General features: G+C 34.0%; 1 protein-coding gene and 2 long non-coding RNA genes across 3 annotated transcripts; all 3 read left to right on the top strand.

Annotated features, from left to right (window-relative positions):
- Positions 1–44,040: 44,040 nt before the first annotated feature.
- LOC101244130 (exocyst complex component 5-like) lies at positions 44,041–46,534 on the top strand. Its single transcript, XM_069289790.1, has 5 exons — positions 44,041–44,061; positions 44,222–44,323; positions 44,622–44,672; positions 44,781–44,886; positions 46,361–46,534. Exons 1-5 carry the CDS (start codon positions 44,041–44,043, stop codon positions 46,507–46,509), a joined length of 429 nt encoding a protein of 142 aa, XP_069145891.1. The 3' UTR covers positions 46,510–46,534.
- A 1,465-nt stretch (positions 46,535–47,999) lies between these two features.
- LOC138337075 (uncharacterized) lies at positions 48,000–49,180 on the top strand. The gene is made up of 3 exons (XR_011211976.1): positions 48,000–48,422; positions 48,506–48,996; positions 49,085–49,180. It is a non-coding gene; the product is annotated as an uncharacterized lncRNA (long non-coding RNA).
- An 830-nt stretch (positions 49,181–50,010) lies between these two features.
- LOC138337066 (uncharacterized) lies at positions 50,011–51,895 on the top strand. Its single transcript, XR_011211975.1, has 3 exons — positions 50,011–50,103; positions 50,591–50,767; positions 51,761–51,895. It is a non-coding gene; the product is annotated as an uncharacterized lncRNA (long non-coding RNA).
- Positions 51,896–72,089: the final 20,194 nt, after the last annotated feature.

The following is a 72,089-nucleotide window of genomic DNA, read 5'->3' as shown; positions in this document are numbered from 1 at the left end:
ACTCTTTCTTTCTCAATGCATATAACACTTGTCACAACCAATGCCTCATAATAACACGGATGACAAGTTCACACAATTAATGAGAAGATGACCATTTTCATAACATTGCACAGTTCATAACCACACAAACATGAAATTATATCAACAATGATTCAACAAGCCTTCAACCCTTTCTCAACACATCACACATACACAATTAATCAAATTGCCTTTTTTGTTGTCCCTTTTTTTTCATCATTAGAATTAATCAATGTGGACAAGTCAACCCATCACCAATCCCGTTACTCCCAAACATATACTACAAGGAAATACACACATTTCAAACACTTAACAAGAGTCTAGAAATCCACTTGCCTCGAATAATCAAGAATTCACTCCAGCACATGAGCCTTCCACTATCGTTGTACTTTCAACTCAAAGCGGTCTATTCACATTATATAACTACAATAAGGTTTCAAAACTAACAACACTTATATTACTATGTAACAAGCTCCTAATCTTAATGCCAATTTACATGTCAACTCTCATATTTTCTCAATTTCAAGGCTAAGGTCAAGTATTAATTCATCCAATTATTATAAATTTTAAGATATTAAAGTAATATAATATCCTTAATATTTAAATTACCTATTTTAATAATATTAAAAAGTTAAAATTATAATAGAATTTAAGAATATATATATATATAATATAAAAATGTGAGGCCACTGGTTTCGAGGCGAATAACCATGAAGTTACCAGAGAAACATATGATAAGGGTAGTAACGCTACCTAATTTATGATTCAATTATTCAATATATATTTAATCATTATGACACTAACAAGCAATTACTATGTCGTGATTTTCCCATTAATATTTTCTTTTCAAAGACAAAGGTTGGCAATCAATTTTTCTTTCCCACAAACTCAGTATTATAATATTAATAATAATAATAATAATAATAATATAATATGACCCTATCTATAATTATCAATATGAAGATTAGATGTAGTGGGATTTTACCTTGTGAATAAAGGCAGCCTTTTGGTATCCTTGCACTACGGTTCTTTCTTTCCCAGAAATTACTTTTATCGCTTATTAATTTTCTGATTTATAAACAATAAATCCTTTTACTTAAATTTATTTTTTTATACATGGGCTAAGTGATTTAGGGTTCTGAATGTTATGGACTTGGCCCATTACCCACTTACTAAAGTTCACTATTTAAAATTTACCCACTAAATTAATACATGTAATTCTAAGAGTAATTCAAAATTTCTATTAAATTTACGGAAGGATATTTTATGAAAGAGAGAGGACTAGTTCTTAAAATGGATTAACGGGTTGTTATAGATGTAAGCATAAAAATCTTATAAAAGACAAAAAGAAGTTTGAATCACAATGTAGCGTACCATGGATAGACAACATTAGTGCCTTGATATTATATTTTTTTTCCATATAGATTACATTAGAACAATATGTATCGCTATCATATAGTTGAAGGCTCATTCACATTACGTTGAACAATGTTGGATCTAAATTATATAAATGTGTACTACTTGTTAAATGTTGTGAATACTTGATTAACTTGATTTTTGATGGTATTACTGCCGTTTATATGTGTTGATATTTAATCAACTTTATTATTGAAACAAATACTTTGATAAAGTAGATCGGTATACTTAGATATCAACAACTAAGTTTAAATGAGACTTTTAAATTGAGACGATATAATGCAACTTATATTCTCTTTTATATATTTTGACTTCTTTGTATTGCCTATGATTGGAGGAATACATGCTTCACAAGAAGAAGATGGATGGTAAAATATGTGCTAATTTTTTATTCATTTGTTTTTTTAGTTGTCAACTATATAATGTGATAAAAAAAAATACATATTTAAATTATTTTAAAACTGAATATGCTTAATCGTAAAATACAATGATAAAAAATTATAATTTATGATAATTAAGAGACAACATATCTATTATTAATCTTGATCTTCTTTTATTGTTTCACACATTGGTGTCAAATGCCCTTTATTTATTATATTAGAATACGAATAAATTTGAGATCTTGGTTATTCTTCTGATTTATAATTAAATAGCACAAACAAGCGTTTAAAAAGTTACTACATATAACCCTCAATAATAATTTGAGTTGTAACTCTTGGTTATTCTTCTCTGTTTTGTAAAAATTGTTATTAGTAATCAACTATTAAATAAATATATGTGTGGCTCTAAAAAATCCATAAATTTGTCAAGAATATTTTTAGTATATTAACGATTTGTATGTTGGTAACTATGAGATTTAATTTAAAGAATCTCTAGTTTAAAAATTCCTAATGTTATTGATCTAAGAAAGAAAAATGTTAATTATATTGAAATAAAACAGAATCAACAAAATTCTTGGCTGACTCACGAATGATTCTATTTGGTGTGAATCTGAATTAGTCAAACTCTAATTAACGTGACAGACACCAAATGAAAAATTAAGAAAAAATATAACGGATCCAACATAGAACATTAATCATGTCTTATAATTAACTTCTATATTACAAGAATGAAATTTTAATTATTTTTCAATAAATACCAAAAGTCAATGGATATGATCCTATAAGAAAATACTTATGATAATTAAATGATAAATTAAGGTAAAAACATATATTAACTAACTATAATTTAGTGATACCAGTGGCCATTTATATGCTAATTATTAATTAAGGAAGAAATGATATTCTTAAAATGATGAAGATTTTATTAAATGGTGAATCAAAATTATCTAATAAAAAGAAGTAGACGTTAAATAGAAGGCTAAAAACAGATATTAATATTTTGACAAAAAAATAGAAAAAAACATTTACAGAATGTGAAAAACAATAATACATAACTGTCCATAAAATATCATATATTTAGTACAAAAATCTAATCTTCTCTAATATTCATTCAACATTTTTTTTTCTTATAAATTTCACTGGTGAAAGTTCTGTTTTGACTAAATGGAGACTAATTTTTTTCTTATATAATTCAGTTCTCGATAACAAACAAACTTAATAATTTAGATATTATTATTCGTGATATCGAAGTGGATTTGTTTTTTAATCCAACAAAAGGAAGACATTCATTTACAATTGAAGTTGGCTATTTGACACTGTTTTAGTGGTAAAAGAGAAGATATAAAATATCAAGGTATTCCTATACCAAAACAAACCCTAATCTTCAAAGGTAACGTTTAAGCCGATGACCTAAATATTCATTATTCCGATATTTTCGATCGGTCTCACATTCAACTGTCATAAATTTCGAATCGAATAAGAATGTTATGGTTAAGTCGGAACAATAAAAAATCAATCTCCTTCTCAAAATGCCGACGTCAATCAAATTAGTTATCATGTTAAAGGTGGACATTAAGGTTAGCCTTCGAAGTAAAAGAGAGAATCCACGAAATGAAAGTGAGTAAATTAATATTGCGTGCAAATGGAGTCGAATTGATCGATCATTACCTCCTTCGAGATTATGAATTTTCATATAGTTTAAAAATTGAAGTTAGTATCTGATCTGGTACCATTGCATTTCTATTAACAATAATAACTTTTTCAGAATCGTCACTAAATAACTAAAATGGATCAAAAGAAATTAACAATTACTCCATGATTTTGCCTAAATATACGATATAGACTAAGAAAATTCTAGTTAAAGGATGTCATATTGTCAAGTTGATGCTATTGAGATCTTTAAGGATAGTGTCATTGGTGGAGACTAGTTTTTTATGTTTTATTTTATAGTGTGCTAGTAATGTATTATCTTGAATATTGTTATAAGCAATTTGATATATTTTAGATTCGTCAAATGAACTTTACATAAGCCTCTTTATAGTTTAATTGATACTCAGAATATTGAAATAAAATGTTTCTTCATGACAAAATAAAATATTAAGAGACCAAGAAAATTACCCTCTCGTCTACTTTCTCAAACACTTAGAAGATTTCCATAAGTACTGAACATGTTTGAGGACGCACACTGAATTAAACTGTTATAAAAGCCTTATAAAGTATAATTTTTAAAATACCAATTTAAATTTCTTCGTTATATAGGAAGTTTTAAAAATTTACATTTTATTTTTGTTTAAAAGGAAACTGTATAAAGTTAATTTAAATATTTAATATGAAAAAAGTTTGATAATTACCCCCACCAAATAACATTGTATTATTGAACTTTTCAATGTTTTTTAATTATTTTAAAATTCAAATTCCAAAAATAGTATACAATTTTTAATTTTAGAAAAAAAATATCGAACTATTCAGTTGATTACTATTTTCTCTTTTTGATAAATTTTAGATACAGATTTAGAAAAATATATCTTTTAAGTTTTTTTTAAAAAAAAAGAATAATTGTTCCTATACATTAATCGTTTTAATTTTAAAATATATAGTTATCATCTTATTTTCAATGTAATACTTTTCTATTTCTGTCTTTTTAGAACAAAAACAAATCAATAAATTAAGAATTATAATAATTACGATATTTATTATATTCCATCTCTCTTCAAATGATGTCTACTTCATATTCCAACCCTCGAATATTTAGAATATGTAAAAATTGAAAAGATATGTACTTTTGAATTAACAAGGATAAATTTGAGAAGCAACTTACTTTGAATCAAATCTATTTTATTTTCAAGTTCAGAAAGTATATCTTAAGAACTTGTAATTGTTCATTTCTATAATGGTTGACTTGTGTCATGTTTAAATAATTACAGAATTTGTCATTTTTATTAATTTAAATAAAACATGTAAACAGTACTGAAGGAATATTGGTTGTATTGAAGTTTTAAGGGAATACATGGAAGATATATATAGGAGATATAGGAAGGAGTACTAATCCTAATAGGACTAGGATTAAGGAGTACTAATCCTAATAGGACTAGGATTAGTACACAGTAAATACTAATATTATTTTATACTATTTATTTAATACTATCTGTTATTATCCCCCCTCAAGCTGAGCTGAGCTGAATCGAACGGAAGTTTGGAACTGAGGTAATCGTGTTGTCGGCTCGGAAGAGGGTTGGTGAGAATATCAGCCGGTTGTTCTTCAGTGGGTACATGCCGGCCTGAACTTCATCGCGAACAAAGAGACAATCGGTATCAACATGCTTCATTCTGGTGTGTAGGACGGAATTCTTGGCCACACATATGGTTGATTTGTTGTCACAATAGAGAGCAGGAACAGTGTGAGTGGCGCGGAGTTCGCGAAGAATATATGTGACCCAAATGGTCTCAGCATCAAGAAGAGCAAGGGCGTGGTATTCAGCTTCAGTCGAGGACCGAGAGACCTTGGGTTATTTTTTTGTACACCAGGAGATCAGGTTCCGCCCAAAAAAAATGAGAAACCCCGATGTAGATTTTCTTTCATTTTTATCATTCGCCCAATCTGAATCTGAGAAACCCCGAAGCTCCAAGTCCCCGGGTCGAATGAGTAAACCACGACCAAGAGTGCCAAAAATGTACCTGAGAATGCGTTTTAGACAATGGTAATCATGTTCACTTGGTTGATGCATGCGCAGAACAACTCGGTTGACAGCAAACTGGATGTCAGGACAGGTAATGGCCAAATACTTTAGAGCCCCAATGAGGCTGCGGAAGTGGGTGATATCGGCAAAGGGGGTGTCGGCTCCATTCGTAGACGAAGAGACTGCCATCGGTGTTGGTTGACTAGTGCATTTTTCCAGTCCAGCTTTCTGCAACAAATCTCGAGCATATTTTGACTGATGAAGAAACAAGCCGCTGCCTGTCCGAGAAACCTTCATTCCCAGAAAATAATGTAACGGGCCAAGGTCCTTCATATTGAAGGTAGTATGCATAGCTCGAGTGACATCCTGAATGAGAGCTGCAGTAAAGCCTGTAATAATGATATCATCTACATAGACAAGAAGAATAACTGTACCGTGTGCTGAATGTCGAGTAAACAGACTCGTGTCGTGTACGCAACACGTGAATCCGAGTCTCTGGAGGAACATTTTCAGACGTAAGTACCAAGCACGGGGGCTTGCGTGAGCCCATACAGAGACTTCTGGAGTTTGCAAACATGTTGAGGGAAGCGGGGATCAACATAGCCCGGTGGTTGCGTCATGTAGATAGTTTCATCAAGCATGCCATGAAGAAAAGCATTGGAAACATCCAACTGATTGATGAGACAATTGTTGCGCACGGCGAGTGACAGTACCAGGCGAATGGTTTCCTGCCGAATAACAGGACTGAATGTCTCGGAGTAATCAAGCCCGTACTCCTGATTGTAGCCTTTAATAACCAAACGAGCCTTGTTCCTAGAAATACTACCATCTGCATTGTGTTTAATTTTGTACACCCATTTACAGCCCACTAGGTGCCGCCCATGGGGCTTAGGTACAAGAACCCAAGTTTTCTAATCAGTCAAAGCCTTAAACTCGTCATCCATAGCATGACGCCAATAAGCATTTTTTGAGGCAACAGAGTAGGTTGTTGGTTCACTATCGGGAAGGGGTGTATTTGGTAGTATGGTAGCCTGAAAGGTTTTGGATTTAAAGATATCGGCTTTGCCACGGGTTAACATGGGATGAGTATTGGGGAGTGGCACGGGCGGTGGTGATTCAGGGGTGGCCGGGAAGGACCCAAAACGGATCGGGCTGGAGATGTTGTAGGTATGGGGTGGTTCGGATTGGTTGTGAGTGTGGGTGGTGGTTGCGGGTGTATTGTGGGTGACGGTCGAAGGGGTGATGAGGGGTAGTTGGGTAGTGGATAGAGGTGTGGGGGAAGGTGGTGAGGGACCCTGTGAGTATGTTGGAAAAGGGGGAAGGACGCCAATGAATGATGTATTTGTGGAGGAGGAAATAGACTCATAAGGAAACTCATTTTTGATAAATTTGACATGACGAGATATGTAGAATTTATGAGTTTGTGGGTCAAGACAACGATAACCCTTGGATGTAGGATGATAGCCCAAAAAAATACAAGGACGGGATCGGGGTTGTAATTTGTGAGTAATATGAGGGCGTAGCCAAGGGTAGGCAAGACACCCAAAGATGCGGAGGTTGGTATAATTGGGAAGTTCTTGGTAAAGGAGTTGATAGGGTGATTTGTTGGAGAGGGTGTGACTGTGCGTTCTGTTAATGAGGTAGTTTGCGGTGGCTAGAGCTTCTACCCAAAAGGAGACAGGGAGATGAGATTGATGTAGAAGAGTAACCACCGTTTCAATGAGATGGTGATGCTTACGCTCAGCCACCCATTCTGTTCGGGAGTGTATGGACAGGAGGTTTGATGTATAATTCCCAGGGATTGCAGAAACAGGCCAAAGATGTTATTTACATATTCCTTTCCATTGTCACTTCGAAAAAGTTTAACATGAGAATTGAATTATGTTTTGACCATTTTTTCAAAAGTGACAAAGGTGGTGAATGCCTGTGATTTGTGTTTTAGTGGGTACAACCAAGTGTATTTTATAAAATCATCCACAAAACAAATATAATAGCGAAAACCAACAAATGAAGGAACAGCAGTAGGACCCCATAGGTAAGAATAAATAAGTTGAAAAGGTGCAGTTGTACGCTTCTCAGATAAAGTAAAAGGTAATTTATGAGATTTAGCAATTGAACTGGAATGACAATTGTTTACATGAAAAGAAGAAAAACCTAATTGAGACATTAAAGAATTTTTTATTTGAGTAGACGGGTGACCCAGACGACTGTGCCACAACAGACTGTGGCCATCAGCCGAAAGAGCCGCCGGAGGCACAGGAACGCTTTCTGAAACTGGGTGGGCAGACGAACTTGTGCCAGGAAGAAAATACAGACCATGCTCACAGGGGCCCTGAAAAATCACCCTCTTGGTAATATTGTCTAGGATCTGAAAATCATTAGAGGTGAACAAGAGTGAGCAATTATTGTCTTTTGTGAATTGGTGAACTGAAAGGAGATTGGTTTTAATAGAAGGGACGTGGGTAAGGTTACCTAGGTGAAAGATTTACATTTATCTCTGTCCTTTTTCAAATTATAAAAATCCTTTGAAATTAGAGGCTCTTGGGTACATCAGTCAACAATGTGATACATAGCTCATGAAACATTATCTTTCTGTCTGTTACGCTATTAAGAAAAAAATGACTAGATAATCAATTTACAATCCCATATAACACACAATCACATTTTAATTACTGTTAATCAACATCTCACAATGTGTAACAACTTCAACATTAAAAAATTTTCAAGCAGATCCAACATCTTTCAACTTTGATTCAATTATTTTTTATAAATTTGGAGAAGATTTATCATAAATATATCGATTTTGCTGAGACATTCAGAAATTTGAGAAGTTGAAGTAAGGTATGAATGATACAAAAGTGGTGAAATTATTATTAAAGAAAACACTATGTTTGTGAATCTGAAATCAAAAATTGCAACTAAACTAGAAATTGGTGAATTGAGAAAAAAAACTTTACATCAAGTATGTTGTAAAAATTAATTATGATACATGACTTAACGCACCTAATACGAATTAGATACTAGAATTATGACTACGTATATTGTGTTAGCTTTGTATTACGTGTGTTTAGTTATGTATTCATTACATAACAATGGGTACTATATGTATCATGTAAAAATTGATGAATTGAAGAAAAAAATAGACATCTAGTACATCATAAAAGATAATTTTGATACATGACTAAACACACCTAATACTAATTTGATACATAACCATATGTATTGTGTTAGCTTTGTATTACTCCTTCCGTTTCAAAAAGGATATTCTAGTTTGACTTGAAACAGAGTTTAAGAAAAGAAAGAAGAATTTTAAATCTAGTGGTTCTTAATTAAAGTTATATCAAATGTACCAAAATACCCTTTAATCTTGTAGTCTAAAACATGTCACGTAGAAAGTTAAAGTTAAAGTGTTGCCAAAAAATGAAAGAAATCATTCGTTTTGAAACAGACTAAAAAGGAAATAGGGACATTCTCTTTGAAACGGAGGTAAAAGGTGTTTTTACTTATGTGTTTGATACATAAGAGTAGGTACTATGTGTATCAGGTACTAAAATATAATGAAATTTAGCATAGTTATGTATACATGACAATAAACAAGATTCATATTGATTAAGGTTTGAAATAATTGGGATTATGTTTAACATCTCGCACATCGATATAGATAGGAAGAAGCTTAGACGTTGAAAAAGTTAGTTTTGGAAAGAAATGAAATCTGGATTTTTTTAAAAGAAGTTCAAAGTGAGTTTTTGGTCAACTTCAAATGGCCATAACTCCTAGTTTAGGAGAAGTTAGGTGTAGTTCTAGATATGGTTAGAGAACCTTGGATGATCTTTCCAACGCCGCCAAGTTTGCGCGATTCCGATCTCGTATGAGTGAGATATGCCTTTCGAAAGTTGGCTACTGGATTAAGGGAAGTCTAATCCGGATTTTGAAAGGTTAGTTTGGTCTTTTCCTAACCCTATTAATTTATTTCATTTTTGATAATTAATTAGTGGTATAAGTTGAATTATATCAGTTTACACTTTTACCAAAAGTTTTAGAGTTTTGAGAGAAGAGAAATGAAGAGGAGAAAAAAGGAGAAAGGAGAAGGGCGTTCAAGTTTCATCAAGATCGTCGAAGTTTAACTTGTGGATTTTGTCGGGGATGATCCCTAAAAAAAGTTATGTATGTCTCTCAAAATGTTAGGTTTGTTCACCCACGTACCAAACATGTTTAATTTAGTTTAATCTAGTTCTAAAATGATTGGATTTTGAATGTTCTTGTTGGTTGTTCTTGAATTGCTTTTGTTCTAGAACATGAGTTGAGGTTTATGAATTTCTTGAGGTATAAAGTGTTGTTTCTTGAGTTAATTGGGTTAGATCCTTGAATATATGATGTGGGTACATGAATGTAAAGAGAATTTGAGAAAAATTAATCGAATTAAAAGGCTTTAAGATCAGAAAACGAGAGGAGAAGTTCGACAATTTTTTTCATAAGGAACAGGTTGGCATGAACCGCCCTCATAGAGCAAGGAGGACTGGGGCGGCATACCAGCAGTGCGTCAGAATGGTGCCTCAATCAAGTGAGGTTGGTGCGCACGACCCGAATGCACCAAAAACATCGTTTTCCACAAAATATTTGTTATTCCATCTGTTAAATGACTTCTAAACATATAGAAATTATCCAAAAATATAAATTACAACCTTGAATCCATAACTTCAAATTCAAGGAAAGTTTAGAGCCAAGTCTAGAAAATTCTTAGAGTCCTTTCAAGAAGTCTTTTGCAAATGCTTTTAACATTGTTTTAAGACTTAAGGATAAAGTTGAGTAAAGAGAAAAGATAATGAGAAAAAGTTCATTTAAAGTTTCATAAGTCTTAAAAAATGTATTAACTTCGTTTTTAAGGCTCGAGTTTCAACTTAAGCTAAAAGTAAAGAGTTGAGTTCGTTCTCAAAATTTATAAGAGAACTAAGTATTCCCTAAGGAGCCGTTTGGTTACTGGATAAAGATAAAGTTAATACATGAATAGCTTTGTTATTCATGTATTAATTTTGTACCGTGTTTGGTTTGTAAATAGAATCAATGTATAAATTATACAATGTTTGGTTGGTGTGTCTCGAATGTTGTATAAAGGTATACATGTATTGATTTTATATGGTGTTTGGTTGTATTTATGTAATGCTACATATCTAGTACTTACATATCTTATGAAGAAATCTACTTGCCTCAAACTATCAAACACATCACTTTTGGACTTACATCTTCCCCTTTCGTAACACTTCTGAATGGTAGAAATTTGTTCAAATATATAATATTCATAAGATTACGAGTCTAGTGACACCCATATTTTATTTTTAATTTGGGTTTGAAAATAGGATCAAAAGATCTCCTAAGCCCTTTAATTAATATGTAATTTCCACTCATGATGCAATGAATTTGCATCTTAAATTTCAATTAAAATAAGTCATTGTTCAACCCCAAATTAATAATTTCTTGACTAAATAAAAATGCATAAACTTCACCCGAGAAAATCAAAATGGCACTTAGTCAAAAATAATCTATGGACATCCTAAACGGTTAAGTACAAGAACAATGCTAGATGTATCAAATTCTATAAACTTCTAGTGGATATCTAATGATTGCTTCTTCTTTTTTCAACTAATATTTTTTTGGGATAATGCCCAAGTACCCCCTCAACCTATGCCCGAAATCTCAGAGACACACTTATACTTTACTAAGGTCCTATTACCACCTTGAACTTATTTTATTTATAATTTTTTACCCCTTTTTAGACTATGTGGCACTATCTTGAGGGCCCAACGATGGTTGACTTTTTTTTCAAACTAGTGCCACGTAGGCTAAAAAGGGTAGAAAATTACTTATAAAATAAGTTCAGGGGGGTAGTAGGACCTCAGTATAGTATAAGTGTGTCTTTGGGATTTCGAGCATAGATTGAGGGGGTACTTGTGCATTTTCTCTATTTTTTTCTTAATAAAAAGTTAATAATTTGGTCATAATTGGTCCATGAATCTTTTGTCCCTTGATACCATATGAACCACATATCAATAAAAGTATGCCATTACTACTAAAACGATTAAAAGAAAGCCTAATCAATTAACAAAGCTTTGAAGTTCTTTACCTGAAATCCAATTGTCGTCTGGCGCCTGTGCACATGTAAGTTTTCTTCCTTCTCTTTATTTTCTTTTCTAAATTAATTATGTATTAAAAGTAGTAATTCTTATTAATCTATTTTAATATTTCAGACTTGACCCATTACTATTAACAATAAACAAATTACCCATAAATTAATTAATTATAGTCAAATGACTATTCAAAATTATAAAAGAATAACTTTTCGGGTCCGAGTCATTGCAAATAGTATGATGAATAATAATGTTAAGTACATACTCTCTATATCGGAGAGAATCATAGAGTCCTAAGTTAACTATACTTAGAGTCCTAGTACAATACATATTACTAATATAATACTAATAATAATAATAATAATAATAATCCACAAGTACCCCCTCAACATATGCCCGAAATCTCAGATACACACTTATACTATACTAAGGTCCTATTAACCCCTCTAACTTATTTTCTTAATATTTTCTACCCCTTTTCGGTTTATGTGGCACTATCTTGTGTGCCCAACGCTGCTTGAATTTTTTTTCAAGCTAGTGTCATATAGGTCGAAAAGGAGTAGAAAATTACTTATAAAATAAGTTCATGGGGGGTAATAGGAGCTTAGTATAGTATAGTGTGTCTCTGGAATTTTTGACATAGATTGAGGGTATACTTGTGCATTTTCCCTTATAAATAATCTAAATCGAAGTTGTACTACAATTCTAATAGTAATTCAAATTGTAATATAATTCTAATCATAATATAATGGAAAGAAACTTTAAAAACAATGGTTGAAAGAACAAACATTAACAAATACTAGTTATATTGTATTTTTAAGTTTACATATTTTTAAAGTATTGTACCTTCTAATACATTCAGCATTAATGAAGTCATTCTCAAATATGCATAGTATGTTACATTCAGGAAGTAATATATTAGAACTTTGAATAGGTATCATGGAGGAATTTGAAATCGAACATCATTTCTTTATAAGAATAGAGTTTTAAAAATTTAGGATTCTTATACAATTGAAGTGAATTTAAATTTAATAATACCAAGATAAAATCAATGCACGTTAAAACAATGCTCCACTATTAGGTTAACTGTCAAATTCAAATCATCTTTTTTCTTCTCCCAAAAAGCAGTTATTTTTTGTAAAAAAGAAGTTATCCTATATTTACATAAATTTTAATTTTTTATTGGTTATGAATAGAGAAACTTCTTTATAAGTAATAAATCATATTTAAAAAGAGAAAAACTACTCCTCACGTGCAGGAAAATTTGCTAATATCTAATTTAAAAATATTAAATAATAAATCAAAATATTAATATATTTTTTAATTGGGAAACGTTCACATATAGCCACTTAAAAATAATTAATTACTCTCCATAGCTATAGTTTGATAATTACAATTTGTAGCTACATGTTACATGGAGGAGAGAGGCGAACGAGATTGGGAGAGAGAGGAGAGAGGCGAGAGAGAGGGGGAAAAGAGTGAGAGAAAGGTGAATTGTATATGTATATTGGTTAGATAATTGTATATTATACATATGTATTTGAATATATGGCAAGAGAGATTGGGAGAGGGAGGAGAGAGGCGAGAGAGACTAGGAGAGAGAGGACAGAGGAGAGCGAGAGAGGGAAGAGAGTGGGAGAGATTCAATGGTTTTTTGAAATAGTATTAGGAATATCGCAAAAATCGTAACCTTTTTGTGGATTCAACTAATCTCTACACATTCGTTCACTCTACAACAATTGTTGTTGAAGAAAAAGAAGAATTATGTAACACTAAGTAATTTAAGAACAAAAAATATTAAGAAAAATGTCACGACCCAAAACGAGCCGCGAGTGGCACCCACACTTACCCTCCTATGTGAGCGAACCAACCAATCTAAACCCCAACATTTCAACCATAATAAACAGAAAATAATGCGGAAGACTTAAAACTCATTAACGAAATCAATTAATAGCTTCTAAAGTTTATCAATTACTATCCCCAAAATCTGGAAGTCATCATCACAAGAACAACTATCCTCAAATTACTAAATCTAAGAATGTCTAGGAAACTAAAACAAATACAAGAGATAGTCCATGTCCGAACTTCAAGGACATCAAGAGATGAATGAGAGAGAATCCAGTCCGAGCTAGAAACAATAGCTCACCCTGAAATCTGACGTGGTGAAGACTGGCTAGAGTTGCAGTTGAGTCGAAGACGACGATACGTTTGCTGCATTCCACAATTAACAAAGAGAAAACATACAAGTAGGGGTCAGTACAAGCACAAGTACTGAGTAGATATCATCGGCCAACTCAAAATAGAAAGCAATATATATCAAATAATATCATAAAATCAACTACAATACTCAACTGATGACAACAATAAGTACATACCCATTGGCCACAACCCAAGCACATCTATGAGGTCTCAAGCCTCCACACCATACTCATTTGGGAAAAGGTTCTTTAAGTTTTGAGAATATTAAGATAATTCAAGATTCATTCTCTTTATTCATCTTGTGTCGGAACGTGACACTCTGATCCCCTAATACTACGTGTCGGTTCGTGACACCCGATCCTCTAATACTATGTGTCAGTTCGTGACACCCGATCCCCTAATGCTATGTGTCGGTTCGTGACACCTGATCCCCTAATACTATGTGTCGGTTCGTGACACCCAATCCCCTAATACTATGTGTCGGTTCGTGACACCCTATCCCCTAATATAATGTGTCAGTTCGTGACACCCGACCCCCTTATACTACGTGTCGGTTCGTGACACCCGATCCCCTAATACTATGTGTCGGTTCATGACACCCGATCCCTTAATACTACGTGTCGGTTCATGACACCCGATCCCTTAATACTACTTGTCAGTTCGTGACACCCGATCCCTTAATACTACGTGTCGGTTCGTGACACCCGATTCATTAACCTAATTCTTTTAGTTCATCAAGCCTTCTTTTATACCAAGGCATCATCATTAATAGAGAGGTTTTAAGGTTTAAGATTCAACAGCCTCATCATGCTAATTCATCATAATTACATAATCACATCATGGAAGTACACAATTAAGCATATATAAGACTTTACAATACTACCCAACACATATCATTCGCTATTAAGAGTTTACTATGAAATAGCATAAAAACCATAACCTACCTCCACAGAAGAATCGTGATCAAGAAATCTACTTCTCCAATGCTTTGCTTTCCTCTTCGTTTCTCCCTCTCTCGATCGTTCGCCCCTTTCTCTCTGTTCTTTCTATTTTTCCTTATTCAACCTCTTTTTCTTTTACCCTAATTACCATATAATTAAGTACAAAAGATGCTAAAGTAACCCATTACTTATTCCAAGGTTATCTCCTTTAACCCCCAAGTAATTGAATTATTAACATTCAACCCCTAACTACATAATTATAATCAAGAATAGTCCAAAACACCCCTTAAAACTTTTGACAGATATCCGACCCAGTCATGGTTACGAAGTCTGTAACGGTCCGTCGTGCCTGCGACGTCCGTCCTGCTGAGTCGTCACAGAGTTGAGAGACTCAATTTTTATTTAAGACCCTGTAACAGTCCGTCGTGTCTACGATGGTCCGTCCTGCTCTTCCGTTGCGAAGCTCAGAGAGTTGTTCTCAGTACCCAATTTTTCAAAATTCCAAGTGTTTTGAAACGAGACACCCTCGACGGTCCGTCGTGCCCATGAGGGTCCGTCGTGGGATCCGTCGACCCAGACAGTTATTACCAGATATAAACTCTACTGCTCAAAACGACTAACAGGTTGTTACAATAGATACCAATTTACCCATCGTTCGTCCCCGAACGATCACAAGAAGAAAAATAAGGGCGAAAAGGAGTACCTGAATATGTAAACAGGTGTGGGTATTTTTCTTGCATATCAGCCTCCTTCTCCCAAGTGGACTCTTCAACTGGCCGATTCATCCATTGAACTTTGACAGATGCAATCTCCCTTGACCTCAACTTGCGGACTTCCCTATCTAAGATAGCAACAGACTCCTCCTCATAAGACAAATTCTCATCAAGAAGAACTCAATCCCAACGAATGATGTAGTTTCCATCCCCATGGTATCTTTTCAACATAGACACATGAAATACCGGGTGCACTCCTGATAGTCCTGGGGGCAAGGCTAATTCATAAGCTACCTCTACCACGCGCTTCAGAACTTCAAATGGACAAATATACCTCGGACTAAGCTTACCTCGCTTACCAAACTGCATCACCCCTTTCATGGGTGAAACCTTCAGTAAGACTTGTTCACCCTCCATAAACTCCAAGTCTCTAACCTTTTGATCTGCATATTCTTTCTGTCTACTTTGAGCTGCTAAAAGCTTTTCTTGGATGCATTTCACTTTATCTAACAATTCCCTCAAGAGGTCAGTACCCCAAGGTCTAACTTCAAATGCATCAAACCACCCAATGGGAGACCTACACCTTCTCCCATACAGTGCCTCAAATGGGGCCATATCAATACTTGAGTGATAGCTATTGCTGTATGAGAAATCTGCTAAGGGTAAGAAGTTATCCCAATGACCACCAAATTCTATCACACATGCACGAAGCATGTCCTCCAAAACCTGAATTGTTCGCTCACACTGACCATCGGTCTAAGGGTGAAATGCAGTACTAAGATCCAACCTAGTACCTAACTCGGCATGCAATGTTTTCCATAATTTAGAAGTAATCTGCGTACCTCTATCTGATATAATGGAGAGTGGAACTCCATGCAATCGAACAATTTCTGAGATGTAATGTTTGGCTAACTTCTCTGCATTATAAGTCACCTTGATCGGAATGAAATGAGCAGACTTAGTTAATCTGTCAACAATTACCCAAATGGAGTCATACTTACCCATTGTCTTTGGAAGACCAACCACGAAGTCCATTGCAATTCTCTCCCACTTCCATTCAGGAATGGGCATTCTCTGAAGTGTCCCTCCAGACCTCTGGTGTTCATACTTTACCTGCTGACAATTCGGGCATTGAGAAACAAAATCAACAATGTCACGCTTCAACCTACTCCACCAAAAATGTTGCTTTAGATCGCGATACATCTTGGTTGCACCAGGATGTATAGAATCCCTTGAACTATGAGCCTCTGTAAGAATAGTATGAATCAAGTCATCGGCGCGGGGTACACATACCCTTACCTTAATCCTCAAAACACATTCCTCATCGATTTTTGCTTCTTTAGCCTCTCTTCAAAGTACCTTATTTCAAATCCGAATCAGTTTCTCATCAGTAAACTGTTTTCCCTTAATCTTATCAAGAAAGGAAGATCTTGCCTCCACACAGGCCAAAAATCCTCCCTTCTCATTTACTTCTAGCCTCATAAAGTCATTAGCCAAAGTCTGAACCTCTCTAGCCAATGGGCGTCTAAAAACCTACAAGTGGGCTAGACTTCCCATGCTCCCTGCCTTTCTACTTAAAGCATGCGCCACAACATTAGCTTTTCCCGGATGATACAAGATAGTGATATCATAGTCCTTCAGTAGTTCCATCCATCTCCTCTGTCTCAAATTCAAATCTTTCTGAGTAAAGACATACTGTAAACTACAATGATCTGTATAGACTTCACACTTAACCCCATATAGATAATGCCTCCATTGATTTAATGCAAACACTACTGCCGCTAACTCCAAATCATGGGTCGGATAATTACGTTCATGCACTTTTAATTGCCTTGAGGCATAAGTATTACATTCTTCTCTTGCATTAGCACTGCACCCAAGCCAGAAAAGGATGCATCACAGTAAACAATTAAATTCTTACCTTCCAATGGCAAGGTAAGAATTGGTGCAGTAGTCAACAAGGTCTTGAGCTTCTGAAAACTTTCTTCATACTCGTACGACCATACAAATGGAACACTCTTCTTAGTCAAGTTTGTCAATTGGGAAGCAATGGAAGAAAATCCCTTGACAAATCGACGTTAGTAGCTAGCTAAACCAACGAAGCTCCTTACCTCTGTAACATTAGAAGGTCTTACCCAATTCTTCACTGCTTCAATCTTGGAAGGATCCACCGTCACTCCGTCCTTAGAAACTACGTGCCCCAAGAAGGACACTGAATCTAGACAAAACTCACACTTAGCGAATTTGGCATAAAGATTTTTCTCCCTCAACATTTCCAATATCATTCTCAAGTGCTCCTCATGTTCTTTCTTGCTCTTCGAGTATACCAGTATGTCATCAATGAATACAATGACGAAGAGATCCAGATTTGGCTTAAAAATCCCGTTCATCAAGCTCATGAAAGCAGCAGGGGCATTCGTAAGCCCAAAAGACATTGCTAAGAACTCATAATGCCCATACCTGGTCCGAAAAGCAGTCTTGGGCACATCCGTTGCCCGTATTTTTAATTGATGATAACCAGATCTCAAATCAATTTTTGAGAAGGTACAAGCACCTTGTAACTGATCGAACAAATCATCTATGCGAGGAAGAGGATGCTTGTTCTTAACAATTACCTTATTCAGTTGTCTGTAGTCAACTTACATCCGAAAACTTCCATCCTTCTTCTTCACAAACAGAACAAGAGCACCCCTAGGGGATGCACTTGGTCTAATAAAGCCTTTGCTTAACAACTCTTGAAGTTCGGCCTTTAACTCTCTTAACTCAGCGGGAGCCATCCTATAAGGGGGTATGGAAATGGGACGAGTACCCGGCTCCTGATCAATGCAAAAGTAGATATCACTATCTGGTGGCATACCAGGAAGGTCTGCAGGAAACACATCCAGAAACTCACGGACTATTGAAACTGACTCAATTGAAGGTACTTGGGTAGTGTCATCCCTGAGGTGTGCCAAGAAAGCTAAACAACCCTTTCTAACCATTCTCTTAGCACGAAGGAAGGAGATGATACGAACTGGAGTGGAAGTGTAGTCACCCTCCCACACTAACGAATCTGTTCCAGGCTTGGCTAACGTTATAGTTTTAGCATTACAATCTAAGATTGAAAAATTTGGAGAAAGCCAAGTCATACCCAGAATTACATCGAAGTCAACCATTTCAAAGATAACCAAGTCTACATAAGTATTGCTCTCCATAAAAGTCACAGGAAAAGACCTATACACCTTTTCAACTATCACAGACTCACCCACCGGAGTAGAAACACGAATAGGCATGTCAAGCAATTCACAATGTAAATTAAGACCAGTAGCAAATAAGGAAGATACATATGAAAATGTGGATCCAGGATCAAATAATACAGAAGCCATGCAATCACAAATCAAAAGATTACCTGTGACAACAACATCAGATGTCTCCGCTTCAAACCTCCCAGGGAAAGCATAACAATGGGCCATATCACCTGTCTGACCGTTTCCCCTACCATGTTGCGCTGCAGTAGTTCCAGTTTTCCCGTCAACCCGGCCGTTTTGATGACCACCATTACCGCGGCCACCACGTCCTCCCGAATAATGGCCTCTTCCATGACCACCTGTACCTCTGATTATTGGGGGTCTGTAACTCTGTTTTGGACAATTTCTCCTAATATGTCCAGTCTCTCTACATCCATAACAATCTATGGATTCAAGCATAGGTCTTTGTGAGAACGACGGAGTCTGGGGATAACCTCCAAACTCAGAGAAATGTTGACCGGTATGCGGTGGACCCCCAGCTACAGTCTGTAGTGAAGACTGAATAGGGCGGGCTGGATAACCTCCTGAACTCTGCCCTCTAGAGTAACAACCGTTAAACTCACCTCTTTTACGAAACCTCTTAGATGTCGATGCCATGGTGAATTCGCCTGGCTTCACTCCCTCCACTTCTATCACGTAATCTACCACCTCCTGAAAGGATTTGCTGCAGCAGCTACCTGTAAGGCTGAAATCCGTAAATCTGACCTCAACCCTTTCACGAAACGGTGAATCCGCTCTTGTGGACTGAAGCAAAGCTGGGTGGCATACCTAGATAATGCACGAAACTTAGCCTCATACACAGTAACCGACATCCTTCCTTGCTCTAGGATCAGGAACTCATCTCTCCTCCTATCCCTCAAAGTCCGGGGTATATACATCTCCATAAACAAGCTAGAGAATGATGCCCAAGTCATAGGTGGTGATTGTGCTGGTTGACACTCTACATATGATCGCCACCATATTTTGGCGTTCCCCTGAAATTGATAGGTAACAAACTCGACGCCAAATCGTTCTACTATGCCCATTTTGTGTAGTAGCTCATGACAATCAACCAGAAAATCATAGGCATCCTCAGATTCAGCACCCTTGAAGACTGGAGGTTTTAATTTCAAGAACTTACTAAAAAGTTCATGCTGGTCAATTGTCATTATAGGCCTTGTAGTCAACCGAGGAAACGTGTCTATTTCCAATGAGGCATCCATGCGGAGAGCCACAACAGCTACATGTTGTACTCCCGGAACCTGAGGTGCTGGTGCAGAAAACATTGGAGGTGTCTGGCCCTGATCAGATAACCCGCTAAGATAAGCAAGAACTTGATTAATCATCTCTGGGGTAGGTTGGGGTGGTAATTCCTCATTCTGCACTTGCTCATTCTCCCCTTCCTCCCCCTCTCTTACTACTTCCTCAGTCGGTGGAGGAGTCACCACCCTAGTACTAGATGGGCCAGGTGTTTGTCCTCTTCCTCTAGAGGACGTCCTCCCGCGGCCTCTTATCACTGCCCCCCTTCGAGCTACAGCTCCAGTGGCTGGCTCAGACTCATCTTGTCTTGCCGGTGTTGGTGTTGGCGCGGTTGTTGGTCTAGTTCTAACCATCTGCAAAATAAAGTGAAGATGGTCAGATACCAATTTGTATCACCTAGATACCAATTGGACCCAAGTAATAGCACGAAAGAAAGAAAGAATGGAATTTTCCTAAAGTCTTGTAGTCTCTCAAAGAAAAGCAAAGGCGTCCCCCTACCGTTCCTCAAGACTCTACTAGACTCGTTCTTGTGTGATGATACCAATGAACCTAATGCTCTGATACCAAGTTTGTCGCGACCCAAAATGAGCCGCGAGTGGCACCCACACTTACCCTCCTATGTGAGCGAACCAACTAATCTAAACCCCAACATTTCAACCATAATAAACAGAAAATAATGCGGAAGACTTAAAACTCATTAACGAAATCAATTAATATCTTCTAAAGTTTATCAATTACTATCCCCAAAATCTGGAAGTCATCATCACTAGAACATCTATCCTCAAATTACTAAATCTAAGAATGTCTAGGAAACTAAAACAAATAAAAGAGATAGTCCATGTCCGAACTTCAAGGACATCAAGAGATAAATGAGAGAGAATCCGGTCCGAGCTAGGAACAATAGCTCACCCTTAAATCTGACGTGGTGAAGACTGGCTAGAGTTGCGGTTGAGTTGAACACGACGGTACGTTTGGTGCATTCCACAATTAACAAAGAGAAAACATACAAGTAGGGGTCAGTACAAGCACAAGTACTGAGTAGATATCATCGGCCAACTCAAAATAGAAAGCAATATATATCAAATAATATCATAAAATCAACTACAATGCTCAACAGGTGGCAACAACAAGTACATAACCATAGGCCACAACCCAAGCACATCTATGAGGTCTCAAGCCTCCACATCATACTAATTTGGGAAAAGGTTCTTTAAGTTTTGAGTATATTAAGATAATTCAAGATTCATTCTCTTTATTCTTCTTGTGTCGGAACGTGACACTCCGATCCCCTAATACTACGTGTCGGTTCGTGACACCCGATCCCCTAATACTATGTGTCGGTTCGTGACACCCCATCCCCTAATTCTATGTGTCGGTTCGTGACACCTGATCCCCTAATACTATGTGTCGGTTTGTGACACCCGATCCCCTAATACTATGTGTTGGTTCGTGATACCCGATCCCCTAATACTATATGTCGGTTCGTGACACCCGATCCCCTAATACTACGTATTGGTTCGTGACACCCGATCCCCTAATACTATGTGTCGATTCGTGACACCCGATCCCTTAATACTACGTGTCGGTTCGTGACACCCGATCCCTTAATACTACGTGTCGGTTCGTTACACCCGATCCCTTAATACTACGTGTCGGTTCGTGACACCCGATCCATTAACCTCATTCTTTTAGTTCATCAAGCCTTCTTTTATACCAAGGCATAATCATTAATAGAGAGGTTTTAAGGTTTAAGATTCAATAGCCTCATCATGCTGATTCATCATAATTACATAATCACATCATGGAAGCACGCAATGAAGAATATAGAAGACTATACAATACTACCCAACACATATCATTCGCTGTTAAGAGTTTACTATGAAATAGCATAAAAACCATAACCTACCTCCACAGAAGAATCGTGATCAAGAAATCTACTTCTCCAATGCTTTGCTTTCCTCTTCGTTTCTCCCTCTCTCGATCGTTCACCCCTTTCTCTCTGTTCTTTCTATTTTTCCTTATTCAACCTCTTTTTCTTTTACCCTAATTACCATATAATTAAGTACAAAAGATGCTAAAGTAACCCATTACTTATTCCAAGGTTATCTCCTTTAACCCCCAAGTAATTGAATTATTAACATTCAACCCCTAACTTTATAATTATAAGCAGGAATAGTCCAAAACGCCCCTTAAAACTTTTAACAGGAATCCGACCCAGTCAGGGTTACGCAGTCTGTGACGGTCCGTCGTGCCTACGACGGTCCGTCCTGCTGAGTTGTCACAGAGTTCAGAGACTCAATTTTTATTTAAGACCCTGTGACGGTCCTTCGTGTCTACGACGGTCCGTCCTGCTCTTCCGTGTCGAAGTTCAGAGAGTTGTTCTCAGTACCCAATTTTTCAGAATTCTAAGTGTTTTGGAATGAGACACCCTCGACGGTTCGTCGTGCCCATGACGGTCCGTCGACCCAGACAGTTATTACCAGAAATAAACTCTACTGCTCAAAACGGTTAACATGTCGTTACACAAAATAAGTTTAAAAATATTTTCACAAATTATATAACTACATAAAATAAAACTCATTATAAAAATAAATAAATATAAGATATATTTGATAAATATGTATATATGAAGAAATACTTTGATCTTGTAATTAATAGTTCTCTATTTCTACTTTTGTAAGAAGCAGAAATTTTTAAATTCTTTCCAAAAATAAAAAAATTGATTCTGCTTCTATTTAATTAAGTTATACTAATTAGTCAAACATCTTATTTTTTTGAAATAAGATTATTTTACTCAAAATATAAATATTTTTGATCTCTTTACAATAATATCAAACAAACTCTAAATATAGTGAATAAAATTTCGTCATTTAAATAAAAAATCAAAATTATATTAATATTGATTAAGAAAATACTTTCTAAACTATAATGTAAAAATAAGCGATCCATTATGTATAAGCATAATAATAAAATACAGTCACTAGTGATAAGTTAACAATATCAGAAAGGATTATGATGAATCAGAGATGACAATATGAAGTTGTGACGAAAAAAAAAGGGGACAATCATCTTCTAAGAGGATTTACATTGTACATGATATACATAAATTAATAAATTAGTATACTTATCTCAAGAATTTAACGCTTCATCTGTCACGACCCAAAAATGGGCGTGATGGCACTCGTCTTATCCCACCAAGACAAGTCAGCCTAAAACTCAACCATTACAATAAAGTGCAGAAATAAAATATAAGTAACTTAATAAAACCCCCAAAACCTGGTAGTCACGTGTACAAGCCTCTAAAGTATTACAATTGATTCAAAAGAAAAAACTCTAGTCTCAAATGAACTTGTTTTCAGAATAGAACAAGATCATAATTAAGGAGAAGAAAGTCTGCTGCGATAGAAACAGCCATCTGAAAAATCTCCAAGAAACCTCAGACAAGGAGAAGGGAAATATCACAAAGTCCAGGCTAGTAACCTACAAAAAAATTGTAGTAGCAAGGGTTGAGTACCAAATCACACGGTACCCAGCAAGTAAAACGTCTAAACACAAGCTAAGGGGATAAAATACGGGTACTCCTACCACCCCCAACCAAACCTCCATAACTACAACCTGCATTAAAATCAACCCAACCTAACAGCTCACAGTTTACATAGCACGTAGCTCAACAACAACACTTAGACAATTTATATATCCTCAACAACAACACTTAAACAAATTACATATCCTCAACAACAATACTTTGACAAATTACATATCGGCAATAACAAGCTCAATATTGATCAATCACAAGTTCCGCAGAAAGGCAATCAAAAAATCAGCAAAATATGATATCAAGTTCACTAATGATAAATATGTGCAATGCAATGGAATGCAATGTCAAGTATAATGATGCATGTCTGACCTAGTGATACACACCCGCTGTCTCTCTGTCCGGGAGCCATGGGGGACATATCTGTCAATGCATCTGTCACGGCGCACGACACGACCCTCGATAATAGTAACCATTGCGGCGCGCGACAAGTCCCATCGAAATATAGTATCCATCACGGCGCACGATACGTCCCTCGAAATGGTGCATCCTCTAAAGTACCCATTCTTTCTCAATGCACATAACACTTGTCAAAACCAATGCCTTAGAATAATGCAGATGATAAGTTCACACAAATAATGAGTAGATGACAATTTTCATAACATCGCACAGTTCACAACCACACAAACATGAATTTACATCAACAATAATTCAACAAGCATTCAACCCTTTCTCAACACAACACACATAACAATTAATCACATTGCCTTTTTGTTATCCCCATTCTTTTCATCATTAGAATTAATCAATGTGGACAAGTCAAACCATCAAAATCCCGTTACTCCCAACATATACCACAAGGACATACACGCATTTCATACACTTAACAGGAGTTTAGAAATCCACTTGCCTCAATTTATCGAACAATCACTTCGGAACTTTAGCCTTCCTCCTTTGTTGCACTTTCAAATAAAATCCAGTCTATTCAAATAATTAAACACTATAAGGTTTCGAAGTTAACAACACACATATTGCACGTGTCTAGACTAAGCCAAAAAAACTCACGCAAATTTATAATTAAGTTCTTAAGTTTCAAGATTAGGATTAAATTTTAATTTCTTTTCAATATCATAAATCTTAGGACATTCACTTAATACCATATACCTAATACTTAATTATATATATTAATATATCAAAACTTAAATGATAATATGAAAACTATTAAAAGGATGTCAAATTTATCCCAATTTATATCACCCGTATTTAAACACCAAAATAAAGACATTTCATGAAATACTTTTACACGGAAGGCTTCTTGCATGTCTATTTACCTCACTTCTCAATAATTGTTTCATGATCATCAACAATTGGTCATAATTACTTAATGACTAAGGTGAAATTTATGTTAAATAACATATGCATACATGTACACAAAATTAAAAATTAGTTTCACATATTAGTGTAAATTATACATGTTTTAATCTAAAAATCTACTTATAATTACATAAAAACTTAATAGAAAGGATGAAAATAATTACCTTGACGCTTTGAGATGAAAATATTGATTTTTCTCCTCCTTTTCCCTTTTCTTTTCTCCCTTTCTTTTGTTTTCTTCTCTGCGTTTTTTTTTTCAGATCGTTTTTTTTCTCATGCACCTTGCGGCTTTTCACAATTCAGGGCACTTTGCCCCTTTTTTTTTAATATTATTTTATTCATTTATTTAATTAATTCCTTTTCTATTTTTTTTAATTATTTTTTTTTGCAATAAAATAATCTTTTATTAAATCTAAAATCATGTCACTCATTATGACAAGTCATATAAATTATTTATAAAATCTACTAAAAGGAATAAATTTTCAAAAATGGGTAAAATTCATAAATCGAATAAGAGGATCGTTACATCATCTAACTTGACTTTCTTAAATAATAGTGCCAAATAAAAAATTCTAATGAACAATAACATTTTTTTCAACTAAATTGAAAAAAATAATATAATACAAGCGAATTATTATTACTTTATTATTGTTCATCTTATAGGACTATATATATATTTTTCTGTTGCTATACATTTTAAAACTCCTTAATTATTAGCTCTCTTAATATCGCTTGCCATAAAATTTTTCATCTTATTATATATACTAGTAAGCTGAATCGCGCTTCGCTCATATATTACATTACTTATAGTTGATACTTTTTAATTTCCTGTCAAACAAAATAGTTAAGAAAAAAAATCTTAACGTTAAATTGACACCTGGAAATATCAATCATTTTTTAAAATCCTAATAGTAAAGAATTTTTTTAAAAAAAGTTGATAATTGAAATTAGCATACCTAAGCTTTTAATAAAGCATTATGCTCTCTCCTAATTAACATCAATGTAAAAACAATGACATTTATGAAAGAAATCCATTATTATTTAAAATAAGTCAAAAAACACTAAATAGAATATATAAAATCTTCCAAATTTATTAATTAAATTCAAATATTTCAAGTTCTAATTATTCACATTTAATTTAGATTTAGACATTCTTATAATCTTTTAGAGCACTAGATTTCATATACTTTTTAATTTTGTTTAAAAAGAGTTTAAAAAAAAGAGAGAGAACATAGCAGTTCAAGAAAATGTAATTCTTTCTGTATATATTTTTAAAAATGATGATGTTTCTTTATATAGTTTAAATAAATCTAATTACATGCACACTTTTTAATACTTTTGTCTCTTTTTTCCTCACCCTTTTTCACTTTTTTCTTCTATCCGTTCCCTTACTTTAAAAAATTGTCAAATATATATTCTTACTTCTTTTTCAACTTCTTAATAATAAAAATAAATAATCAAAAGATAATATTATATAGATTCAACATAAGAAAATAAAATAAAATATTAAAATAGCACATAAAATATTATTATATAATATGAAGAGGTATAAATATTATACACATTGATTATTTCAAAAGGTTAGTTAGACTAATAAGAAAGGCTATTGGGTAAATAGCTACTACATGCATTTAAAAAAAGTTTTTTTGATTCTTAATTAGTAACACACCACAAATTTAAGATTTTCTCAAAATCAATGTTTTTGTTTTTACACCATAACTCCACTTACATTTTCATTAATTATAGGGATAATGCACAAATACCACTTCAATTTATATTCAAAATTTTAGAGATACACTTATACTATACTATGGTCTTATTACCCCTCTAAACTTATTTTCTGAATAATTTTCTACCCCTTTTCGGCTACATGACACTATCTTGTGGGCCCAGCGTGTGTTGTCATTTTTTTCAAACTACTGCCACGTAGATAAAAAAGGGGTGAAAAATTATTTATAAAATAAGTTCAGGGAGATAATAAAACGTTAGTATAATATAAGACTTCAAGCATAGATTAAAGGAATACTTATACATTTATTCCATTATTTTTACTAATAGATGATAGAAGTTGAAGTAAAGAGCTAAATCTATCTGCATTCAACAACGAAATATAAATTAAATTGTGTCCCTACTTTTAAAAAATTGAATATCATAAACAGTTTTCAAATTTCAAATGATCTAATAATAAAACAGAGCACAATAAAATAAATAAAAGTAGAAGAATGACTTTTTTAAATTTAAAAGTTAAATTTTGTAATCTTTGAAAAATTATATTTAGCACCTCACGCTCCTCGATACAAATGTCATAATCTGAAAAGTTTACCAAATGCCAAGTAAAAAGCACATCTAAATATATTCATTTTTATACTAACAAAATTGACTGTAAATAGATTATATGGGATCAAAAGTGTAATCCATTCACAAACAATTCTATCAATATAGAAATAAATGTATTTAGATATGCTAAGAAGATGATACAAACAAAATAAGCACAACTTAATATAATCCATATTAAATAGTAGTAGAAAAAATGAAAATCGAAAAACCAAATTATAAATGACTTAGTTTATTTTCTTATGTTTGGACATCTATAATTGATATACTTTTAAGTATTGTGTTTTACGTTTTACTTGTGATTTTTTAAGAAGCATATTTAAGAAATTCAATATATATATATATATATATATATATATATATATATATATATATATATATAATATTTTTAAAAATTGTCAATATAACTTTGTTATTTTTCTGATTATTCACATAACCAATTAATCAAAGCAAAAAAATTCAAACCAAACAAAATTTATTTTTGTTAGAATTGTATTACACTTCTTCAAAATTAAAAATCGAAAATCCAAATCGAATAGTATAAAACCGAACCAAAAACTCAAAAGCACACCCCTAATACGAATTGTTATGGTGAGTTAAAACTTTTGTCTTTTTATAGAGAAAAGACATCGTCACCACTGAAGTTGCGCCGAATTTTTATAAATACACCTTAACTTTGCAACCGTCCTTTTACCCCACTAAATAATTTTGAATAGATATAATTACATAATTTTTCATTCATCTGACATAGAGAGTGGTGTGCACTCTCTCAAAGAGAGTGAACAACCTAAAATAACTAATATAATTTTATTTTTACAAGTATTTTATCATAAAATATATTGTCACGACCCAAAAAAAAATGGATGTGATAGCACTCGTCTTATCCCACCAAGACAAGTCATCCTAAAACTCAACTATAACAATAAAATGCGAAAAATTTATTATCAACTTACATTATACCCCAAAACCTGGTTGTCACGTGTACAAGTCTCTAAAGTATTACAATCGAATCAAAAGAAAATATAAGTCTTATATGATATTGTTTTTAGTGTAGAACAAAACCATAAACATGAGTAAGGAGGGATGCTGAGATGACTAACAACTACCTCACAAATCTCTAGGAAGCCTCGGAAAAGAAGAGAATATATTATAAACGTCTAGGCTAGTAACCTACAAAAAATTGTAGAAGCAAGGTGTGAGTACCAAACCACACGGTACTCAACAAGTAAACCTCTAAACACAAGCTAAGGGGATGAAATACGGGTACTCTTACCACCCCAACCGAACCTACAAAATTACAACCTGCATAAAAATCAGTCCAACATAACAACTCACAATTTACATTGAACATAACTCAACAAAAATACCTAGACAGGTTACATATCCTCAACAACAATACTTGAACAAACATATCCTCAACAACACTTTGGCAAATTACATATCCTGAACGACAATACTTTGCCAAATTACATATCCTCAACAAAGCACTTTAACAAATTTTATATCCTCATCAACAAGCTCAGTATTCATCAATCACAAGTTCCACAGAAAGGCATTCACAAGATCAGCAAAACACAATATCAAGTTCACTAATGATAAGCATGTTCAATGCAGTGGAATGCAATGTCAAGTATGATGATGCATGTTTGACCTAGTGATACACACCCGCTGTCTCTCAGTCCGGGATCCATGGGGGACATATCCATCCATGCATCTGTCGCGATGCATGACACGATCCTCAAAATATAGTATTCAACGCGGTGCGCGATACGTCTGTCGAAGTGGTACATCCTCCTTAAGTTATCATTCTTTCTCAATGCACATAAAACTTTCCACAATCATGTCTCATAATAATGCAAATGACATGTTCACACAAATAAACAAGATATAACCATTTTCATAATATTGCACAATTCACAACAACACAATTATAATATCACACCAATAATGATTCAACAATATTTCAAACCTTTCTCAACCCATCACACATAAATAATTAATCATATTGCTATTTATTACCCCTTTTTCATCATTAGAACTATTCAACGTGGACAAGTCAACCCTCACCAAGACCCATTACTCCCAAACATATGCCACAACGAAATACACGCATTCCATATACTTAACAAGAGTTTAGAAATCCACTTGTCTCAATCAATCAAGAATTCACTCCGTGACTTGAGCCTTCCCTTTTCGTTGAATTTCCAACTTATAGCAATCTATTCAAATAAATGACCGTGATAAGATTTCGAAACTAACAACGTTCATATTGCTGCATGTCTAACTTAGATCTAAAACTCACCCAAATTTATAATAAAGTTTCTAATTCTTGATTCCAACCAATAGGTCAAATCTCATATAATTGCTCCAAAAACTACAATCATCATAGTTTTCATATAAAAATTACTCCAAATATTTAATTACCTATCTCAATATAGAAAAACTTAATTTATAATAGGAGAATAAAATAATAATATTAAAGAATTATAAGCCACTAGTTAAGAACCAATGACAAAAATAAAACATGAACTTTATTTCAATTCAACTCTTATGTGACCATACTGATTATAATAATTTTAATGCATATCACTTAAATCATTTTCCTTCACCCACAATGTCACCTTGGTCATTTCTCTGACTATGTGACTATGTTATACGCCTCATTTGGTAGTTAAACAATAATAGTATAATCCTTACAATACCGTTTTTAATTTCCTATCTGCCAACATATTAAAATATGTATTTGTATAATATATTCTTATTTCCATTCTTATCAATTCAGTCCTACAACACTTACAACTAATCCTCATAACCATTATCGATAGAAGCAACAACTTGTCCTTAATCTAGTAAGTTGACACTAAATCTCAAATTCAATTCTTTCCACACCAAATACGTAATAATAATAATAATAATTTAGTATATAATGACATCAATGAATAATCACAAGTTCATATATTAACATAAATTATACATGGTTTGATCTAAAATCTACTCATGATTACTTAAAGAAATTTATATAAAGGATAAGAAAAATTACCTTGACGCGATGAACGTATCAATTTTTCTCCTCCTTTTTCTTTTTCTTTTTCTCCCAACCTTTTCTTTTCTTCTACTGCATATTTTTTTGTTTCTGTTCGTGCTTATTTTTATTAATCTAGCCGCCTAACACTTTTAACATTCTGGGCACTTTGCCTTTTTTAAAAAAATATATTATTATCATTATTAATTTACTTATTTATTTAATTTAATTTTCTAAATTTTTTTTTCTTCTTTTTTTTTAATTATTAGCAACAAAATAATCGTTTATTAAAGTTGAAAATCATGTCACTAACTCTTATATGTTCAAAATAATCCTTTCTTAAAGTTGAAAATCATATCACTAACTCTTATAAGTTATAAGTCATTTATAAAATCTGCTAAAAATGTTAATATAAAAATAATGGTTAAAATTCTTAAAATAACTAAGAGGTTCGTCACATACTTTGTCTTATTTTTCTTATTATTTTAAATTTTTTTTGTTTTTTATGTTTTATCTTTTCTTTCTTCTCTCTTTTCAAAATTTCATTGTCATCTCCAATCATTGAATCTACTTACTTTCAATGTCACCATTTTTATCACAACTTCACCTCCTTTTTTTTTTATTACTATTTGTTTTACTCTCTTAAATTTTTGAATTGTGTCTAAATATTTTCTTACGTTTGGATAATCTCATTAGATTTTAAGATGATCAGGAAGTATCATATAGTTTTTTTTTCGATTTCAATAAGTTCTTCAGTTTTTTAAAAATTAATCAATTCTTTTAAAATAATTATTGCTAATTTTGAATTTATATGAAAATGAGTAGTTGATGATACCTTCAATTTTTTTTTAAACAAACAAATAATTTTGTTATCAATAATTCAATAAATTCTAAATAATAGTATGAATTTTATAAATAATTTGACCGGAGAAGAAGAAGAATAAAAAAGAAAAAGAGTGGAAATAAGTTTCAATTTGGCATGGGGGATGGGAGGTGAAGAAAAAAAAGAAAATGAAGGGATAAATCACTTGAAAGTGGGAAGTGGAGATAAAATGAAATTTAAAATATATTAAAATTCAAAAATAAGAGAGAGAGAGAAATACAGAAAGGAAAAGATAAAGGAAAAATTTAAAATGAAAAAAATTATATTTTAAATTTAATTAACACGTGTCATGCAATGATTGGTGTGAACTCATTCGCTTTTTAAAATTTCGGGCTGATCGAAAAATGGTATAATAATATCAGTTCAGTGGGGTAATAGGACAATCGCAAAGTTAAGATATATTTATGAAAATCCAAAACAAACTTTAATGGTGACTTTATGTCTTTTCTCCTTTTAATATTCTAATTTTGACATGGCAATGCACATTAAAACTGAAGAAATCGAAAAGCCAAAAGTATGTCTACTAATTAACATTACATGGGTAATTCTGTTACTTGGTTTTTATTGAAAATTTTTATTATGTGGGCTTACTAATTTTTTGTTTTGGTTAAAAGGCTTAAATAACATAATTTTTAGGCATTGACATTACCGTTAGTAAATATTTATTTTGTTAGGTTTTTCTTAAACTATTTAAATAGTAAAATACCGTTAGTAAACATTTATTTTGTTAGGTCTTTCTTAAACTATTTTGTCAAGCTTATCAAGGTACCTGAAGGATGCTGTGAAATGATGAAAAAATGATAATAAAAATAACTTTGATTTTTTTCATGTGTGAGTGATTTAAAATTATAAGGGAATTGAAAACAAAAGAAAAGAAAAGAAAAATAAGGAGGAGGAAAAAAAAAGTATACATGTTTTTGTAATTAATAAAAAAATGTTAAATTTTTTATAGAAAAATTAAATATTTATGATAAAAAGTATATTTTTTTAAAAAAAATTAATATTTTATCCACTTTAACATCTTTTGTACTTTGTTAAAAATAAAAATTAATAGTGAACAGTGTTGGAAAAAGTGAATTACAAATTCTTTTTTATTTCTTTTTAAATTTAGTTTCAAGTATTACTAGAATATAAGCATATTAAAATGAGGTTGTCACGACCCAAACCGGGTTGCGACTGGCACCCACACCTACCCTCCTATGTGAGCGAACCAACCAATCTAACCTTAACATTTCAATATAATATCAACAGAAAGTAATGCGGAAGACTTAATCTCATTAAATAAAGACCAATTCATTAACTTCTAAAATTCAACATCTATTATTCCCCAAAATCTGGAAGTCATCATCACAAGAACATCTACGATCAAACGACTAAACTAAGAGTATTCTAAAAGCTAAAAATACATAAGAAGCTAGTCCATGCCGGAAGTTCAAGGCATCAAGACTTGAAGAAGAAGATCCAGTCCAAGCTAGAAGCATTAGCTCACCCTGAATTTCTGATGTAGTAAAACTGGCTTGAATTACTGTTGAGTTGAGGACGATGACACGTTTGCTGCACTCCACAAATAAACAAGAAGAGAACATAAAAGTAGGGGTCAGTACAAAACACGGGTACTGAGTAGATATCATCGGCCAACTCAAAATAGAAATCAATATATACCAAGTAATATCATAAAATCAACTATGATACTCAACATGTAGCAACAACAAATACTATATCATTAACAATTACCGTCAAGTTCACACATGAGGACTCAAGCCTCGATACCATACTCATTTGGGAATCATGTTCATTAGATTGAGTATATTAACATCTTTCAAGATTCATTATCTTTATTTCTCTTGTGTCCGTACGTGACACTCCGCTCCCTCAATGTTCATTAATCCTCTTGTGTCGGTACGTGACACTCCGATCCCCTAAATCTATGTGTCGGTTCGTGACACCCGATCCCCTAAGTCTATGTGTCGGTTCGTGACACCCGATCCCCTAAATCTACGTGTCGGTTCGTGACACCCGATCCCCTAATACTACGTGTCGGTTCGTGACACCCAATCCCCTAATTCTACGTGTCGGTTCGTGACACCCGATCCCCTAATACTACGTGTCGGTTTGTGACACCCGATCCCCTAATACTACGTGTCAGTTCGTGACACCCGATCCCCTAATTCTACGTGTCGGTTCGTGACACCCGATCCCCTAAATCTACGTGTCGATTCGTGACACCCGATCCCCTAAATCTACGTGTCAGTTCGTGACACCTGATCCCCTAATACTACGTGTCGATTCGTGACACCCGATCCCCTAATTCTACGTGTCGGTTCGTGACACCCGATCCCCTAATCTCCTTCCATCAATTCATCAAGTCTTCTTTCTTACCAAGGCATCATCAATCTCATTACTTTAGTTCATCAAGCCTTCTCCCTTACCAAGGCATCATCATTAAAAAGAGATTAGGTTTTTATCAAGATTTGGGGTTCAATAACTTCATCATGCTTAATATAATCACAATTATATAATCACGTTCATGCATGCATATAATTAAGCACATAGCAGGGTTTACAATAGTACCAATACATATCATTCTCTATTAAGAGTTTACTATGAAAGCATGAAAACCATAACCTACCTCCACCGAAGAATTGCGATCAACAAGCTATCTTCTCAAAATCCTTGCTATCCCCTTGGTTTCTCTCTCTCTCTCTACTCGTTCTCTTTCTTTTTCTGTCTCTCTTTGTCCTTTCTTATTTTTCTTATTCCAACCCTCATTCTTTTACCCTAATTAGTATATAATTAAGAATAAAAGATGGCAATAATGCCCCACTAATTAACTTAAGGTTACCTCTTTTAACCGCCAAGAAATTGAGTTATTAATATAGACCCACGAAATATATAATTATAGCAGGAATAGTCCAAAACGCCCCTTTAAAAATTAACCAGAATTCCGACATCAACTGGGATTACGCAACCTGTGACGTTCCGTCGCGCTTGCGACGGTCCGTCATGCAGGTTCGTCAAAGACTCGATTTCCTTAAGGAGTCTGTGACGGCCCATCGTACCTACGACGGTCCGTCCTGCACTTCCGTCACGACGTTCAGAGAATCGTTCCCTGTACCAAATTCTCAAGAGTGGAAGTGTTTTGAAACGGTGGATCACGACGGTTCGTCGTGCCTGTGACGGTCCGTCTTGCAGGTCCGTCACAGAGTTCAGAGAGTCGATTTCAGTACCCAAATTTCAAAATTTCTAAGTGTTTTGGGACGAGACACCCTCGACGGTCTGTCGTGCCCATGACGTTCCGTCGTGGGTTCCGTCGTCTCAGCCTGTTTTTCCAGAAATAAAATCTGCTGCTCAAAATGACTAAACAGGTCGTTACATTAGAAACCAATTTACCCATCGTTCGTCCCCGAACGATCACAAGAAGGAGAATAAGGGCGAAAAGGGGTACCTGAATCTGTGAACAGGTGTGGATATCTTTCTCGCATATCAACCTCCTTCTCCCAAGTGGCTTCTTCAACGGGTCGATTCTTCCATTGAACTTTGATGGATGCAATCTCCCTTGATCTCAACTTGCGAATTTCTCTATCTAGAATAGCAACAGGCTCCTCCTCATAGGACAAATTCTCATCAAGCAAAACTGAATCCCAACGGATAATGTAATTTCCATCCCCATGATATCTTTTCAACATAGACACATGGAATACCGGATGCACTCCGGACAGCCCTGGAGGCAAGGCTAACTCATAAGCCACCTCCCCTACTCGCTAAAGTACTTCAAATGGACCAATATACCTTGGGCTAAGTTTACCTCGCATATCAAACCGCATCACCCCTTTCATCGGCGAAACCTTCAACAAGACTTGTTCACCCTCCATGAACTCCAAGTCTCTAACCTTTCGATCTGCATACTCTTTTTGTCTACTTTGCGCCGCTAGAATCTTTTCTTGAATAGATTTCACCTTCTCCATCGAATCCCTCAAGAGATCCGTACCCCAAGGTCTAACCTCGAACGCATCAAACCAACCAATGGGGGACCTATATCTCCTACCATACAATGCTTCAAATGGAGCCATATCAATGCTTGAGTGATAGCTATTATTGTATGAAAATTCCGCTAAGGGTAAGAAACTATCCCAATGGCCACCAAACTCTATCACACATGCGCGAAGCATATCCTCCAACACTTGAATCGTTCGCTAAGACTGACCATCGGTCTGAGGATGGAACGCGGTACTAAGGTCCAACCTAGTACCCAATTCCTCATGCAGTGTTTTCCGAAACTTAGAAGTAAACTGCGTACCTCTATCTGATATAATGGAGAGTGGAACCCCATGCAATCGCACCACTTCCGAGATGTAAAGTTTGGCTAACTTCTCTGCATTGTAAGTCACCTTGACCGGAATGAAATGAGCAGACTTAGTTAACCTATCAACAATCACCCAGATGGAATCGTACTTACCCATCGTCTTTGGAAGACCAACCACGAAGTCCATTGCGATTCTCTCCCATTTCCATTCCGGAATGGGCATTCTCTGAAGTGTTCCTCCGGGCCTTTGGTGTTCATACTTTACTTGTTGACAGTTTGGACATTTGGCAATAAAGTCCACAATGTCACGCTTCATTCTACTCTACCAAAAGTGTTGCTTTAGGTCACGGTACATCTTGGTTGCACCCGAATGTATCGAATACCTTGAACTATGAGCTTCTGTTAGAATAGTGTTGATCAAATCATCAACACGGGGCACACATACCCTTTCCTTGATTCTCAAAACACCTTCCTCATCGATTTGTTCTTCCTTAGCCTCTCCTCGCAATACCTTATCTCGGATTCTCCTTAGTTTCTCATCATCAAACTGTTTTCCCTTAATTTTGTCAAGAAAAGAAGATCTTGACTCCACACTAGCCAACAATCCTCCCTTCTCATTTACTTCTAATCTCATCAAGTCATTAGCTAGAGTCTGAACCTCTCTAGCCAATAGGCGTCTAGAAGCTTGCAAGTGAGCTAGACTTCCCATGCTTCCCACCTTTCTACTTAAAGCATCCGCTACAACATTCGCCTTCCCCGGATGATACAAAATAGTGATGTCGTAGTCCTTCAGTAGTTCCATCCATCTCCTCTGTCTCAAGTTCAAATCTTTCTGAGTAAAGACATACTGTAGGCTACGATGATCCTTATAGATCTCACACTTAGCCCCATATAAATAGTGTCTCCATTGCTTTAATGCAAACACCACCGCAGCCAATTCCAAATTGTGGGTCGGATAGTTACGTTCATGCACCTTTAGTTGCCTTGAAGCATAAGCAATCACACTCTTCTCTTGCATTAGTACTGCACCCAAACGAGAATAGGATGCATCACAATAAACAATGAAGTTCTTACCCTCTACTGGCAAGGTAAGGATAGGTGCGGTAGTCAACAAAGTCTTGAGCTTCTGAAAGCTTTCCTCACATTCGTCCGACCATACAAATGGAACATTCTGCTTAGTCAAGTTCGTCAATTGGGAAGCAATAGAAGAGAATCCCTTGACAAATCGACGGTAGTAGCTAGCTAACCCAACAAAGCTCCTTATTTCTGACACATTAGTAGGTCTTACCCAATTCTTCACTGTCTCAATCTTAGAAGGATCCACCATCACTCCATCCTTAGAAACCACGTGCCCCAAGAAGGACACTGCATCTAGCCAAAACTCACACTTAGAGAACTTGGCATAAAGCTTTTTCTCCCTCAACATTTCCAATACCATTCTCAAATGCTCTTCATGTTCCTTCTTGCTCTTTGAGTATACCAATATATTATCAATAAATACGATCACGAAGAGGTCCAAATATGGCTTAAAAATCCCATTCATCAAGCTCATGAACGCAGCAGGGGCATTCGTAAGACCAAAAGACATCACTACAAATTCGTAATGCCCATACCTCGTTCGAAAAGCAATCTTTGGCACATCCGTTGCCCGTATTTTCAATTGATGATAACCGGATCTCAAGTCAATCTTAGAGAAGACAGAAGCACCTTGTAACTGATCGAACAAGTCATCAATGCGGGGAAGAGGATACTTGTTCTTTATGGTTACCTTGTTTAGTTGTCTGTAGTCTATAAGCATTCGAAAACTCCCATCCTTCTTCTTTACAAACAAAACCGGAGTACCCCAAGGAGATGCACTTGGTCTAATAAAGCCTTTGTTTAACAACTCTTGAAGTTGGGCTTTTAACTCTCTTAACTCCGCGGGAGCTATTCTATAAGGGGGTATCGAAATGGGGCGAGTACCCGGTTCAAGGTCAATACAAAAATCAATATCCCTATCTGGTGGCATACCAGGAAGATCTGCAGGGAACACATCTAGAAACTTACGGACCACCGAAACCGACTCAATCGAAGGTACTTGAGTAGTGTCGTCCTTGAGATGTGCCAAGAAAGCTAAACACCCTTTACTAACCATTTTCTTAGCACGAAGAAAGGAGATGATACGCACCGGATTGGAAGTGTAGTCACCCTCCCAAACTAACGGATCTGTCCCAGGCTTGGCTAACGTCACCGTTTTAGCATTACAATCCAAAATCGCAAATTGCGGAGAAAGCCAAGTCATACCCAAAATTACATCAAAATCATCCATTTCTAAGATAACCAAATCTACATAAGTGTTTCTCCCCACAAAGTTCACCAAACAAGACCTATACACCTTTTCAACTACCACAGACTCACCCACCGGAGTAGAAACACGAATAGGCATATCAAGTAATTCACAATGTAAATTTAGACCATTAGAAAATGAGGAAGATACATAAGAAAATGTGGATCCAGGATCAAACAATACAGAAGCCATGCAATCACAAACCAGAAGATTACCTGTGATGACAGCATCAGATGCCTCCGCTTCAGACCGCCCAGGGAAAGCGTAACAATGGGCCCTATCGTTCGTCTGTCCGTTGCCCCTACCATGTTGTGATGTAGTGGCTCCAGTTTGCCCATCACCTCGGCCGTTTTGGTGACCACCATTACCTCGACCACCACGTCCTCCAGAATGACGGCCTCTACCATGACCACCTCTACCTCTAGCCATTGGGGGTCTATAACTCTGTTTTGGACAATTTCTCCTAATATGCCCAGTCTCCCCACACCCATAACACTCTCTGGAGTCAAGCATAGGTCTCTCAGAGAAGTGTTGACCGGTCTGAAGTGGACCCCCAACTACAGTCTGTAGTGAAGACTGAACGGGTCGAACTGAGTAACCTCCGGAACCTTGTCCTCTAGAGTAAGAACCATTAAACTCACCTCCCTTTGGAAACCTTTTTGATGTCGATGTCGTGGTGAAGTCATCTGGCTTCACTCCTTCCACCTCTATCACGAAGTCTACCACCTCTTGGAAGGATTTTGCCGTAGCCGCTACCTGTAAGGCTGAAATCCGCAACTCTGACCTCAACCCCTTCACAAAACGGCGAATCCGCTCTTGTGGACTGAAACATAGTTGGGTGGCATACCGGGATAATGCACTAAACTTAGCCTCATATGCATTGACCGACATCCTACCTTGCTCTAGGCTCAAGAACTCATCCTTTTTCCTATCCCTCAAAGTTCGGGGGATATACTTCTCCATAAACAAGCTAGAGAATGAGGCCCAAGTCATAGGTGGTGCCTCTGTTGGTTGACACTCAATATGTGACCGCCACCACATTTTGGCGTTCCCTTGAAACTGATAAGTCACAAACTCCACACCAAACCGTTCTACTATACCTATCTTGTGTAGTAGCTTGTGATAGTCAACCAGAAAATCATAAGCATCCTCCGATTCAGCACCCTTGAAGACCGGAGGTTTCAATTTCAAGAACTTACTGAAAAGTTCATGCTGATCATTTGTCATTATAGGCCCAGTAGTCAGACGTGGAAATTTGCCTATGTCCAATGAGGCATCCATACGAGGAGCCATAGTGGCTGCATGTTGTACTTCTGAAACCGGAGGTGTTGGCGCAGAAAACACTGAAGGTGCCTGACCTTGATCAGACAACCCACTGAGATAGGCGAGAACCTGATTGATCATCTCTAGGGTAAGTTGGGGTGGCAATCCCTCATTCTGCACTTGTTCAGTTTCCCCATCCTCCCCTTCTCTTATTACTTCCTCGGTCGGTGAAGGAGTCACTGCCCTAGTATCAGATGGGCTAGGTGCTCGTCCTCTTCCCCTAGAGGACGTCCTCCCACGACCTCTACCACGGCCTCTTACCGCTACTCTTCCTCGAGCTACAGCCCCAGTGGCTGGCTCAGACGCTTCTTGTCTTGCCGATGTTGGTGTTGGCGCAGTTGTTGCTCTAGTTCTAACCATCTGCAAAAGAGAGTGAAGATGGTCATATACCAATTTGTATCACCTAGTTACCAATTGGATTCAAGTAGTAGCACGAAAGAAAGAAAGAAAGAATGGAATTTTCCTAAAGTCTTATAGCCTCTCAAAGAAAAGTAAAGGTGTCCCCCTACCGTTCCTTAAGACTCTACTAGACTCGTTCTTGTGTGATGATACCAACGAACCTAATGCTCTGATACCATGTTTGTCACGACCCAAACCGGGTTGCGACTGGCACCCACACTTACCCTCCTATGTGAGCGAACCAACCAATCTAACCTTAACATTTCAATATAATATCAACAGAAAGTAATACGGAAGACTTAAACTCATTAAATAAAGACAAATTCATTAACTTCTAAAATTCAACATCTATTATTCCCCAAAATCTGGAAGTCATCATCACAAGAACATCTACGATCAAACGACTAAACTAAGAGTATTCTAAAAGCTAAAAATACATAAGAAGCTAGTCCATGCCGGAAGTTCAAGGCATCAAGACTTGAAGAAGAAGATCCAGTCCAAGCAAGAAGCATTAGCTCACCCTGAATTTCCGATGTAGTAAGACTGGCTTGAATTACTGTTGAGTTGAGGACGATGGCACGTTTGCTGCACTCCACAAATAAACAATAAGAGAACATAAAAGTAGGGGTCAGTACAAAACACGGGTACTGAGTAGATATCATCGGCCAACTCAAAATAGAAATCAATATATACCAAGTAATATCATAAAATCAACTATGATACTCAACATGTAGCAACAACAAATACTATATCATTAACAATTACCGTCAAGTTCACACATGAGGACTCAAGCCTCGATACCATACTCATTTGGGAATCATGTTCATTAGATTGAGTATATTAACATCTTTCAAGATTCATTATCTTTATTTCTCTTGTGTCCGTACGTGACACTCCGCTCCCTCAATGTTCATTAATCCTCTTGTGTCGGTACGTGACACTCCGATCCCCTAAATCTATGTGTCGGTTCGTGACACCCGATCCCCTAAATCTACGTGTCGGTTCGTGACACCCGATCCCCTAATACTACGTGTCGGTTCGTGACACCCGATCCCCTAATTCTACGTGTCGGTTCGTGACACCCGATCCCCTACTACTACGTGTCGGTTCGTGACACCCGATCCCCTAATTCTACGTGTCGGTTCATGACACCCGATCCCCTAAATCTACATGTCGGTTCGTGACACCCGATCCCCTAAATCTACGTGTCGGTTTGTGACACCCGATCCCCTAATACTACGTGTCGGTTCGTGACACCTGATCCCCTAATTCTACGTGTCGGTTCGTGACACCCGATCCCCTAATCTCCTTCCATCAATTCATCAAGCCTTCTTTCTTACCAAGGCATCATCAATCTCATTACTTTAGTTCATCAAGCCTTCTCCCTTACCAAGGCATCATCATTAAAAAGAGATTAGGTTTTTATCAAGATTTGGGATTCAATAACTTCATCATGCTTAATATAATCACAATTATATAATCACGTTCATGCATGCATACAATTAAGCACATAGCAGGGTTTACAATACTACCAATACATATCATTCTCTATTAAGAGTTTACTATGAAAGCATGAAAACCATAACCTACCTCCACTGAAGAATTGCGATCAACAAGCTATCTTCTCAAAATCCTTGTTATCCCCTTGGTTTCTCTCTCTCTCTACTCGTTCTCTTTCTTTTTCTGTCTCTCTTTGTCCTTTCTTATTTTTCTTATCTCAACCCTCTTTCTTTTACCCTAATTAGTATATAATAAAGAATAAAAGATGGCAATAATGCCCCACTAATTAACTTAAGGTTACCTCTTTTAACCCCCAAGAAATTGAGTTATTAATATAGACCCACGAAATATATAATTATAGCAGGAATAGTCCAAAACGCCCCTTTAAAACTTAACCAGAATTCCGACTTCAACTGGGATTACGCAACCTGTGACGTCCCGTCGCGCTTGCGACGGTCCGTCATGCAGGTTCGTCAGAGACTCGATTTCCTTAAGGAGTCTGTGACGGCCCGTCGTACCTACGACGGTCCGTCCTGCACTTCCGTCACGACGTTCAGAGAATCGTTCCCTGTACCAAATTCTCAAGAGTTGAAGTGTTTTGAAACGGTGGATCACGACGGTTCGTCGTGACTGTGACGGTCCGTCCTGCAGGTCCGTCACAGAGTTCAGAGAGTCGATTTCAGCACCCAAATTTTCAGAATTTCTAAGTGTTTTGGGACGAGACACCCTCGACGGTCCGTCGTGCCCATGACGCTCCGTCGTGGGTTCCGTCGTCTCAGCCTATTTTTCCAGAAATAAAATCTGCTGCTCAAAACGACTAAACAGGTTGTTACAGAGGTATACAAAGTCATCAACTTCTTGAGTCAAATTCTATGGTTCTTACTCTTATCTTTATATAATATCTATCAGCTTATTACTTATAGCATTATGTTAACAATACATATAATAATTGCCTCACTTAAAGGATTTTTTTCAATGTTGAGTTGATAAAATCTTACCTAAATGTAATAACTGAGAAAACAATATTAAGTACTAATAATTTCCATCTGAATAGGGTAAAAAATATTTTTTGAATAAACACGTATATGAAGTGTATTTATATATTAGGCCGCGAATTAAAATTTTGCTTTAGGTCCCCAATTACGTTGAGCTGCCCCTGACTACATATTAAAAATGTGGTTGTCTAGTTTCAAGTGGAATATATTTTATTTTTAAAAAATACATGGAGATAATAGAACACCCACAAAGTATAAGTATGTAGTCGAGAATTAGATAATATATTAAGGAGTTATTTGTCTATTTTCTCATTAATATATAATTAAAGAGTTGCCCCATATTTGGAGACATCCAAACTTTCTCTTTGAAAAGCAAATTTGAAATAGTATTAGAAATACCACAAAACTAGTAACTTTTTGTAGATTCAATTAATCTATCTCGACACATTCGTTCACTCTATAATAATTATTGTTGAAGAAGAAGAATTACATTACACTAAGTAAGGTATTTTAATTTACATAGTAGTAGTGTATATGTATTAATAGGCAAATTATAGGTTAATTATTGTTAAAATTGAAAATGGGGTTTTGACTTTTTAACTCTTCATCCAACTTGACTTTCTTAAAAAATAATAATGCCAAATAAAAAATTCTAATGAACAATAATATCTTTTCACATCAATTGAAAAATAAAAATGATAAAATACAAAAGAATATATTATTACTTCCCTATCGTCTATTTTATCGGATTATATTCTTTTTCTCTTGCCATATATTTTAAAATTTCTTTAATTATTAGTTCTCCTAGCATCACTTGTCATATATTTTCTTACTATATATATACTCCCGAATCTCTTACCATATATTTTATCAAAGGACAAAAAGTTAAATAAACATTTTGAAGGTATTTCATGCCTTCCCTTTTAAAGTAATATAAATATGAATGTTTCCCAAAAAAATATAAATATAGATTATGTTATTTTATTAATATATAATTAAAGATTTGCCCCTTGCTCCTTGATAAGCGAAACACCTTAAATTTATATAAACACGTGGAAGGTTTTCAATGGTTTTTTGAAATAGTATTAGAAATACCGCAAGACTGGTAACTTTTTTGTAGATTCAATTAATTTCTACACATTGTTTTACTCTGGAGCAATTGTTGTTATTGAAGAAGAAGAATTACATTACACTCAGTAAGGTAAGAACAAAAAAGGAAGTTATTTTAATGATTTTTACATAGTAGTGTATATGTATTTATAGGCTAATTATAGGTTTAGTTATTATTAAAATTGGAAATGGGGTTTTGACATTTTTCTTAATCCATATTTGTACTAGTCATAAAAGAGAATAGAGACGGAGCACAGTCCAACCGTACTCCACTTGCTCTTGATGTAGATGATTTCAAGGTGATGATCATTATTTACAATGCAACATAATTATAGTAGTAATTTGTTAAAATAGCCATGTTGAATGTGTGTGTTTAATGCAGGGCGATTTTTCATTTGATGATACGTTTGGTAATTTGGTAACTGAGGTATTGCCTTCGTGTCTCGAAAAAGAAGTAGATTCATTAGAAGGTCATGGCAACATTGATGGAATATCGAATGGGCATATGAGGGCACCATCAATGTCAAATGCAGGAAAGTTACTTTCAAGCCCATTGTTTCCTGAAGTTGATGCCTTGTTATCTCTGTTTAAGAATTCTAGTTCACAATTGGTGGAACAAAAAAGACAGGTATATCGTTATGTCATATCTACTGTTCATTCTCGAGAGTTTTTAACTAAAACCCCTTTGTCTCTGATTTGCTATTAAGGTTGATGCAAAGTTTAGCAATCTCACAAAATAAGTTTCTGTTCAAGACTTGAAGCACCGTAAGACACTTGCTGGGGTCAGTCAGTAGTTTTTGTATAATTTAGTTTAATGCGAAACTTTCTTTTTATTTGAGATGATGATCATGGGGTAATGGAACTAGAATTTAATATTGAATAATCGAAGAATGAAATGATGACCTGGTTTAAATGACATCCTATGATGTGAAAATGCACTTGATATGTTTAATACATTTGTCTCGGTAAAGCAGGATAGACATTTGGTTTTTCATTTGCCATCTTTTGCTTATGTTATACTTTTAATCGTCTTTATTATCTTTGGTGTTAAATGGAGTTTCTTTATTCACATTGATCTTCTGAAAGCCTTGAGCATAGCTTTTATGAGTATTAGAAAATGTGCAGCTGGAAAAAGGTGTAGATGGTTTGTTTGGTAGCTTTGCACGTCTGGATTCACGTATATCAAGTGTCGGTCATACTGCTGCCAAAATAGGAGATCACTTGCAGGTAAATGCTATCTCTTCTTAATTACTTAGACTGTTTAGGTCTTTGCTAGTGTAATTACAAGAAATTAGTTTACTTTTATCTGATTGTTTCTGTTGTAACATAAGTAAGAAAGTAACATTTGGTTCTTGATCTTCAATTGAAGTTTGGTACTCCAGACTTAAGTGTGCTTCGTCCATTAAAAGAATGAGCAGACAATAGAAAGACATTTCTTCTAAAAAATTCAATTTCTCCAGATAAATCTGTTTTTCAAGTTATTTTAGACTAATTTTGTACATTAATAACCTTTGTTTCCTGTCAGAGTGCAGATACTCAGAGAGAATCTGCTAGTCAGACGATAGAGCTCATAAAGGTAAACTTGTAACCATCTAAAAGTCATTTCACTCATGGATCTTTTTTTTTTTGTGTCTGTGTTCTTTATAAAAAAAATTGATGGAATAAATTTACTTCCCTCAAACAGTACTTGATGGAGTTCAATAGAAGTGCAGGAGACCTGACACAACTTTCTCCTTTATTCATTGATGATAACCGTGTCGCTGAAGCTGCTTCTATTGCCCAGAAATTAAGTAATGCTCATTACCATTCCTTGGATATTCTCAGAACTGTAAATGTGAAAATTCTTTGCCAATTTTGTTTTATTATCTTTGGTTGAGCTGACTATTCTTAGGTCAAACTAGATAACTTGCAGCCAGGTCAAAAGGTAATAACCCTGCTTATCACTCTTGACTTTTTTCCTTTACTTCTGTTTTCCAGTTTCCGTCTGATCTTTCTTTGCCAACAAAAAATAAGGGGGATATTTTGATCATTGTTATTATTAACGGTGTAATATTTTCGTTTTACACTTGCACCAAGAATCAGATGCCTTCATTCAAAAAATTATCAATTATTAATATTCTTCCTCATTTAGCTATTTATAACCTGAGAAAGCTCTGTGTTTCTGACTCTCAGACAACTTATCTATCTCAAGTTGGTGCAAATTAGGATATGCCGTCATGACACAATCATTTTAAGCGTTTACTCCATTATCATATTTTTCTGTTATTTAACTATACTATTTATTACCTACGGATTTAAGGCATATCATTTTCGTTTTACCGCTTCTGAATTTCTCTCTTTCTCTCCTTCTCGTATTTTCCATTGTTGGTTAACACTCTTCAGTTTCACCTAGCGTCAGAGTAGCTGATTAAGCAGTACCTCTGGCTTCTTTCGAGGTGTTGATGCTGTTAATCAATTAGCATGATTTTAGGCGACTATTTTTCCTTTAGTAGTTATAGGAATATATTATTTCCTTTGATTTACGTCCCTGAACTAGTTATAGGATTTATGGAATTAATAAACCTACCCATGGGATGTAAAGGCATACCGACGTACAAAATAAGCCTGTTCTTCTCAAATTCTTCAGTAACATCTAACTACTATCATGTCATCACCAAAAATAATTAAGAGAACTTAAAATTTTAGGTTCATTTTTTTTCTTCTGATAACTTTGAAATGTTTTACTAGTTTCATGTGGAGAATCATCAAAATGGGAATACTTAGATACAAGGTTGGGTCATTTCTGTCTTTTTACTTTTTCTGGACGGTGGTGGGATTTCCTGAGAGTTACACCGGACGGAAAAACTTGACCGCTGGGTTGCTTCAGGTTATTGAGTTATTCTCTTATTAACTGTCTGATCTCCCACTGGTGATACTGCATAAGGTTTTGGTTCTAATTGTCAATAAGTACACTAAAATATTAACTTCTCACCAAGTCCTTCGATGGACGAGGATATTCAAAGACATTTAATCGTCCACTAACTTAGCTTCTCCTGTATATACCATTAAAAACAATGATCTAATCCTGGTTCATGTACTTGGTCTAGAGGATTGGAGCAACAGAGAATTTTTGTTCCTGCATTTACATTTTCTTTTTTTGTCATTTAAAAAGAAGCCTTTGAGTGATTAATTATATATCTTTCACCTTAGAGAATCTGTTTTCATCGTCAATTGTGTAACAATATGATTTTTCCCCAGATATAATAACATTTATGTAATTTGCAGGATCATTTGCTGATGAAGATATTGGAAGACAAAAAACAACTGTCTCCTCTGCTGTTGGAAATGCAACTTCACATATAGGATTGGAAGTTGCTATCACAAACCTCCAGGAGTACTGCAATGGTACAACAGCGAACTACTTATTTCTTTAACTACTGATGTTTTACTGATCCTCATGGATTTATTCTAAAGCTGTGTTTGAAACTTCTGTTCTTCTTGACTAGCAAGTTTTTCACAAACTACCACCCCGAGAAATGGAGAATCTGAAGTTTTAGAGGAGCATAATATATGATTGAACTTGTGTTGATAAAAAAAGTAGAGCAGAAGTAGGTTATTTGTTGGTAGAAAGATCTGAAGCATTAAGAACCTTCTGGCAACTCTACAACAAACTTCTTAAGAAATTTCTAGGTGCAAAACAAGTTGAGTGCTTTGCCTTCTTAGGTAGTTCTTCTTTCAGGCACCAAGCAATAAGACCTGCTTTTTTATTACCCATGAGATCTATCTTGAAGATGGAACCACTAAACAGTAATTTTTCATCTAATTAGCCCCTCCCGTCCCAATTTATGGGAAGGTGTTTGATAGGACCCGAAGCTTAAGAATTAAAAGAAGACTTTTGAAACGTGTTGTCTAGAATAAGCCATAGATATTTGTGTGACTATCTCATTAAGGGTATACGTTTCAAGTCAAATTTTTATTAAATATAGAAGGTGTCCCTTTCGAGATTAAACTAAAAAGGAAATAGTGTCATATAATTGGGACGGGGGAGGAATCTTTTCAATTTTAATCTTTATTTGACATCAATGATGTTCTGGTCTGGTATGAAAAACATGTTTGACATCAATAGAAGTTCCCAAGACTTAAACCAAAAGGATTTTCAATTATGAGCCATGAGGACCTTATGGTGTGTGTAGTCCAACATGAAGCACGTCTCAGACCAATGAACAGGCACAGTATCTTTGAAACTTGTAACATCGATCTCTTACTCTTTTTCATGTCTCTTTACTGTTTTTTCAAGCTGTCTGGACAACTTAATAAAGGGATAAACGGATGTTCATTTGGTGCGTCTCAATCCATCAGAATAATTAAAACATGGAAAGAAGCCAATTAAATATTTGTTGTTTAAGTAAGAGCAATAATGCATGCTAAAATGCTATGATCTAGCTCCTTCAATTTCCATATTGCTCTGACTCCTAAAATTTTGCACAATGATGTAAATACGGCATATCCTATTAGAAGACTATACCTTAAAAGGGCAAAGAGTTGCAAATACCTTTAGTTCATTCTCAGGTTTCTCGTTTTAATTTTCATAAAGTTTCTAGGGGAAAAGTAGCTAGTTCTGTTCTAAATTGTAAAAATTGATCATAGTAAACATTAGTTGTGTAATTTCTGTGTAGTCTCAAATGGATTTTTTGATATGGGCACATAGTACTGCATTTTAAGATCTAAAGACGTACTAAACATAGTCCTCAATTTTTACATTCGCTGTTTGGACGCCTAGCTTTTGTTTTCTTCTGATGGTTTTAGCTAGCTAATGTGCTCTTGGTTGACATTTATTTTATGTCTTTCCTGTGATGTCATATTCAATTTTTCATTTTAAAGGACTATCTAAATAGTCTTCTTATTTGGTGACCTGCTAGCCTTGGAAAACAGATTATTAGCTCGATTTGATAAGGCTACACAGAAGCGTGATTTGTCTACAATGGGTGAATATGGTAAAATTTTGTCACAGGTAAATTAAGTTGTTTCAGTTGACCTGTCATGTTAAATCTCTATTGAACTTCCTGTAAACGGGGGATAACGTGAAAGGTTTTTATCCTTTCTCTGGAATTTGGACCTGAATCTTGGTGTTTTCTATTGAAAAGAACACTTTATAATTTGACATATTCGTTCTCCAAGCAGTTTAACAGGGGTACCAGTGCCATGCAACACTACGTGGGATTACGTCCCATGTTTGATGTTGCGGTGATGAATGCAGATGCTAAATTGGTCCTTGGTGATGAGGGTGCCCAACCCAGCCCTAGCAATGTTGCTCATGGCCTTTCTTCAATGTTTAATGAAATTGCAGGTTATTTTGGTTGAAGTTTATAAAACAGCATTTCTTTTCTAAATGCATGCCTTTTGAATTTTAACACATTATGTTTCTTCCAGACACGGTGCGAAAAGAAGCAGCCACTATAGCAGCAGTTTTCCCTTCCCCTAAAGATGTAATGTCGATATTAGTTCAGGTATGGTTGATAACTACTTATGGTGTGCTTGAGGCAGTTATTTTATATCTTGTGTTTGTATGATGGTGCTGCAGCAGCAAAAGAAAGCTAGTTCAGCTTGTCGTCGCAGAGCTTTAACAATATATGCATATAAAGACTAACATATCTGTGGACGTGCACCAGTTAATTTAGACAAAAACAATTTCTATCGCCTTGAGTATCCTCCAATTTGTCTGCCTGATATTTTCCATTCCAGTAAAGTGCTTACTGGGTGAGTGTTTCCACAAAAAAATGCAATTATGGAACTGGTAACTAATAGATTGAGGTTATGAACAGCGTGTCTTGGAGGATCGTGTTCCAAAATTTCTAGAGAAGCTCCTACTTAAACCATCTCTTGTTAACCCACCTCCCATGGCAGAAGGCGGGCTTGTATTAGTAAGTGATGTTGCAGAGATTGTTCATTTCAATTAGAAGAGGAAAATATGGCCTTTGGCTGACTCTTTTGTTGCCTTTGAATGTTCAGTATCTCAGAGTGCTGGCTGTCGCATATGAGAAGACACAAGAGTTTGATAAGGAGTTGCGAAGTGTCGGATGTGGTGACTTGGATGTTGAAGGTAGAAATGAAATGAACCTTTGTGCCATCTCATTATTACCTTAATATAGCTGTTTAAAATGTAATAAATGTGTTATAAAAGAGAGGTGGAATGTGCCAAGATCTGCATATGACTGCTTAATTTGGCGAACATGCCGGTATTTTAAGGATTTACCTTACAGAGACATGTAAATGCGTGATATAAGCCTCATGAGTCTTCATTCTGAAATCTCTGTCAACTAGGACAGTTAATGACAAGGTTCTGAAGAAATAATGAGTTGTCTATTATGGGCATATTATGCACTTCACGGAGAGAGGAAATTAAAAAGAAGAGATAAAGGATGACAGGGTGTTCACCAAAAGTGGGAGGGAAATACAGATTCTTGAAGAAATTTGAGTATTAGGTATTGCTAAAAGGCCAGGTTCTTAATAAAAGTGAAGTCTTGACACCCAAGTTTTGTTCTTTTCCGTCGTTGAGGCATGTACTACTTCCGATATTAATGATCAATTAATATTGTAGAGTCGTTTTTCTCCTTTACCTGTTTAAGAGAAACAACAAATACATGCGAGTCTATATCAAATCTTGAAGTGTTATGTTTCTTGTAATTTGCTAAGATTGTTTCTACATCTAACTTCAGTTCCAAATATTATAGAAAACGTTCTAGTCCTGTTAGGTTACTTACTGTGGTTTACTACCATGGTTCATTTGGGTACTAGAATCGGTTTCTTGAAGATACTCACTTTTGTTTTTACCACGAGGTCAATCTAGATGGTCTTGACCATAGGCTATTTCCATTTATAATTTGTTGGACTGGCTTTGTTTATGTCAATTATATTTGTGATCTCCATTTTCTTCTAGTTCAGGTTTGACTGAATCATTGTTTCTACCACACGAAGATATATACATAGAGTGCGAGCAAGCCTCTCTTAAACAACTTTACAAAGCTAAGGTTTGTGACAATTTCTTCTTCTGAACAGTCTCATCATTCTAGTTTTTGTTTAAGGCACACCTTTCTCTCTATTGCTTAGGTAAAACAAGGAAGTTTTGGAAGAAGCTATTTCCACAATGAAAACAATCAGAACTCCTAAATTAAGTAAAGAAATTATTGGTTGTCAATTTTCTGGTTCTAGGGAACCTTGAAATATTTCTGTTCCAAAGCACCTAGTAGGTGCCATGTAAATTGCAAAATGTTTGCTCCACATAGGCTCTTACCAAATCAAACTTAGCTTGCATGAAATTTGGTATACTAGCTGACAAGGCTACCTGCTTCTGGAGAGCGTTAAACAATATTGAAGGTCCACAATGTTATTGTAACAATAGGTGCCCAACAACTTTGTGAACTTATAGATGTTTATGAAAGTGTTCCACCTGTAACATATCATTCTGGTGGCCTTCTCTTGAACAATTTTGAACAGACCTCTTGTTTTAATTTGCAGATGGATGAACTGCGTAGTGAAAGTCAGCTATCCAACTCTGAGTAGTCTGGGACAATTGGACGCTCAAAAGGTGCTTCAATAGTACTTTCTAACCCGGAAATTTCTGTCACTGTGGTAACAGAGTTTGTTCGTTGGAACGAAGAAGCAATATCCAGATGCAGTTTGTTTTACTTACAGGTATATATGACATGTTCCAAGATGTTGCTGAAGCTGTACCTTAATCATCTCTCAGTTTTTTTCCTTTGGCTGGAAAATGAAAAGGAACTAGTTATTGTATCAAGGCTTGTGCCGGAGTAGATTCATTCACATCATGTTCGTTTTCATGTCCAGTAGAATTTTTGACCTATTCTATTAAAAAGATACTTTAGGCTAGTCAGATTAGAATTTAGATTGAAAAGATGTTTATCCATATGACTGTTGGTAGTGATTGCGTAAGTTCCTCTACTTTGGATATCATGTATGCGAAGATTTCCCTAAGCACAGTAGTAAATTATTTATTACATAGACAGGTTAGTTGAATAGTTGAAGAGCTATAGTTGACATACATACAGAGGGAGTGAGAATCTTCTCCATACTTTCTTTAGTAAGTAATATATATTTTATACAGAAGACGTTAGCAACAAGACTGTTCTGATTTTATGCAAAACAGCTAGATTTGTCACTTAAGAATGTAGGCAATCGACAAAATCCAGTACTGTATCAATGTCATTTACAACCATTCCTTCACATCAACCTGTAATCCTACAGAAAAAACTTTTATTTGTAAAAAGACTTCCAACTTTTGGCAAAACAGGAATCTGATTTCTCTTGAAACACATGTGATCTCTTTCTAGCCAAACGGTCCAAAATATACATCATGAAATTCTTCTCCATGCCTACATCTGATCCTTATCTTTTCTCCTTGAGAACTTATTACTGTTTGTTTTAAACTGAAGGCACTGCCACTAGATTCAATATAAGTTCAATAATGCAAACCATATTTGCCAAGTAAAGTTACAATGTGGCCTGTAGTAATCAAGTATGTTGTAGTTATCTTTTTTTAGTGTCTTCTGCCTCTGGTACACGTCTTTAGGCCATTCTCCTAACTTGATGATATATTTGTTGACTGTTATACTTTAGTAGATAAAAACCTACAGGGATTAGCTAATTGATTATACCTCTTATATACAGCCTGCTGCACTTGCTGCTAGCATTAAACCTATTTTCACATGCCTTCTGGACCAAGTAAGTTCATCACCTCCTGTTACATTTATAGTTTGTTTCAATTGTTGTCGTCTTTTAGTTCTTTCATCATGTCACTGGGAGCATGCATTAATCAAGTAGGAAATTCATAGAAGGTACAATATATATCTTATGTGACATATATCTAAAATATGTGTTTGTGTGTGTGCCTTTATATATATATCTGTAGTCTTCTGCATGTTTAGAATTCATGTAAGCAATATCTCTAATACAGAATAAGGAGTTCTATTTTCACTGTTTGCTTTTGCCTGTGGAAATATCTAGCATTTGTATAGAAACATCTCCGATGATGAAAGCTAAATTACATTAAACTTTGGTAATATCATTTTGCTTTATTGTGGGATAAAAGAGCTTTGACAAGTGTTATAAGAGTGGTAGGAGACAAGCAAATCTCCCAAAATCTTTGGTTGCACATTACTTTTTTACCCTAGTTATGAATGAGTGTATCAATAATATACAAAATGGGATTCAATGGAGTATGTTATTTGCAGAAGTTATTGTTTTAATCGCCGAAGCCCTAAACAAGCGAAGCCAAACCAAAAGTTTGAACCATGGAGAAGCACTCAAGAGTAATGGTCTTAGGAAAAGTAGAAGTAACCAAAAATCATATAGACTCTAAGTTAGCCAACACAAGAAGAAAGGAGTGAGATGACAATATGCAGTCAATTCATCTAGATTAAGTTGCATGACAGAATTAAAGTAGGTTCACTGGAATAGAGAAATGTTAAGGTTGTGCTATGCGTGCAGAGGATACTTACCAAATTAAAAGGTAAGTTCTCCAGAATGTTAATGAAATCTGTAATTATATATGGATGCAATGTTTAGCCTCCAAGCCTCAACATGTCCACAAAATGAGTAAAATTGTTAGTGGAACACTTACATTGGGTCCTCATCCTGGGTTCACTAACAACAGGTCTGGTGTTTGTTAGTGGAACACTTACATTGGGTCCTCATCCTGGGTTTACTACCAACAGGTCTGGTGTTTGTTAGTGGAACACTTACATTGTTGTCCTCATCCTGGGTTCACTAACAACAGGTCTGGTGTTTGACAAGAATCGTTTTAGTTCGGGTAGAATTTATATTTCGATGCACAAATAAGTACATGGTTTAGAGGATCACTAGTCATTTGATAACCCCTTTAGGACAAATTATTGGGTAATGAAACAGGACAAATAGAGCTGAGTGGTTGAGGTTCCATCTTACCAGACCCTACTAATTTGGAAAGAGGCGTAACAATAGTTATGGTACAATTGTTTTTCTCACTCTAGACTTTTGCAGGTCAGTCAATACATAATAGGAGGTCTTGAAAGAGCCAGAGAAGGCCTTACTGAGGCTGCTGCCTTGAGGGAAAAACTTGCTGGGAACTAGTGTTAGCCGAAGAGTTGCTGCAGCAGCTGCTTCTGCCGTAATTAGTCTAGTCTATTCTTTTGATCTAGAGTTTTGTACTTTGTATACATCTAAATGTTAAGCGACCAGCTGTCTTGTTGTATGATTGGTTTTATATAGGCAGAAAATGCAGCTGCTGCTGGTGAAAGCAGTTTCAAATCTTTCATGGCATCTGTGCAACGTTGTGGAAGCAGTGTGGCTATTTTGCAGCAAGTGGTTTGTTTTGATGCCAGTGGAGTCAATTTAAATTTATGTAGATGTAGCTTTAACTAAATTGCACTTAACTCCTGGTTTTCTTTAGTATTTTGTGAACTCCATATCGCGGCGTTTACTTCCTGTGGATGGTGCTCATGCTGCTTCCAGTGAAGAAATGGCAACAGCTATGTCACGTGCAGAGAGTGTTGCTTGTAAGGGGCATACACAGTGCATTGAAACTGTCATAGCAGAGGTTTGTGATTTAGAATATTTATTCTTTTGTATAGGCTTGATAAGTGCTATATGTGGGACACTTATCCTCCCTAGGCAAAGTATCTCATTGGTCACTTTCACCAGCCATTTAATGTTTTCCAACTCTTTCATCTGTTCTCTAAAACCAAACATTTTGTTTGACATCATGTTCCCCTTTGACTGCTTTCAGGTAGAAAGGCTACTGTCAACTGAACAAAAGGCAACAGATTATCGATCACCTGATGATGACATTATCCCTGACCATCGGCCAACAAGTGCTTGTGAATGGTGAATCCCTATATTAATTAGAAGATGCACATATGTTAGTCTTTTTTATAGAAAGATGTATTCTTGAAACATCAAGAACATATCCAAGTATGAAATTTCAGTTGATCTTGTGATTGCTTTCCTCTTTATATCTGGCGTAGTATATTTTAAGATCTTTGGAATTTACGTCTTTTTTGGCAATCATTTAGTTTCATTTTACCAGTATACTAATACTATATCTACAACCAGTGCTGTTGCATACCTTTCCCGTGTGCTTGAGTCAGCATTCATTGGACTGGAAGGGCTAAACAAACAAGCCTTCCTGACTGAACTGGTGTGTTACTGTTCTTATTGCTGTGACTATTATCTTTCATCCAAAACCTTGATGCCGGAAATCTTCTCTCAAGTATCTTTTTTCCCAAGAAAGGTTGAGTGTGTTATAGATAGCAGCAAGAAAGTGTTATCAAAAGTATTTACAATCGAGACAAAGAAACCCATCTCTTCGTATTCTTAAAGGCATTCTATCAGATCTATCACTTCTCTTTTTTTATCTGTTAGGTAAAGTTATCTTCTTGTAATTTTCAGGTTAATGCTGTTTCTAGACACACGATAACTGATCCTTGACCCAATCGGTCATTTTTATAGTTTCAGAGAGTTCTGTTTCTGGAAATCGTTCGGTAGCTTGTTCAAAAAATTTTAATCAACTGAATTTACCTATACACATGTCCTAGCCTGTAACTCTCAAAGATCACCAATTAACAAAACCACCCATGATATTGATATACTAAGAACATACACATGGTTAGTTTGTGCATACACACATTTGTTGTGCAAATGGTAGGAAGAAATTGAAACTTGTCTCTGCATCCATTTTAGTGCTATGTATTTCTGTCGTGTTGGGTTATTCAGTGGTGTCTAAATTATTTGCAACTTATTGATCCTGTATTTAGTTTTCTTTGCCAGAATTTCTTATATTGATACTATGTTTGTCTATTTTAAAAATGTTCTTATAGGGGAATCGCTTGCACAAGGGGTTGCTTAACCATTGGCAAAAGTTCATTTTTAATCCTAGGTAATTCCTTTCTCTAGTTCATTCGATTTAGTAGCAGCAGCAGCAGAAGAAATTATAGTAGTTTCTAGATATATCAAGGTTGACTGGTACAGGTATTGCAGCTATTGCCACATCATTTATGTCTAATTCTAAGATAATTGTTGTATATGATGGTAGGCATATAAGCAAGAAAAGACCTAATGGTTTGACTGAAAGGATGAACAAGACCTTGATGGAAAGAGTTAGATGTTTGCTTTCTGAAGCAAAGTTGCCAAACTCATTTTTGGGTGAGATTTTATTGACCGCTGCACATGTTATTAATCTATCTCCTGTTGTTGCTTTGCAAAGTGATGTACCAAATAGTGTTTGTATGGAAAGGATGTTTTCTATGACCATTTGAGAGTATTTGGTTGCAATCCTTTGTACATGTGCAAAAAGATGAGAGGTCAAAGTTAGATGCCAAGACAAGGCAGTGCATCTTCATTGGATATGACCTTGATGAATTTGGTTACAAGCTATATGAATTTGTGAGAAACCATGATATTATTTTCATAGAGAATCAAACAATTGAAGATATTGACAAAGCGGAGAAAGTAGAATTTTCAAGTTTTGATGGTATAGTTCATCATGATGACGTTCCTCACACAACTGTGCATGATGTTGTTGGGCTTGATAATCATTATGACGCCAAGAATCATGTATCTCATCAACATGTTAGTGTTGATAATAACAATGATATTGTTATTGATGATCATGTTGCTCATGAAGTTGTGCACGAATCAAATATTCCGCTTCGGAGGTCCACAAGAAAATGGTTTCCTTCCTCCCTTTATTCACCCAATGAGTATGTGTTACTCACTGACGGGGGAGAACCTGAATGTTATAAGGAGGCCATGGAAGATGATCACAATGATCTATGGATTGAAGCCATGCAAGATGAGATGAAGTCTCTGCATGAGAACCACACTTATGAGTTGGTAAAATATCTTAAGGGCATGAGAGCTTTGAAGAACAAATGGGTGTTCAAAGCTAAAGTTGAAGAACACAACTTGAAGCCCAGATACAAACCTAGATTGGTTGTTAGGGATCTGGTCAAATTAAGTATTGGATTTGATGAAATATTTTCTCTTGGTGTGAAAATGTCCTCGATTCTCATGGTTCTAGGTTTGGTTGCTAGTCCTAATTTAGAGATTCAGCAGATGGATGTGAAAACGACTTTCCTTCACGGTAATCTAGAAGAAGAGATTTATATGGAACAACCTGAGGGCTTCAAAGTAGATGGTAAAGAAAATTTTGTGTGCAAACTCAGAAAGAGTCTATATGGCCTAAAGCGAACTCCTAGACAGTGGTACAAGAAGTTAGAATTTGTTGTGGAGGAGAAAGACTATAAAAGGACTTCTTCAGATTATTGTGTATTTGTGCAAAAAAAAATTTTGGGAATGATTTATCATCCTTTTGCTGTATGTGGATGATATGTTGATTGTGGGCAAGAATACTTCCAAGATTGACGAGCTGAAGAAAGAGTTGTGTAAGTCTTTTTCTATGAAAGACTTGGGCCATGCCAATAAAATTTTGGGCATGAGAATCACTCGTCTCAGAGATAAAAGGAAAATTTATTTGTCCCAGAAGAAGTACATTGAACGTGTACTAGAGCGCTTCAATATGAAGAATGCTAAGCCTGTTTGTACACCTCTTGCTGGTCATATGAAGTTGAGCAAGAAGATGTGTCCTACAGCTAGGGAGGAAAAAGAGAACATGGCCAAAGTTCCATATTCCTCCGTCGTCAGAAGTATAATGTATGCAATGGTATATGCACTAGACCTGATATTGCTCACGCAGTTGGTATTGTCAACAGATTTCTCGACAATCGAGGAAAGGAGCATTGGGAAGCTGTGAAGTGAATATTCAGGTATCTCAGAGGAAGCTCAGATGTATGCTTGTGTTTTGGAGCATCAAATCCAATTTTGAAAGGTTATACCGATGCTGATATGGCAGGTGACCTTGATAACGAAAAATCCACCACTGGATATTTGTTTACTTTTTCAGGGGAGCTATATCATGGAAGTCGAAGTTGCAGAAGTGTGTTTCACTATCTACAACTGAAACAGAGTATATTGCAGCTACTGAAGCCGGTAATGAGATGATATGGCTAAAGCGATTTCTTCAAGAGCTTGGTTTGAATCAGATGAGTATATTGTCTATTGTGACATCCAGAGTGTAATAGACTTGAGTAAGAACTCCATGTACCATGCAAGAACAAAACACATCGACGTCAGATATCATTGGATTCGTGAAGAAGTGGAGAGTAAATCATTTCACATAAAAAAGATCCACACAAGTGAAAATCCTTCAGATATGCTAAACAAGACGATATCGAAAGACAAGCTCAAGTTATTCAAAGAACTTGTGGGTATGAGCTCTCTCTAAAGAAGATGAAGATACCTTGTTCCAGTAAATGGGACTGGAGGGGGAGATTTCTTGAATCCATACCATTTTTGGTCAACTTTAGCTATTCATTGCTAAAAGCAATTGTTAAAAAAGAATAGTAATTGGAGATGAAAATAAAAGATTTGGTGGTTGACAAATTGGTAAGATTTGTAACCATTTTTGACTTTTCTATATTTACCTATGTCATTAGTGACATAGGCATGATTTTATCCTTCTATAAATAGAGAATTCTTGCTTATTTGTAGAACACACCAAGTTAGAGAGAAAACCCATTTTGAGAGCAAAGTGAGGTATTCCATAGATTATAGAAGAAAAATAGTGTATGAAGAAAAATAGAGTGTGAGCGATATTTAATAAGGTGGAAACCAAAAGAGTGTTTTTCCTTTTGAGTGTATCGTAGTGACTTTGAGTATTGTATTCGTGACTACACAGTGTAAAATTCCTTACTATAGTAATATCAGTTGCTCCTCTTGACCCGGGGTGTTTTTCCCCTTATTTAGAAGAGTTTTCCACGTAAAATTCTTGGTGTCATTATTTTTTCATTTTATTTACATTACTTTTACCATATATATTTTTGTGTTTATCCATGTTTTTCCCAACACACTTCGATTTTGTTAATAACTAATTTTTTTCTTTCTGAATAGTAATGTCACAAAAGGTTGAATGACTTGTATATTGTTTAAGGTTGTCTGCTGTACAAGTTTAAGGCAGATAATTTTCTGAATTCTTTCTTTTATCTGCAAACTCAGGTTTATTCAACTCCGCGATGATTACAAGAATGCAAAACTTGCATCAAAGCTCAGCTCCTTGTGAAGTTAGCTTAGTTGCATCAGAAATTACATCCTCAAGATAAAAAATCACTTTGTACTTGTAGCCTATATATATGGCAAAGCTCTTCCATCTCATATTGGATCTTTATATTTCTGAACTGGAAAATATGGGGAAGATTGTTGCTATATTGTTGATGATCGACAAGAAAAATATAGTTTTTTCTTGGTATAAAGATGTATCTTTTCCTATACGGAAACTCTTTGCACTTGCCAAAAAATACACATTCTTCACACCTAGTAAGACTTGTTATGGGTCGGACATTGGTTTCCCTGCTTATTATGGGTCTGTCCGTGTTTGAAACCTCAGAAAAAAAGTTGCTATGTCCTCCCTTCTTTTGCTTCTCCTTCCTCTTCAGTATGCAGGTACAAAAGCAGACTAAGTTTGAACAGTAGCTATCACCAATTTCTTCATAATGAAAAGTTTCAAATGACCAGTTATTTACCTTTTTATTTTACAAGGTCCCTTCTTCAAACATCACTAGTAAAATTACATTGATGTATTACTATTTGAGGCACTGAAAATTATAAGGTATTAATGAATTATTTTAGAAGAAGGGTAGTGATTGACTAGTTGTAATTTTATCAACTAAAGGAAATACTTTTTGTGTAGGGTGTTATGATTGCTTCCTTTTAGCAAATGATTTCGAATCTTAAAGTATATTGCACATAAGTAGACACTAGGGGTATACATGATTAATTGAGTTGAGTTTTTCAAATATCAAATTAAACTATTTTTATCGTATTTTTAAAATTTATAAATCAAATCAAATTAATATAATTTAAATTTTTCATCCTCGAGTTTTTCCGATTATATATTAATTACAGAAAAATAATTAACTTATATTTAAAATATATATTTAGTCTTATCAAACTATAATTATCTAAGATTATTTTTTATAAAAAATAACACAAAATATGAGATTAGTGATGACACAAAAAATATTAACAATAAATAATAGTGAAATAACATCAAATTAATATTCCAAATCAACAAAGTCATGAAAAATGCTTGCACATAGGCTTCAATATTCCTGGATGTGTATCCACATCATATATATGCTTGCACATATTTTTTTCGAGGAACTCCCTTCATATATAGCCGAGGCGTTTCTTCCCCTCGGGCTCTCCCCCATAATTTTTTGCTTACACTATGCTTGTTTGGTACAAATATTAGTAATACATGAATTAGTAATAGAATAATTAGTAATGTAGGGACTAGTAATGCAGAGATTAATAATACGGGGTTTACTTTTATTAAGTATTTGGTTCATTATTTCTCACCACATCTTGTGTTTGGGTTAAAGCTCTTTATTTTTTTTCAATTATACCCTTGAATTGTTGGATAATTGGATCAAGGTAGATAATTGTCAGACAATAGTATTTTTTACAACCTTCAAACTAGCTTTGAGAAGAACAAATTTTGTTGTCATGTTTGCTATTTTTTACTTGAATTATTTGAGAATAAATTTTCATCTTAATAAATTGACCACTCACAAATTGCCATTTTTATATTTTGGAAAAGATAAATAATCTACTTTTAAAATTGATAACATGGTCAAGAATGGTAAACTTGAATAAACCATCTACATTTACACATAAAAATTGCAATTTGTAGTTTTAATATGTATGTAATTATTTGATTTTATATATATATATATATATATATATATCACATACATATTTAGTTAAGGTCACAAACGTTATATACAAATAAATAACTAATATTTCAAATTAGTATTGAATTTATTTAGTAACAAACAACTCTCTTTAAATAATTTGTAAGCTAATTTATTTAAATAAATTTACTAGTACAAATATAAATCATAAAATCAAGAAAATAAACAAAATAATTAAAATGATTTGAGAAATATTTGTATCTTTGCATAGACTTATTTCATGTTATTATATCAATGTATTACTAATTCCACAAAATGAAAGGTATTACGTAATACATCATATAGGACCATGTAAGAAGTATAACTAATTTATGGATTAGTTATACATAGACCAAAATTCCTATCAAACAGAGTACTATATAATACCTTACATAATACTTGTAACCTTACAAAAGAGAGTTGGGCATGTCCAGATACTCTCATGACCCGAGTATTTTATTCTCGCAATTAATGAAAAAAAAATGTACATAATCATATTCAAATCGAAAAAATCAAATCTAAATAAATCAAACCCAACTAAAATTATAAAATGAATGAATAAAGTAAAAATTACCTTATTAACTTATTGTTATGAGCTAATTACATTTATCTCTGTACTTTTTCAAATTATAAAAATCCTTTGAAATTAGAGGCTCTTGGGTACATCAGTCAACAATGTGATACATAGCTCATGACACATTATCTTTCTTTCTGTTACGCTATTAAGAAAAAAATGACTGGATAATCAATTTACAATCCCATATAACACACAATCACATTTTAATTACTGTTAATCAATATCTCAAAATGTGTAACAACTTCAACATTCAAAATTTTTCAAGCAGATCCAACATCTTTTAACTTTGATTCAATTGTTTTTTGTAAATTTGGAGAAGATATATCATAAATATATCGATTTTGCTGAGACATTCAGAAATTTGAGAAGCTGAAGTAAGGTATGAATGATACAAAAGTGGTGAAATTATTATTAAAGAAAACACTATGTTTGTAAATCTAAAATCAACAATTGCAACTAAACTAGAAATTGGTGAATTGAGAAAAAAAACTTGACATCAAGTATGTTGTAAAAGTTAATTATGATACATGACTTAACGCACCTAATACGAATTAGATACATGAATTATGACTATATATATTATGTTAGCTTTGTATTACGTGTGTTTAGTTATGTATTCATTAAATAACAATGGGTACTATATGTATCATGTAAAAATTGATGAATTGAAGAAAAAAAATGGACATCTAGTACATCGTAAAAGATAATTTTGATAACATGACTAAACACACCTAATACTAATCTGATACATAACCATATGTACTGTGTTAGCTTTGTATTACTCCTTCAGTTTCAAAAAGGATATTCTAGTTTGACTTGAAACGGAGTTTAAGAAAAGAAAGAAGAATTTAAAATCTAGTGGTTCTTAATTAAAGTTATATCAAATGTACCAAAATACCCTTTAATCTTGTAGTCTAAAACATGCCACGTGGAAAGTTAAAGTTAAAGTGTTGCCAAAAAATTGAAAGAAATCATTCTTTTTGAAACAGACTAAAAAGAAAATAGGGACATTCTTTTTTAAGCGGAGGTAAAAAGTGTTTTTACTTATGTGTTTGATACATAAGAGTAGGTACTATGTGTATCAGGTACTAAAATATAATGAAATTTGGGTTAGTTATGTACACATGACAATAAACAAGATTTATATTGATTAAGGTTTGAAATAATTGGGATTATGTGTAACATCTCGCACATCAAAATAGACAGGAAGAAGCTTAGACGTTGAAAAAGTTAGTTTTGGAAAGAAATGAAATCTGAATTTTTTTAAAAGAAGTTAAAAGTGAGTTTTTGGTCAACTTCAAACGGTCATAACTCCTAGTTTAGGAGAATTTAGGTGTAGTTCTAGATATGGTTGGAGAACCTTGGATGATCTTTCCAACGCCGCCAAGTTTGCGCGATTCTGATCTCGTATGAATGAGATATGCCTTTCGAAAGTTGGGCTACTGGATTAAGGGAAGTCTAATCCGGATTTTGAAAGGGTAGTTTGGTCTTTTCCTTACCCTATTAATTTATTTCATTTTTGGTAATTAATTAGTGGTATAAGTTGAATTATATCAGTTTACACTTTTACCAAAAATTTTAGAGTTTTGAGAGAAGAGAAATGAAGAGGAGAAAAAAGGAGAAAGGAGAAGGGCGTTCAAGTTTCATCAAGATCGTCGAAGTTTAACTTGTGGATTTCGTCGGGGATGATCCCTAAAAAAAGTTATGTATGTCTCTCAAAATGTTAGGTTTGTTCACCCACGTACCAAACATATTTAATTTAGTTTAATCTAGTTCTAAAACGTTTGGATTTTGAATGTTCTTGTTGGTTGTTCTTGAATTTCTTTCGTTCTAGAACATGAGTTGTTTATGAATTTCTTGAGGTAGAAAGTGTTATTTCTTGAGTTCATTGGGTTAGATCCTTGTATATATGATGTGGGTACATGAATGTAAAGAGAATTTGAGAAAAATAATCGAATTAAAAGGCTTTAAAATCAGAAAACGAGAGGAGAAGTTCGGCAATTTTCTTCATAAGGAACAGGTTGGCATGAACCGCCCTCATAGAGCCAGGAGGACTGGGGCGGCATACCAGCAGTGCATCAGAATGGTGCCTCAATCAAGTGAGGTTGGTGTGCGCCCCCCGAATGCACCCAAAACATCGTTTTCCACCAAATATTTGTTATTCCATCTGTTAAATGACTTCTAAACATATAGAAATTATCCAAAAATATGAATTACAACCTTGAATCCAAAACTTCAAATTCAAGGAAAGCTTAGAGCCAAGTCTAGAAAATTCTTAGAGTCCTTTCAAGAAGTCTTTTGCAAATGCTTTTAACTTTGTTTTAAGACTTAAGGATAAAGTTGAGTAAAGAGAAAAGATAATGAGAAGAAGTTCATTTAAAGTTTCATAAGTCTTAAAAAACTTATTAACTTCGTTTTTAAGGCTCAAGTTTCAACTTAAGCTAAACGTAAAGAGTTGAGTTCGTTCTCAAAAGTTATAAGAGAACTAAGTATTCCCTAAGGAGCCGTTTGGTTACTGGATAAAGATAAAGTTAAAACATGAATAACTTTGTTATTCATGTATTAATTTTGTACCGTGTTTGGTTTGTAAATAGAATCAATGTATAAATTATACAATGTTTGGTTGGTGTGTCTCGAATGTTGTATAAAGTTATACATGTATTGATTTTATATCGTGTTTGGTTGTGTTTATGTAATGCTACATATCTAGTACTTACATAACTTATGAAGAAATCTACTTACCTCAAACTATCAAACACGTCACTTTGGGACTTACATCTTCCCCTTTCGTAACACTTCTGAATGGTAGAAATTTGTTCAAATATATAATATTCATAAGATTACGAGTCTAGTGACACCCATATTTTATATTTAATTTGGGTTCGAAAATCGGATCAAAAGATCACCTAAGCCCTTTAATTAGAATATGTAATTTCCACTCATGATGCAATAAATTTGCATCTTAAATTTCAATTAAAATAAGTCATTGTTCAACCCCAAATTAATAATTTCTTGACTAAATAAAAATGCATAAACTGCACCCGAGACAATCAAAATGGCACTTCGTCGAAAAATAATCTATGGACATCCTAAACGGCTAAGTACAAGAACAATGCTAGATGTATCAACTTTTGTCCCTTGATACCATATGAACCACATATCAATAAAAGTATGCCATTACTACTAAAACGATTAAAAGAAAGCCTAATCAATTAACAAAGCTTTGAAGTTCTTTACTTGAAATCCAATTGTCGTCTGGCGCTTATGCACATGTAAGTTTTCTTCCTTTCCTTTATTTTCTTTTCTAAATTAATTATGTATTAAAAGTAGTAATTCTTATTAACCTATTTTAATATTTTAGACTTGACCCATTACTATTAACAATAATCAAATTACCCATAAATTAATTAATTATAGTCAAATGACTATTCAAAATTATAAAAGAATAACTTTTCGGGTCCGAGTCATTGCAGATAGTATTGATGAATAATAATGTTAAGTACATACTCCTTATATAGGAGAGAATCATAGAGTCCTAAGTTAACTATACTTAGAGTTCTAGTACAATACCTATTACTAATATAATAATAATAAGAATAATAATAATAATAATAATAATAATAATAATAATAATCCACAAGTACCCCCTCAACATATGCCCGAAATCTCAGATACACACTTATACTATACTAAGGTCCTATTAACCCCTCTAACTTATTTTATTAATAATTTTCTATCCCTTTTCGGTTTATGTGGCACTATCTTGTGTGTCCAACGCTGGTTGACTTTTTTTTCAAGCTAGTGTTATATAGGTCGAAAAGGAGTAGAAAATTACTTATAAAATAAGTTCATGGGGGGTAATAGGACCTTAGTATAGTATAGTGTGTCTCTGGAATTTTGGACATAGATTGAGGGTATACTTGTGCATTTTCCCTTATAAATAATCTAAATCCTAGCTGTACTACAATTCTAATAGCAATTCAAATCGTAATATAATCCTAATCCTAATATAATGGAAAGAAACTTTAAAAACAATGGTTGAAAGAACAAACATTAACAAATACTACTTATATTGTATTTTTAAGTTTACATATTTTTAAAGTATTGTACCTTCTAATACCTTCAGCATTAATGAAGTCATTCTCAAATATGCATAGTATGTCACATTCAAGAAGTAATATGTTAGAACTTTGAATAGGTATCATGGAGGAATTTGAAATCGAACGTCATTTCTTTATAAGAATAGAGTTTCAAAAGTTTATGATTCTTATAAAATTGAAGTAAATTTAAATTTAATAATACCAAGATAAAATCAATGCACGTTAAAACAATGCTCCACTATTAGGTTAACTGTCAAATTCAAATCATCTTTTTTCTTCTTCCAAAAAGCAGTTATTTTTTGTAAAAAAGAAGTTATCCTATATTTACATAAATTTTAATTTTTTATTGGTTATGAATAGAGAAACTTCTTTATAAGTAATAAATCATATTTAAAAAGAGAAAAACTACTCGTCACGTGCAGGAAAATTTGCTAATATCTAATTTAAAAATATTAAATAATAAATCAAAATATTAATATATTTTTTAATTGAGAAACTTTCACATATAGTCACTTAAAAATAATAAATTACTCTCCATAGCTATAGTTTGATAATTAAAATTTGTAGCTACATGTTACATGGAGGAGAGAGGTGAACGAGACTGGGAGAGAGAGGAGAGAGGCGAGAGAGAGGGGGAAAAGAGTGAGAGAAAGGTGAATTGTATATGTATATTGGTTAGATAATTGTATATTGTACATATGTATTTGAATATATGGCAAGAGAGATTGGGAGAGGGAGGAGAGAGGCGAGCGAGACTAGGAGGGAGAGGACAGAGGAGAGCGAGAGAGGGCAGAGAGTGGGAGAGAGGTGAACTGTATATGTATAATTGTATATAATTGTATATTATACATATACATTTGTATAAATGGCAAGCGAGATTGGGAGAGGAAGGAGAGAGGCGAGCGAGATTAAGAGGGAGAGGAGAGAGGCGTGCGCGAGAGGGCAGAGAGTGGGAACGAGGTGAATATCATATGTATATAGGTTAAAAAATTGTATATTATACATATGCATTTGTATATCCAATTATAAAAACTCGAGGTCATCCCACCTAATTAATGTTTAATGTTAGTCGCGAGTAGTAATTATAGCAAACTATAGCTATGATGAATAACTAAATAGTATAAGTTTGATAAGCCGCATAATTTTTCCTTTTTATAATATATAATATATAAATTATATATAATTATATATAGATTATTATTATTGTTATTATTTACTTTGTAGAGTTTTTTTTTTATAAAAAAAATATGTATTTTCAGTTATTATTTATTTTTTAAAACTGATTTTCCTTATTTCTTAGAACTTCTTTAAATTCATTCTTAAAAACTGACTTTTGTGGTACTGACACGTAAGCACTTTCATCTTTCCATATATATGTGTATATGATATTATATTATTTTATTTAAAAAATTAAATGCCCCATATTTGGAGATATCCAAACTTTCTCCTTTATAAGCAAAACGCCTTAAAATTTAGTATAACACGTGGGAGGTTTTCAATGGTTTTTTGAAATAGTATTAGGAATACCGCAAAATTCGTAACCTTTTTGTGGATTCAATTAATCTCTACACATTCGTTCACTCTGCAGCAATTGTTGTTGAAGAAAAGAAAGAATTATGTAACACTAAGTAATTTAAGAACAAAAAATATTAAGTAAAATAAGTTTAAAAATCTTTTCACAAATTAAATAACTACATAAAAAAAAACTCATTATAAAAATAAATAAATATAAGATATATTTGATAAATATGTATATATGAAGAAATAGTTTGATCTTGTAATTAATATTTTTCTGCTTCTACTTTTGTAAGAAGCAGAAATTTTTAACTTCTTTCCAAAAATAAAAAAATTGTTTCTGCTTCTATTTAAATAAGTTAAACTAATTAGTCAAACACCTTATTTTTTCAAAATAAGATTATTTTACTCAAAATATAAATATTTTTGATCTCTTAACAATAATATCAAACAAACTCTAAATGTAGTGAATAAAATTTCGTCGTTTAAATCAAAAATCAAAATTATATTAATATTGATTAAGAAAACACTTTCTAAACTATAATGTAAAAATAAGCGATCCAATATATATAAGCATAATAATAAAATACAGTCACTTGTGATAAGTTAACAATATCAGAAAGGATTATGATGAATCAGAGATGACATTTTGAAGTTGTGACAATAAAAAAGGGGACAATCATCTTCTAAGAGGATTTACATTGTACATGATATACATAAATTAATAAATTAGTATACTTACCTCAAGAATTTAACGCTTCATCTAACTTGACTTTCTTAAATAATGGTGCCAAATAAAAAATTCTAATGAACAATATCATTTTTTTCATATAAATTGAAAAAAATAATATAATACAAAAGAATATATTATTACTTTATTATTGTTCATCTTATCGGACTATATATATTTTTTTATGTTGCTATACATTTTAAAACTACTTAATTATTAGCTCTCTTAATATCGCTTGCCATAAATTTTTTAATCTTATTATATATACTAGTAAACTGAATCGCGCTTCGCTCATATATTATATTACTTAGAGTTGATGCTTGTTAATTTCCTGTCAAACAAAATAATTAAGAAAAAAAATCTTAACGTTAAATTGACACCAGGAAAAATCAATCATTTTTTAAAATCCTAATGGTAAAGTATTTTTTTTAAAAAAGTTGATAATTGAAATTAGCATACCTAAGCTTTTAATAAAGCATTATGCTCTCTCCTAATTAACATCAATTCAAAAACATCAATTCAAAAACAATGGCATTTATGAAAGAAATCCATTATTATTTAAAATAAGTCAAAAAAACACTAAATAGAATATATAAAATATTCCCAATTTATTAATTAAATTCAAATATTTCATGTTCTAATTATTCACATTTAATTTAGATTTAGACATTCTTATAATCTTTTAGAGCACTAGATTTCATATACTTTTTATTTTTGTTTAAAAAGAGTAAAAAAAAAAAAGAGAACATAACAGTTCGAGAAAATGTTATTCTTTCTGTATATATTTTTAAAAATTATGATGTTTCTTTATATAGCTTAAATAAATCTAATTACATGCACACTTTTTAATACTTTTGTCTCTTTTTTCCTCACCCTTTTCACTTTTTTCTTCTATCCGTTCCCTTACTTTAAAAAATTGTCAAATATATATTCTTACTTCTTTTTCAACTTCTTAATAATAAAAATAAGTAATCAAAAGATAATATTATATAGTTTCAACATAAGAAAATAAAATAAAATATTAAAATAACACATAAAATATTATTATATAATATGAAGAGGTATAAATATTTACACATTGATTATTTCAAAAGGTTAGTTAGATTAATAAGAAAGGCAATTGGGTAAATAGCTACTACATGCATTAAAAAAAATTTTTGATTCTTAATTAGTAACACACCACAAATTTAAGATTTTCTCGAAATCAATGTTTTTGTTTTTACACCATAACTCCACTTACGTTTTCATTAATTATAGGGATAATGCACAAATACCACTTCAATCTACATTCAAATTTTAGAGACACGCTTATACTATACTATGGTCTTATTATCCCTCTAAACTTATTTTATGAATAATTTTCTACCCCTTTTCGGCCTACATGACACTATCTCGTGGGGTCAGCGTGTGTTGTCATTTTTTTCAAACTACTGACATGTAGATCGAAAACGGGTAGAAAATTATTTATAAAATAAGGTCAGGGAGATAGTAAAACCTTAGTATAATATAAGTGTGTCTCTAAAACTTCAAGCATAGATTAAAGGAATACTTATACATTTATTCCATTATTTTTACTAATAGATGATAGTTGAAGTAAAGAGCTAAATCTATCTGCATCAAACAACCAAATATAAATTAAATTGTGTCCCTACTTTTAAATAATTGAATATCATAAGCAGTTTTCAAATTTCAAATGATCTAATAAAAAAACAGAGCACAATAAAATAAATAAAAGTAGAAAAATGACTTTTTTAAAAATTTAAAAGTTAAATATAGTAATCTTTTAAAAATTATATTTCACACCTCACGCTCCTCGATACAAATGTCATAATCTGAAAAGTTTACCAAATGTCAAGTAAAAAGCATATCTAAATATATTCATTTTTTATACTAACAAAATTGACTGTAAATAGATTATATGGGATCAAAAGTGTAATCCATTCACAAACAATTCTATCAATATAGAAATAAATGTATTTAGATATGCTAAGAAGATGATACAAACAAAATAAGCACAAATTAATATAATCCATATGAAATAGCAGTACAAATAAGGGTTGTGTACTATTTGGATTAAATTAAAAAATTAAATTAAATTCAAATTTAGATTGATTTTTTGGATATTTGATTTTGTTTTGAATTTGAAACTTACTTTGTTTAGGTTTTTTGTTTGGTTTCGGATTTAGAAAAAATGAAAATCAAAAAACCAAATTATAAATGACTTAGTTTATTTTCTTATGTTTGGACATCTATAATTGATATACATTTAAGTATTGTGTTTTAGGTTTTACTTGTGATTTATTAAAAAGCATATTTAAGAAATTAAATATATATATATATATATATATATATATATATATATATAAAATATTTTTAAAAATTGTCAATATAACTTTGTTATTTTTCTGATTATTGACATAACCAATTAATCAAAGAAAAAAAATTCAAACCAAACAAAATTTATTTTGGTTAGAATTGTATTACACTTCTTCAAAATTAAAAACCAAAAATCCAAATCGAATAGTATAAAGCCGAAACAAAAAATCAAAAGCACACCCCTAATACGAATTGTTATGGTGAGTTAAAACTTTTGTCTTTTTATAGAGAAAAGACATAGTCACCACTGAAGTTGTGCCGAATTTTTATAAATACACCTTAACTTTGCAACCGTCCTTTTACCCCACTAAACAATTTTGAATAGATATAATTACATAATTTTTCGTTCATCTGACATAAGGAGTGGTGTGCACTCTCTCAAAGAGAGCGAACAACCTAACATAACTAATATGATTTTATTTTTACAAGTATTTTATCATAAAATATATTGTCAAGACCCCAAAAAAATGGATGTGATAGCACTCGTCTTATCCCACCAAGACAAGTCAGCCTAAAACTCCACTATAACAATAAAATGCAAAAAATTTATTATCAACTTACATTATACCCCAAAACCTGGTTGTCACGTGTACAAGTCTCTAAAGTATTACAATCGAATCAAAAGAAAATATAAGTCCTATATGATATTGTTTCAAGTGTAGAACAAAATCATAAACATGAGTAAGGAGGGATGCTGAGATGACCAACAACTACCTCACAGATGTCTAGGAAGCCTCGAAAAACAAGAGAATATATTATAAAGGTCTAGGCTAGTAACCTACAAAAAATTGTAGAAGCAAGGTGTGAGTACCAAACCACACGGTACTCAACAAGTAAACCTCTAAACACAAGCTAAGGGGATGAAATACGGGTACTCCTACCACCCCAACCGAACCTCCAAAATTACAACCTGCATAAAAATCAGTCCAACATAACAACTCATAATTTACATAGAACATAACTCAACAAAAATACCTAGACAAGTTACATATCCTCAACAACAATACTTGAACAAACATATCCTGAACGACAATACTTTGCCAAATTACATATCCTCAACAAAGCACTTTAACAAATTTTATATCCTCATCAACAAGCTCAGTATTCATCAATCACAAGTTCCACAGAAAGGCATTCACAAGATCAGCAAAACACAATATCAAATTCACTAATGATAAGCATGTGCAATGCAATGGAATGCAATGTCAAGTATAATGATGCATGTCTGACCTAGTGATACACACCCACTGTCTTTCAGTACGGGATCCATGGGGGACATATCTGTCCATGCATCTGTCGCGATGCATGACACGATCCTCCAAATATAGTATACATCGCGGCGCGTGATACGTCTGTCGAAGTGGTACATCCTCCTTAAGTTATCGTTCTTTCTCAATGCACATAAAACTTTCCACAGTCATGTCTCATAATAATGCAAATTACATGTTCACACAAATAAACAAGATATAACCATTTTCATAAAATTTCACAATTCACAACAACACAATTATAATATCACACCAATAATGATTCAACAAGCTTTCAAATCTTTCTAAACCCATCACACATAAATAATTAATCACATTGCTATTTATTACCCCTTTTTCATCATTAGAACTATTCAACGTGGACAAGTCAACCCTCACCATGACCCATTACTCCCAAACATATGCCACAACGAAATACACGCATTCCATATACTTAACAAGAGTTTAGAAATCCACTTGCCTCAATCAATCAAGAATTCACTCCGTGACTTGAGCCTTCCCTTTTCATTGAATTTCCAACTTAAAACAATCTATTCAAATAAATGACCGCGATAAAATTTCGAAACTAACAACATTCATATTGCTACATGTCTAACTTAGATCTAAAACTCACCCAAACTTATAATAAAGTTTCTAATTCTTGATTCCAACCTATTGGTCAAATCTCATATAATTGCTCCAAAAACTACAATTATCATAGTTTTCATATAAAAATTACTCCAAATATTTAATTACCTATCTCAATATAGAAAAACTTAATTTATAATAGGAGAATAAAATAATAATATTAAGAATTAGAAGCCACTAGTTAAGAACCAATGACAAAAATAAAACATGAACCTCATTTCAATTCAACTCTTATGTGACCATACTGATTATAATAATTTAAATGCATATAACTTAAACCATTTTTCTTCACCCACAATGTCACCTTGGTCATTTCTCTGACTATGGGACTATGTTATACGCCTCATTTGGTAGTTAAACAATAATAGTATAATCCTTACAATACCGTTTTTAATTTCCTATCTGTCAACATATTAAAATATGTATTTGTATGATATATTCTTATTTCCATTCTTATCAATTCAGTCCTACAACACTTACAACTAATCCCCATAACCATATATGATGTTACTTTGCATATTAGCATGTTTATATCACGAATTGCCAAAAATATTTATTTTTGGAAAAAATGGTAACTTTTATGTATGCTAGAACAATTTGCTATAAAATTTTGTGAAAAATGACTATTTGATTATTTGGTCTAAAATAGTTTTGATATGGGAACGGATATATATAGGAATGATATTGATTATAAAATGAGTTTATAATATTTGGAATGAAGCCTGTGAGTATTGTAGCATAATGAGTTATTTAATTATTCTCTCGTTTCTTATTGTTCTGTGAATCTCTTGACTGTGTGAAAATTATGTTTTCTTATTGATTATGTGTTTTGTGCTTTGTGTATTATATGATAAATAAATCCCTATTCTTAGAAGTGTTCGGAGAGTGACATGTGTCATTTGAGGACGAATATGGTCTAAGTGGGGGACATTGTAAGACCCCAAAAAAGAATTAGGTGAACTAGAGCCTAACATGTTAGT

The sequence above is a fragment of the Solanum lycopersicum genome, chromosome 10 (assembly GCF_036512215.1).
Source record: "Solanum lycopersicum chromosome 10, SLM_r2.1".
Classification (NCBI taxonomy): domain Eukaryota; kingdom Viridiplantae; phylum Streptophyta; class Magnoliopsida; order Solanales; family Solanaceae; genus Solanum; species Solanum lycopersicum.
This window is presented reverse-complemented; position numbering and strand designations above follow the sequence as displayed.

Bases quoted from the DNA above. Each gene is read 5' to 3' on its own strand.
- LOC101244130 (XM_069289790.1), top strand. From the start codon at position 44,041: ATGTTTAATACATTTGTCTCG. The intron at 44,673-44,780 runs GTAAACTTGTAA...TCCCTCAAACAG, and splicing joins AGACGATAGAGCTCATAAAG to TACTTGATGGAGTTCAATAG. The intron at 44,887-46,360 runs GTAATGCTCATT...TGTAATTTGCAG, and splicing joins TTCTATTGCCCAGAAATTAA to GATCATTTGCTGATGAAGAT.